This window comes from Phyllostomus discolor, chromosome 1 (genome assembly GCF_004126475.2).
Source record: "Phyllostomus discolor isolate MPI-MPIP mPhyDis1 chromosome 1, mPhyDis1.pri.v3, whole genome shotgun sequence".
NCBI classification, from domain to species: domain Eukaryota; kingdom Metazoa; phylum Chordata; class Mammalia; order Chiroptera; family Phyllostomidae; genus Phyllostomus; species Phyllostomus discolor.
In genome coordinates, this window is record NC_040903.2 from 74,165,393 (window position 1) to 74,237,481 (window position 72,089).

Genomic DNA, 72,089 nt, shown 5'->3' on the forward strand with positions numbered 1-72,089 from the left:
CAAGTGTGTTGTTTAATTTCCAGGTGTTTAAAGGGTTTCTAGGTATTTCAGAGTTATGAATAGCTTAATATTTTTACTTGAACAAAGTAAAATAATATCCCCCAAAACTTAAAAGACCATTTGGTTTGTTTTTCTATTTAGGATAATATAGAAATCTATTTTCTTCAGTATAAAATACTAAGAGAAAAAAATAAACTAAAAGCTTTAAACAAGAAATTAAAATTTTCATAATGTCTTTAACAAACATTCTCCCAGGACTGAAGCAGGAAAATCTTTCATTATTATTTATTTATTTTTATAGAGAGGGGAAGGGAGGAGAAAGAGGGGGAGAGAAACATTGGTGTGCAAGAGAAACACAGATCAGTTGCCTCTCCCACACTCCCAACTGGGGATCTGGCCTGTGACCCAGGTATGTGCCCAGGAACTGAACTGGTGATATTTTGGTTCACAGTCTGGCGCTAAATCCACTGAGCCACACCAGCCAGGGCAGGAAAGCCTTTTAATCTAAGTTACTGTTGAATTTTCACAGTGTAAAGATATAATTAACTATTTTGATTCCTGTTTGATTCCATTTGTGTGTGTATATGTATGTATTAAATCAAGTTTGTCTAATGACAGAGCCAAACAGAGGAGATTATTTTAATTTTCTCTTAAATGTTTTAGGTTCTAGATGCATAAGGTCATTCTTTACTTTTATGGCTGGCCCAGTGTTACTAATAACTGTAGGTTTATGAAACATGGCGCATCCCTCTTTTTACCTCTGTAGCAAAAACAATTTGTAATTCAAACAGCACATATTTGTCTCTAGTAAAGGGATTTGCTCATATTCATAGAGTTAACAAGTAATAAGCTTATGTGAAGCTGAATCCAGAAAATGCATCCTATGATATTAGCCAGTAACATATGAACAGTGTGAAAGATTTATAAGCAAAATTTTACTTTGCAATAACTATTCTTGTGATTATGACCTTATAGTCTGATCTAAAAAGAGAATGAATGAACAGTGGTTCCTTTTAGAAGTGAATGAACTTCTACTGTACAAGCCCACATACCTACAGCACAAATGAAAAAAACAAAATAACTTCTTTGCCACTGTAGTTATAGCAAATCCAGTGAACCTAATGTATCTATTTCGTCTATATCAAAATTTTTTTCTTTGTCCTGATGATCCAGTAAATGTTCACAGTGTTCATATGTGAACAGCCATATCATAACTTTGGTACAATTACTGTGGCTGCAAAAAAATAGTACACATATACACACAACCCCAAATAGGTTTGTCTTAAATGGATGAAGAAAAATAACAACATAATTTATTTCAAAAATACTTCAGAGACATTTTTCTTGAAGAAAGCTGTGGCCACTTCAAATTCCTGCCTCCTTAGAAGGTTCCTAAAATTTCTCAGCAGTACTTCTTCCATCTAATTACCCTTACTGTGTCCCATGATGTCACATGATCATTAACTGCATGAACAGGTCAGTGCTCACATAAAAAACAGTTTTAAAAATCAATCTATTATCAGAAAAAGGTATGTTAAGAATTCTATTTTGTGAATTTATGGAAATCCACACACAAAAAATGTCCTACATGGAACATATTGATTTCCTTTCTCCTAAAACAAACATAATGAGCCAAAATATTTGAGTGAAAACATTAATAACACAAAAGTAAGACTCTCGGAGGAAAGAAATCTGACATTTAACAACAGTTTGGAGGAGGCGAGATGTCAACACTTAAATGATGCAGTCCATGACATGAATTTGTAATGTGTCTATGTCGGGCAGAACTTCTCCACATTTGGGGCAAGAATGAATTGGCATATTCTGCTGTTGCTGTTGCCGCCAGTTATTATCCTCAGCTCCTGGGAATAAGCATTAAATGAAATGTTGTTCCATTTCTTCCATGTTACAACTAGTCTTGTTTAATGGATTTTAATAACATGGTTAATTTTAATGTCAGTTAAACATTGTAATTAATACCTAGTGGGAGGTGAATCCATGTCATTTTTGTCTTTTACTGAAGTAATCTACACACAGAGAAAATCTCTAAAAGTAGTACCCACTTTCCAATTATTTTAGGATTTAGGCTCCCTTCCAGGTTCTAGGTACATGAAAATACATAGTTTTAATTCTAGATACAGGATAATACATGTTCGTGTAAAAACTGGAATATTTGAGAGAAGAAAAGAGATAGATGAAGGTGTAAGATGAAGAAGAGAGAATGTGGAGAAAATGATGAACCGAGTATGGAGATGTAGTGTCCTAGATCAGTATGTACCTTCTCAGAAACAGACAAACATTACGTTCATTCAGCAGATGCTTTTCAGTACCCTATGAAAAGGAAGAGAGGGATACGGATATGATGGGAGTGTCAGACAAGAAAAACGACAGTGTGGCACATGAAGGGAGTGCCGTGGCTGTGTCATGCACAAGGTGGTTTAGTGGGAGGACAGAGAAAGGCACCTGGCTTGGACTGCTTTGTGAAGATAGGCCTCCTGGGTGAGACTGATGCCACTTGAGAGGAGGCTTAGGAATGAATAAGGATTATCTGGGCAAAGTAAGTGAGGAGAAAGAATAGAAGAATTGAATCCTGTCATTTCACCTAGTTTTGGAGCTGGATTAAGGTTCAAGTCAAAATCAAAGAATGCTCAAAATAAGCCTTGACTCTACATAGGTCCCACATGTGCACATTGGGGTTAGTACTAGAAATGACTTCTGGCTCCTGGAACATCTCCTTAGTCTGACCTACCTGAACGAATGCAAACCATTTTGGTTTTGTAGAGTCTCCACTCAGGTCTCCAAACTTTCATTCAATCCCCCACCCCAATGTTTGGTTTTCTTTGGAGGAAGACAGTGGAGGTAACCTTTAACATGGTTATTTGCTTCTCAGCATATTATTTGAATTGAATAACGTGTGAGACTATTACAGATAGTTTTTGTTCAGCAAATTTTAGAAGTACCCTAGAACAGAGATATTGATCACAAGGCATGATTTCTAACACAGGGAGCTTTCTAAAGGTCTCATTGTTCTACATCAAGGGTCAGTAAACTTTTTCTGTAAAGGACCAGAGAGTAAATACAGGATTGGGCAAAAGTAGGTTTACGGTTGTTCATATGGAAAAATAATACAATAATTAATAAATGACAATAAACTCTGTGTTTCTCGTATTCACAACTATAAACCTACTTTGCAAAGCCTACTCATAACTACTCAACTCTGCCACTATTGCATGAAAGTAGCCACAGGCGATACATCAACAAAAGGGCATGACTATGTTCCAATAAAACTTCATTTATAAAACCAGGACAGATTTGACCTGTGAGTTGCAGTTTGCCAAACCCTGCGCTAGATGACAACCAGCCAACTGTGAGGGACTGCTGACTTTTCATTTTAAACTCCATTGATCAGCCTTTCCTCTTGTCCTGATCTAGGTTAAAACTCAAGACTTGCAATGATGTGTTCCCTCTACCTCACCTCCTGGCTCTTCTCTGTAAAATAAATGTAGTCAGTTTTCATTATTAACACATTACATTCATTTCTGCCTTTGCCCTTTCATTTTCATACTGTACCTATCTAAATCCTAGCTTCAATGTCAATCCTAGCTTTCAAGTCACATGTTTTCAAAGTCTATCTCAACTACCCTCGGCCTTAATTATCATCCTTTCTTCTTATCCTTAGCAGTATTATATTAAGTGTTATATTATCACATCATCTCTTTTTCTTTTTTAAAGATTTTATTTATTTTTGGACAGAAGGGAAGGGAGGGAGAGAGGGAGAGAAACATCAATGTGTGGCTGCCCTTCATGTGCCCCTCACTGGAGACCCTGCCCACAACCTAAGCATGTGCCCTGACTGGGAATCAAACCAGCAACCCTTTGGTTCACAGGCCAGTACTCAGTCTACTGAGCCACGCCAGCCAGAGCTATCACTTCATCTTTGTTCGTGCACATCATGTCTCTCCAACTACACCATAAACCCCCATGGATCTGACCATGACTTACATACATTTGTTTCCTTGTGCTTACCTGGATGCCCTAGGCTGGATTAGGCACGGAGATGGCTGCTGCTGATGATAAAATATACTGAGAGGGGCTTTTGTTTAAGGCAGTTTTGTTAGGAAACTAAAAAAAACGTCTTAAGACAGTCTCTGGAATATTGTTTTGTATAAGACAAAAAAATTCAGGAATAAATTTGCACTTTGTGATGATTTTTAGATTATAAATCAAAGGGTAACCAATTCTTTTTAATGTAAATAAGCATTTGCCTAGTTATGATGAATGAAAACCTTCCCTTAAGAAGGTACAAGAGATTGCTCTTTTTGACTTAACACAACTGTGTAAGTACTTCTAAATATGAGGTATATTGGTATCCTAGGATATTTAAAATTAGGTTAGAGAAAATGTATAGCAGTGCTCAAGTGGGTAGATGTAACTTTCAGAGAACATAGCTTTAACCAGTGAAGCTAAAAAATGCATGAGGATATTATTTATGTCAGTTCACGGGCTGCTGCCTCTGCATGTGTCCCATGCACACTATGTTTACTCGTACCCTGACTTACTACCTCTGATACTGACTTCGGCCTGTTTTTTTCTGTAAAAGAACTTTGGTGGTGGGGGTGGGGGTAGAGAACAGGAGGAGATGGAAGGTAAAAGGGATATTCAAAGAAATTTCCCCAAGACTTAATAGTTAACTATATATACTAATATTACCTCCTTGCTGTGATAACTTTGTGATATAGTCCCTTTCAATAGTCAGTTGGTATATGGAAGGGACTTAAGACTGGTCCAGCACTAAAAAAATATATATTAAAGAACCAGTTTTATGTGAAATTTAGGATGGCATCCTAAACCCAGAATCGTCTAACTGGCATTGCTATTAACTTTCTTCTTGTCATGTCAGTCTTTGGTACTTTGAGGGGTTTTTTTTTTTAATATCTATTTTTTTCATAATAGAATCAAGGATAATACTTCCTTTTCAGTACTGTTAAGGTAGTGATTCATTACAAATTACAGAACATTACCAGTGTATTAAAACCATGTAATAAGTGTCATGATCAGTTTCACCCAGGAAATTAAAACCCGGATATGGTATGTAATTAAATGACAGTGTACTCCATGAAGTACCGTGTAGTGGTTAAGGTCAGATAGCCTTGGGTTCCATGTCTGGTTCTGCTCCTAATTTGCATTGTGATCCTAAGTAATATAACCTTGTCTTCTGTAAGATAATGATAATATATATCTGACAGAATTTTGTGGGAATTGTGTGAAATAATATGAAGTGATCAGCACAATGGCAGTTTGCACACATAGTAAACTCTCAATAAATGGTAACATTACTTATGTGCATAGCACCAAGTAGTAGGTGAAGATATCAGCTCTGAGGGAGCTTATTTAAAAGAGACTTAAATGTATATTTCGAATATATAAATAATTATAATAAATAGCAGTCAAGTACTAAAACGAATGAAGTACTTTGGAAATTCAGAAGGGAGAGGTCACATTTTGTTGGTATCATAGAGATGGTACTTGAAATGGGTTCTAAAGATGGGATAAGAGTTGACTGGAAAGAGACTGGAGGAAGACCAGAGACTGGATATGAGTGAAGGAAGGTACCTACGTGAAGGACACCCCATAAACAAGTATATGTAGGTATACAGACTTAGGGCAGGCAAGTTGAAAGAACAAGGAGTGATTCAGTTGGCTAATTGCTGTAGGGAAATAGAGAGAGAGAAGTCCTAAAAGTTTGGCTCTGCCAGACATTAACTGTCAGTGGGAAGTGTCTGGTCTGGATTTAGTAGGTAATGCATGGAGATTGGGGTACTGTGGAAATAAGACTGATGGGTACTACATTTTTGGTAGCTTAATTTGAAATCCATTATATAGGATGTAGTAGAATTTTTTTCTAGCATCTTTGTCAAGGACAGTTATTCTCTGGAATTCTGAAAGCCTAGAATCACATGTGACTCACCTCTTTGAACAAGGTAATCCTGCTGGTCGGGGTCACTGGTTCTGGCCCCATGACGGCTCTGCATTTCCATCAAGGACTGCCTACTGCAATGAAAAGCAACATTCTCTGTGATGTTTTAAGACCCTTAAATGTGACAACATTAAACACACATTCTGCAGAATGAGAGAAGAAAAAAAAGAGAGTTGAACTACAATGCCAGTGTGCATAGAAACCAGAACTCAAGACAGACTTCATTGTAAATATTGTAACTAGGACACAATGTAGTAAAAGTAAATAACACTTAAGACTTTTTAAAAAAATCAGTTATGAAGTAACCAAACTGTCAACTGATAGGGGAATAGATTAGAAAAAAATTAACATATTTCTAAAGAGATACCCTGCACATATATACATCCAGTTCAAAAATCACAATGTTATATAAAGCAAGTTGCAAAACAATATTTGTAGTGACCATTTTGTAGCTTAAGCACGGAGAAATTAATACTATCTTATTTTAAGGTATTATATAAAAATATAAAACACATGGGGATGCTACCCAAATTCTAGGCAGTATGGAGAAGGGAAGAGAGGAATATAATGAAGGATGGGGAACAAAAGACTTCAACTTCGTCTACAGCTCCTTTTTTTAAAAAAGATTTTTATTTCTTTATTTATTTTTAGAGAGAGGGAGAGAAACATTGATCATGCATGAGAGATACATCAGTCAATTGCCTCTCACTTGCCCCCAACTGGGGACCTGGCCTGCAACTCAGTCATGTGCCCTGACTGGAAAATGAACCAGCGACCTTTCAGTTCACAGGCCAGTGCTCAATCCATCAAGCCACACAGTCAGGGCTCCCTTTTTCGTTTAATACAAATTACTTGAAGCAAATATCAATAGAAGAAATGTTAGTAGCTGTCATTTCTGAATGAGGTACATATTTGTATATATTTTAATCTGTGTTTTTGTATTTCTGTATCTTTCAAATGTTTTTCAAAATGAAAATTCAGAGGACAGAAGTAATTTTAGCAGTATTTTCTTTTAAGATATACAATATTATAGAATTATTTAAAAAGTTAGGACTGTGCCCTGGCTGATATGGCTTAGTGGATTCAGTGCTGGCCTGTGAACCAAAAGGTTACCAGTTCAATTCCCAGTCAGGGCACATGCCTGGGTTGTAGGCCAGGTCCCCAGTTGGGGGTGTGCGAGAGGCAACCCAATTGATATATCTCTCAAACATCAATGATTCTCTCCTCTCTTTCTCCCTCCCTTCCTCTCTGTAAAAATAAATAAATAAAATCTTTTTAAAAATGTTAGGACTGTTTCACTGATGACAATAGCAAGATACGACTTTGAAACTCAATTTCACGTTTTTACAGATAATCTACAGGCAAAGAATTTGATCGGTTTCTACAAAACACTGCCATGCCTCATGAGTCACACTAAACATATGAACCCACTCAAGAGATGTGTACCCAGTGATTCTGATAGCTCAAATTAGGAACCATCTTTGACAGGTCCTAGGATGAAATGTGTTCTAAGTCTTCCCCTCATCTTACCTGTCTCCATCTTCAAAAACATTATTGTCTTTCAGCAAAATTGCCAGCTGCAATGCGAGCTGCTCCTTTTCTTCATGTATCTTCTCTCTTGCTGCTCTTTCAGCATGAAAGTCCGAACAGTAAACCTCCATCTGTTAGAGGAAGAAAGAGACAGCAGTTACTACCCACATGACGGGGATTCTCTGCTGCTCACCTGCTGAGGTGAAGAGGCAGTGCTGCGGCCTAAATGACAAGTACATGTTCCTGCTGGAAACCAGTACAGTGTCCATGATGTTCCAACTACTTTCAAGTAGAAAACACAAATTGTGTATGTGTGTGCTTTAAACAATTAGAACCCGACAATTAAACTGATACAAGTGGTTTAAATACTGTGTGGCTCAATTCAGTAAAATTCTCTGGTCTCTTTTAAAAAAATAATATTCAGGATTAGCTTAATATAGTAAATGGTTTATTTAGTCTTTCAGGTATATATGTGAAGGCTGGCTTTAAGTTAAATTTAAAATAATAACGGACAGATGCTATTAAATTCTAAACATGTGCGAAGCCCTATATTGACTATCTTATTTCACCTTGTCAAAAATCCTGGGAATGTAGAATTGCTGTGCTCATTTCACATTACAAATATAATAACTCTTAATCTTGGGGAAATTAGTTAAGAAGTCACACCAACATTTGAACCCAGACTGAAACACATACATCATGGACTCTCCCTTATACCACATCACTTCCCACAGCGGTAGCCAGCCTCCAAGATGGCGCCAGTGATCCTCACCTCTTGTATTCAAAACCTCATGTGTTCGCCTCCCACAATGAGTAGGGCCAATCTCTGTAACCACTAGGATACTGTAGGAATGATGGTGTGTGGCTTCTGAGACTCAGGCGTAATAGACACTGTGGCTTCTGCCTTGTTTTCTCCTGGATCACTTGCTCTAGAGGGAGCTTGCTGCCATGTCGTGCAGCAGCCATATGGAGAGGCCCATATGGTGAAGAACTGAGGCCTCCTACCCACAGCCATATGAGTGAACCATGGAAACGGATCTTTCTTCTTGAGTGTAGCCTTATAAGAAACCCTGAGCCAGAATCACCCTGCTGAGCTGCTCCTGGACTGCCGGCCCATAGAAAGTGTGTGAGATAACAAGTGCTTGTTGTTTTAGCTGTTAAGTATGGAGAGTAATTTGTTACCTAGAAACAGATAAATATTATGCCATTACAGCAATTTCTTCAGTTATAAAATTACAAAGTAAATATAAACTTGTGCATTGAGCATTATTTTAACACCAGTTTTTAACTTGCTATATTTAAAATTATGTTTTTTCTTTTCACATTTAGGGGTTCTAGGATATAAATTCTAATCCATTACTTTTAAAGTAAAATTAACAAAATTTTAAATATTCTATCAGAATTATAGTTACAAGAAGAAAACCTATACTAAAGAGATCTTTGTAAGGGAGCTTTTGCCATTTGCAAGCATTCCAAAATTTTATGGTATCATTGATGGATCATGGGCGTTTTTGAGTCAGATCTAAACTCAGGTCAGAGCCTTGAATCTAGGTTTTGAGCCAGGAAGAACTGGATCTTTGTTTTGTCCCTTCCTGTATCCCCAACAGTGAGAACAGTGCCTGACGTATTATAGGGGCTCAAAAAGACTCACTGAATGAACAAGAATATTTATCAAAACAAAACAAATGTCTGTGTACAGAATGTGACAGAAGTACATGACGACAGTATCATGAGGTGCCCAAACAAGGGAAGTGCTATGAAGAGCTCAGGTTGAGATTCTGTTCCTGTAGCAATAAAAACCCTAAGTCTATTCAACCACTTCCATATTTCACTGGGTCAGCCACTCTGGGCAGCAGGTAATGAGTATATAGGGAATAATAAACTGTTCATATTGTCACACTAAAAATAATGTTTATCAGGTTGGGAAACATTTTAAAGAATGATGCAAGCATGTGGGGAAATAGGATTGCTCATCTACTTCTGGTGAGGGAATAATTTTGATTGTGCATTTTTGGAAGATAACTTGGTAATACTTCTTTTAAAAACAGCCATACCCAATGGACCCAGCCATTCCATTTGTATATTTGACTACAGATTCCACAAGTGCACAAAGAGTGCATAAGAATGTTCAGTTCAGTATTGTTGATAATAGCAAAAATATTGGTACAATCTACATGTCCATCAATAGAAGACTGGTTAAATCTATCATGGTAATACACACTTTGTAACACTACTCTGCCATAAAAAAAAATAACATGACTGAGTAGTAACAAGGAGGTATGTTCAAGATATATCATGAGTAAAAATGTAGTAAAAAAAGTATAGTGTGATCCCATTTTAATTAAGCAAACGAACAAGCAAAATAAAAAAAGAACAAGAAACTTATACATTTACCAAAATGAAATTGGGGGAAGTTGGATTTCCACTCTCTACTTTATACACTTCTCTATAGTCTAAAAATTCTATTTTATAATGAGTAGTAGTATTTATGTAATTAAAAAATAAAATTATTTTAGTTACCTAATCATCCTAAAACCACCTCTGAGATTCCAGTTATTTAGGAAGAAAGAAAGGTTCCCCCCTTTTTTGGGATTTTTAAATCTCAGGCAGGATGTATTCTTACTCATAAACTCTTCTTCAAGTCCTCCACCCACCAGTAACCACAGTAGGCCAAAACAGTCACAACAAGCCAACTGTATACAATTTTTTCCAGAGAACAGTAAAAGAAGAAATGTATCTTGATTTTATGAAGCCAACATAACCCTGATGTCTAAACTTGACAAGTATATTAGCAAAAGAAAAACTCTAGGCCAATCTTACTTAAAAATATAGGTTAAAAAATCCTAAGTAAAATAGGAACAAACCAAATTTGGGAATATATACAGAGGGTAATTTAAAAAATGCAGTTTGTTTAATATTTAAGAAATCAATGTAACTTACCACACTAGATTAAAGGAGGTTTTCCTCCTTTAATATAGGTTATACCTATATAATTAGGTATATAATTACCTAATTATATCATTATATAAAGAAAAGAATTTTTCTTAAATAAAATTCAACATTCACTCTAAAACTTTTTGGCAAACAAGGATAGAAGGAAATTTTGTATGTCTGGTAAATGATATCTACAAAAAGCCTATAGCAAACATCACACACTTAATAGTGAAATGTTGAACACACAGCCTCTGAGACTGGGAGCAAAGCGAGACTGTCTGCCATCCCCACAATTATATAACATTATACTGGGGTCCCAGCCAGTGCAATAAGGCAAGAAAAAGAAAAAAGCAAAAAGATTGGAAAGGGGGGAAAAACAATCTGCCATTATTCAAATGATATAATTAATGTACAAAGTCCAAAAAAATTCAGATAAAAATTAGAATTAAAATGTGAGTTGAGCAAGTTCACCGCATACAAAGTCAATATATGAAAATCAATTGTACTGAATTATTTCTATATAACAGCAATCCTTAGAAAATGAAGTTTTTAAGACATGCTATCTATAATAGTACCATTAAAATGTAAAATATCTAGGAATAATCTAATAAAAGAACAAAATCTCTACTAAAAGATTAAAAATGTTACTGAGTTTAATTAAAGAAGATAAGCCATATTCATGGCCTGGAAGACTCAGTGTTGTAAAGATGTCAGTTATCTCCAAATTGATCTATATTTAATATAATTCCAATCAAAATCCCAGTAAGCTTTTCTGTATGTGGAAAATCTCAAGTGGTTTTTAAAATTTTTATGAAAATGAAAAAGGGAAGGAAAACCTAAAGTCCTCTCGACGAATGCCAATGAGGCAGGAAGACTTATTCTACCAGAATTCAACACTTTTGATGCTTTATAATAAGTCAAGACAGTACGGTACCAGAGCAAAGACATATAAATGGCCCTGTGGAATATTATAGAGTTCAGAAATAGACCCATGGGTACACGGACACAATATATGACAAAGAGGGCAGCAGAGTACTTACAAAAAGATGCCCTTTTTAATGAATAGTGCCAAGTCACCAGAATATTCATATAGGTAAAAACACTAATCTTTACCCTTATCTCCACATGGAAAAGCTAATTCTATGTGGCTTCTGGATCTTAATGTAAAAGGCAGAACAATAAAACTTTTAGAAGATAATATAGAGAAATAATCTTTTTTTTTTTTTAAAAGATTTTATTTATTTATTTATTTTTAGAGAGGGAAGGGAGGGAGGAAGAGAGAGAGAGAGAGAGAGAGAGAGAGAGAGAGAGAAACATCAATGTGAGGTTGCTGGGGGTTATGGCCTGCAACCCAGGAATGTACCCTGGCTGGGAATCGAACCTGGGACACTTTGATTCCCAGCCCACGCTCAATCCACTGAGCTATGCCAGCCAGGGCGAGGAATAATCTTTATGGCCTTGAGGTAGTAAGTTTTTTTAAACAGGCCACAAAAGTATTAATCATAAATGAAAAAAACTGATAAATTGAACTATAGTAACAAATTTGTTCATCAAAAGACACCATTATAAGAGTGAAAAAGCAAATCACAGAGTGAAAAAACTTGCAATGAATATAAAAATTAAGGAAAAACCAACAAACCAGGAGAAAAATGGACAAGGACCTGATCGGGCACGTCACAAAAGGGGATACCTGGATGGCCAGTAAACGTTTGAAAATGTACTCAATCTTATTAGCCATCAAGGAAATGAAAATTAAGTGAGACATCACTGTATACCCACTAGAATGCTTAAATGTAAAACTGATAATACCAGTATGAATACTGATAATACACTGGGAATGCTCTGTTGATGGGAGCAAAAACTGGTACAACCAACTGTGGAAAACTGTTTGACATTATCTATTAAAACTCAGTAGATGCATACTTTATGAACCCACAATTCCACTCCTAGGTGTATACCCAACAGAAATGAATGCACAGGTGAACAAAGAGACATGCACACAAGTGTCACAGTAACATTAATCATAATGCTGCAAGCTGGAAGTAATCCAACTCTCAGATGTAGAATGGTAACTTCATTGAGCTATAATGCATTTAAAGGATTGGTGCACTTTCCACGTGATATCCTTCAATCAAAAACTTTAAAAAACAGCCCTGGCTGGCATTGCTCAGTGGATTGAGGGTGGCCTGCAAACCAAAGCATCACAGGTTCGATTCCCAGTCAGGGCACATGCCTGGGTTGCAGGCCACGGCCCCCAGCAACCACACATTGATGTTTCTCTCTCCCTCTCCCTCTCTTTCTCCCTCCCTTCCCTCTCTAAAAACTAAATAAATAAAATCTTTTTTAAAAAGTTCATCACAATAAAACTTTATAAAAAATTTAAAAAAACATATTGATGGAAATAATATGAAATCAAAAAACATTTTAAACACCATCGCTTTCCCACTTGAGAATATAAATAGGGCTGGCTTCACTCAGCTCAGGTTTCAAAAAGTACCTGCGCCCTAAGAACTGTCATGGTTTCCAGGTCCTCCTCCTGCTTGGCAATGGTCTGCTTCATCTCATCCATCTGAAGCTGCTTGGAAGCCAGCGCCTTCTCTGCCAGTTCCAGTTTTTCATTTAGTTCCTGCAGCACCACCTTATCCACTTTTTCTGACTGAAAGAGACAAGTTTATTCTAGAAATGGTTTTCAAATAATTCAATCTATTTTAATATAATATTAGATTTTTTTTAATGATTGGCTCTGAGCTGTTTTGTTAATTAGCAGTGATACTTGGAAAGCTGTATTTATTTAATTTATGGCTTGTAAATAATAACTTTCTAATTTAAACATAATTTAAAAAAAGAACACTAAGATAAGGAAAATTATAACTAACCCCGATCTCAGTGAGGTTGTAACTTGCTAATATTGCTACTTTTTCATTTATGTTACTCTTACTTTGTGAAGTCAGTAGAAAAGAAGAAAAATGTTTAAATTAAAAATAATCTATTAAAAAGAAATAAAAAACAAAAAGTGTATTTATAAGGGTATAAACTCAAAGACCCCTTCTAATTCAAAGCTTCCATCACCTTTATTTACTCCAGCTGTATTAGGTAAAATTCACAAATATAATTGTAAGATATGTGTGACGATTTGATACATGTATACATTGTGAAAGGATTCCTCCCATCAGGTTAATTAACACATTTATTATTATCTCACATATCTATCCATGGTGTTAAAAATTATCATACCATGCTGGGCATTAATCCTAATTTAAGTTGCAGCCAGGTAAATCCAGGCTCTCAGGCTCAGTGGCAGCAGGCAAGCTGGTAGGAGTTCCACCCAGTAGATGGATTCACCAGCCCCACCTGTCAGTCTCGCTCTGCACTTCTCAACAAGGAGCCCTGGCTCTTCCATCTCTTCCAAACCCACCCACTGTGAGAAGTGCTACAAGTTTACTCCCTGAGTGTAGGACATTAGCACCACCTTTGTACACAAAGCTCATTACACAAACATAGCTCATTTTATTGCACTTTGTTTTTATTGTGCTTGCAGACCCTCCACCAACAGAGATTACAACTTGCTAAAGTCTTTGATGATGGTTAGCATTTTTTAGCAATGAATTATTTTTTTAAATTAAGGTATGTACATTTTTAGACATAATACTATTGCACACTTAATAAACTATAAGTGTAAACATAACTTATATACCCTAAGAAACCAAAAAATTCAAGGGACTAGCTTGAATGCAGTGATCTAGATGAACCTGCAACTATCTCTGAGGTATGCCCAAACATACATGGAACATCTGAAGTTATAAGCACTTAGATGTCAAGAAATCTATTATAAACTGAAAACAACCTTTGAAACCAGACTTAATTAATGATTAATACAACTACTTTCCATATAAAGTGTTTAATAGTTTCTGTCCCTTACTAGGCTATCAAAGTAATTTTTTTCTGAGTACCTCTCTCTGTTTTAGGTCTTCAACTGTTTTCAGTGCGTGACTGTATTCTTCAAGGAGTTTGTTGTGTGTCAGCTGTAGAATGGCTAATTTGGACCTGTTTAAAACAGAAATTGAGGATGGAATCTTAGGGAAAATAGCATAGAATCTTACAGTCTTGCCTCTCAACATTCTTCTCAACACACAAGCAGCAAAATCTCTTTTCCTACCTGTATCATTCCACCGCCTACAAGCATTTTCTTACTCTCAAACAAAACAATTTTTTCCAAAAAGTCAAAATAAGATTACCAGTAATTTTCATAATCTTGTTATAAAACTTAAATTTTACCTACTTAGAAAAGTCTCCTAGTACTCCTCCATATAAAGGAGAAAAATTTTAAATGTATTCTCAAACCCTAATGCAAATCTGTATAAAAGAGCTGTTCCAACTTCTTTCCGCCAAGTAGCTGTTTAGTCGCAGCATACTCACTTTTCGTCTTCCCTTTTTGCCTGCTCCATTTTGATTTCCGATCGCATGCTTTCCACTTGTAGCTCTAACTTTTTGTTATTGTAAATAAGCTCTTGCTTTTCATTCAGCTCTGATGGGGCTGCAGAATTTTTCCTTTCAAGGGCCTGACATCTAAGAAAGATCAAAATATGAGGATAAACAATGCTCCTTCATTTTTCAGTGGTTTTTAAACAAATCCCAAGACTATGTAGCAAACACAAAGAATTTTAGGATAGCATTTTTCAAGGATTTAGCAATGCAAATATTTTATCCTCCTTGATCCTTTACTAGAAGCAAGTAGTACTGGTGAACCACCCTGAGAATATTATGCTAAGTGCAGTAAGTCAGTCAGAAAAGCTAAGAACCATGACTTTACTCATATGTCGGATATAAAACTGAAACTCACAGACACAGACAGCAAAGTGGTTGCCAGAGGGAAGGCAGTGGAAGGTGTCGAGGGTGGAAGGGACCTAATGTATGGTGACTAAGATGGTTCACCTTTAGGTGGTGGGCACCCAGTGCAACATACAGATCTCATATCATAGAAATGTACACTGAGAACCTATATGATCTTATTAACCAATGTCAGCTCAATAAATTTAATAAAAATTAGTTTTAAAAAATACAGATCTTTTTCTGTTAAAAGTAATTTACGTATTTCTGAACCCTAATGCCTAACATAAAAAAGCACAGATGTAAGATCACACAAGCTACTGCCCACTTGGAATAATTGTTTTTAGTAGTCATACAAATATATTTTTGTTATTTAGTCATAGACCAAAGTAGTGATTAGATAAAGATACCTCTCATATAGTGATCCATGTATATCTTTTGTATTTTAAAAAGTGACAGGTTCTTTTAAGCACAAAGACTATGACGTCTGACAAAGATTCGACGGGGGAAAGGAAATGCCCTAAAGCCTCTTAAAGATCAGGAAAAGAATTGTAATATAATAATAGCAAATATGAACCAATGATAGTTACGTGCAAGGCATCAATGCCAAGCATGTTAAACATTATCTCACTTAAAACCTTATGATGTAGGAATTACGACATACATTTTACAAATAATAAAACTGAGGCTAGAGAGGTGAAATAAGTAATTTTCTTGAGGTTACTACCGCAAATAAGATGTAGATCCATACTTCAACCTAGGTGTGTTTGTCCAGAATCCTCAGCTGTTACTGCCATGCTGTACCAGCCTTGGAAAGTGTGACTCCAAGAAAGCACACTTGCATGTTATGCTGGAAATGTCTCCCAACTTAGCCAAAAGAACATCAACTTAGCTTTCCAAAATTTGGGGGTAACTTCTTATATCAAGAGAAACCAGCAAATGCAAAATTCTCAATTTATATATTAGCTTTTATAATTGACTGAACATGAATTTTTTTCTAAATAAATCTCACTCAACTTCTTGCTCTTTGCAGCTTTCTTTTACATTTGTTCACAGTAATGTTGTCAGCTCATGTAAGTCACGGGAAATCCAGCTCACTGCTTTTTGCAGGTCCTCATATACACTAGTATGCTTACCTAATGCCTCCAAACAGCAGAATCAGAGTCCCCAGGGCCCCATCTCCCCACTACTACAAGCATTTTGTGTTTATATATTAACTTGTACATTAATCTGAACAACACTAGTGTTTTCTGAATTCATATTTTAAGTTGGTCTCTATGTTTCTTTTATTCATAACACAGTAACAAAACTACATTTTTTATATAGTTACATATTTGTAAAAATGTACACCTTTTGAAGGAAGATAAAATTCATCTCTCATTCTTACTTTTCTTGAAGCCTCTTCTTCATTAGCTCAGCTTCACTGAGTTTTGTATGAGCCTCTTGAAGCTCCTTAAACAAGGTTGTCACCTGAAGGTTCAAGGCTTCCACCTCACTTCCAACCTGTTGCACAGGAAATCCAAAACATACACGTGGGATTCGCATCAGAGATTAAATGCACCTCTTTGTGAGGAAACAGTGTGAACCGTTCCAGTCAAGACTGACTGGTGAATTGATTAAACCTTTCACAATGAATGCCCCAAATATCCTGAATGAAAAAAATGTTTTGGTTACAACTCTTTTTCCTCATAGAACACAGATTAATTGGGATGCATTTGTGAAAATAACTTTATCATAATTAAAATGAATCCTGATTCTGGTTTAGGGGATCACAGATCACAGCAGTGTCACGGTACAATCTAATTTATCCAGTTAGCAGCTCAAACCCATATTCCTGGCTAATTTATGTTTCTAATTTACTCACCTATTTTTGTTGTACTGCTTTTTCCTGGCAGCTCTAGAATTTTTGTCAGTGAGTTTTATGGTGCCTTGAAAGTCTCAGTACTTGTCTCTCTACTATTGGTTGTTGAATTAGTTTTAGTCAATTCTGTGGGTACTATTACTCACAGGTTGTCTCTGCAACTCAGTTTTTTAAATGTTCTCTATTCTCTAGAAAGTAGGGGTTTTAGTCCAGAGCAAGGCACACAGTTCAATATATATTTGTTAAATAAATGAATTACCTAAAGTAAGTATCTTATGTAAATGTGTTTTGCATGGGCTGCTGTGGCTCTGACAGCTTCCTGGCTTCATCAGCCCTCTCCGGGTTGAAGACTGCAGACTCCAAGACAGGCAATGAGGTGCCATGAAATAGCGACTATATAAGCATGAGACTCTCTCACTGGAACTATTTTTTTTTAGACCAGTACTGGGATAGAACCAAGACCTTTGACATGCACCTAAGTTTCCGAGCCACATCCTCAAATGATCTCATAATACAGTAGACAACATTCTTTTTCCATTTAGCAGGCCTACTCACTTGAGACGTTAGGAGAGGAAATCAGTCAAGAGGAGGTATAGGAGTGATTTCCTAAAATCACTAGGATAGGAATACATCTCACTGTGATTTACAATAAATGAAATTCAAATCAGGACAAGGAAATATGAGAGAAAAAGAAAATACTTAACATTAAAATTATTTCCGTATTTCTAAAGCTAATAATACATCACAAGATTCGACTGCAAGTTCTATACTACTCTTACATCCTCGTGGGTGTGAGAGCAGTCTTACAATTTTAGTACCCACAGTTTCTCTGTCTTTCTCCTCTTCTTTCTCTTTTTCTGTGCTCCCCTCTGTCTGGGTCTCGATCTCAGAATGATCATTGGCTTTCTTTTCAAAATCTGAAACTCTAAAAGATTACAGAATATAGAGAAATTACTTTCTCTTCAAGAGAAAAAACAATTGCAGAAGCACCAAAAAGAACATTGTTCAAAATCTGGATAAAGGATCAGGGATTTTCAAAATCTCTTTGCATTCAATATATTAGCTTTGGTTTAGCTTTCATCCTAAAATTGGCTAGAACTGACGTAAGAGATGAATGCATACACAGGCAAAATGTATTAACATCCTGAAGACTGAACAACATTGCCTCTTTTTATGTCACTGACATAAAAACAAGTATTTTTTGTGTTTTTTGTGTGGGTACACACGTGCATGCTTGTGTGTTACATAAGTGTGTGTGTCCTAAGAAAAGGCTTTTCCTTCCTGGACCCATCTAAGTTTACAAATCCCCAAAACAAACATATGCGGCAACATTCTTTCACTGAAGCATACTGTATTTTGCTGTGTATAATACACTCCCCTGTATAATGTGCACCCATGGTTTTGTGTGCATAATACACAGGGTTCTTATACTCATGTTATGTAATTATTATATCCATGTATAATGTGTATCCTTATTTTTCCTTCAAAATTTTGGGCAAAAAAGTACACATTATACACAACAAAATACAGTAATCACATGAAAGCTATCCCAATACAAATGAAACAGAGTCTTGTTTCTCTCCCATCCCAAACCTGACCAAAATAACTTTTAAAGATCTATATACCTACAAGAACAAAAAGAAAGGGAGAAAAAAATAATAGTAAGATTTGAGAAGCATAGATATGAGTAGGAACTGACTTGGCAGACCAAAAAGTCTGGATCTGAAGCTAACAGAGCCAAGATGTAACCTGCACGATGGGACCCAGAGGCTCAGGAGTTGGTGACAACAGGTAACTCTGGATTGGGGATGAAGGTGGGGTATCTTTAAGAAGGACTAGAAGAGCCCTGGCCGGGTTGCTCAGTTAGTTGTAGCATCATCCCATACACCAAGAGGTGGCGGGTTCAAAACCCAGTCAGGGCACATACCTAGGTTATGAGTTCAATCCCAGGTAGGCACATGTACAGGAGGCAACAGTCAATGTTTCTCTCTCACATCAATGTTTCTCTTTCTCTTTGTCTGTCCCTTCCCCTCTCTCTAAAATCAATAAACATATCCTTGGGTGAAGTTTAAGAAAACAGAACTAGAAAATACTAAAATAGGGGGACCGACCCTTCATTAATCAGAGTTGAGGGCTTGGGTTTCCTAGTGAAAAGAGGGGAGCTTACACACAAAATGCTGAGACCCTCAGTCTTCTAATTATCTCAAGAATCCTGGCAGCTAACACTGGCTGGTGTGGCTCAGTGGGTTGAGCACTGGCCTGCAAACCAAGGGGTTGCCTGTTTGATTCCCAGTCTTGGACACATGCCTGGGTTGTGGGCCAGGTCCCCGGTGGGGGATGTGCGAAAGGCAACCATACATTGATATTTCTCTCCCTCTCTTTCTCCCTTCCCCTCTCTAAAAAAAACAAGAAATACATCTTTTTTTTTTTTAAGATTTTATTTACTTATTTTTAGAGAGGGAAGGGAGAGAGATAGAGAGAGAGAGAGAAACATCAATGTGTGGTTGTTGGGGGTTATGGCCTGCAACCAGGCATGTACACTGGCTGGGAATCGAACCTGGGACACTTTGGTTCCCAGCCCGCGCTCAATCCACTGAGCTACGCCAGCCAGGGAAAGAAATATATCTTAAAAAAATAAAATAGAACCCTAGCATCTAAATCCTGGCATCTAGAAAAGTACCCTCCAGGCAGGAGACTGGAAGAGTCTCTTTTGCAGTATGTAACCAAGAGGTAACCAAGAGGAGGGAAAAGAGTTAAATTTCTGACATGGGGCTCCTCAAGAAAACCTCCCAGCCAGATCTCCCTACCCAAGTATCCAGAACAAATGCATGATACACAGGTTGGCACCAAAGCACATGAGAAGTTTCATTCCAGAAAATTAAGAATCAGATTATAATGGATTTCTCAGCAATAATATCAGAAGTTAGAATACAATGAAGTAATGTGCTCAAAATTCAGAGGAAGAATTATGTCCAGTATAGACTTTTATATCTAGCCAAACTATTCATAAATTATGAAGGTAGATATGCAGATCTTAGAAACTATCCTCCCCATATATTTTTTCTTAGTAAATCAGTGGAGATATGGTGAGACCTATTTGAAAAAACATTTTTTATCCTCACCCAAGGATGTGTTTATTGATTTTAGAAAGAGAGGAAGAGTGAGAGAGATAATCATTGATATGAGAGAGAAACATCGATCAGTTGCCTCCCTTATGCACCCCAGCCAGGGATCAAACCCATAATCTAAGTATGTGCCCTGATTGGGAATTGAACCTACAAACTTTTGGTACATAGGACGATACTCCAACCAACTAAGCCACCTAAACCGACAATACTTTGGTTCGCAGGCCAGCACTCAATCCACTGAGCCACACCAGCTAGGGAAGTTTACACTTTTATTATTAAAGCTAAACATGTTGTCTAAGTAAGGATGGCTTATTGGCTAAACTTGACACTTAGAATGGTGTACAGAACTGAGGAGAGGAAACATGACTGAAATAAACTAACACACTGGTCACTCATAACTATTAAAACATAACATTTTCCCTTTAAAATCAGCTGCAGTAAGATAGCAGCATAGGTAAATGCAATATTTGTATCCTCTCACAACCACATCAAAATTACAACTAAACCACAGATCAACCATCATTCAGAACTGCCTGAAATTTAGCTGAACAGGATGTACAGAAGCCACATTGAGACTAGAAAGGGGCAGAGACACGGAACTGGCTGGTCCCACACCCACATGTGGTAGATAAAATCAGGAGGGCTATCTTAGCTATGGGGGTCCCACCTGAGGAGTGAGGGGTCCCAGCCCCAAACCAGGGCTCCTACACCAGGCTTCTAGTGCCAGGAGAGAAGTCTCCATAACTTCTGGGTGTAAAAACCAGCAGACTCACTCACTGTAAGCTCCAGTGCTGGGGCAGCAGCTCGAAAGGCAGCAGGGACAGGGAGGAACTGAACTGTCTGGCATCAGGGTGAGAGCTAGGGGCAGCTCACTCCCAGGTACAGTGCTGGCAGAGGCCATTGCTCCTTTTCTGAGCACCTTCACTACAGAGCCTGCAGGCAGGCACTATATCTGAGTCTCCAACAACCTGGCTCGCACTGTTTGCCTGCCCTGGTGATTCCCTGAGACCCCACCCTAACCAACTTGTGGACCCACCCAAGCAGCTTTTAGTGGTTTTTCCATATGAATGTCCTGTCCTGCCTCATGCTTCAGACTTTTCTAAAATCTCTCAAACAAGCAGCATCTGGCCTTGGCATGACCTGTATGTGCCAACAGCAGTTGGCAATCAAGGCTCAACTACAACAGGAGAGTATACCGGCCCACATGGGGGGAGGGTGGCAAATCTGGAGTGTCCAGCCCAGGAAAATGGGGAGGCTGTGCCACCGGACCCTGTGGGACACCTACCACGCCTAGGAGACATAGAAGCTATACAAACAAAGGGAGGCTGCTGAAGTGAGGAGACAAAGAAATATGTCCCAAATAAAAGAACAGACCAAAACTCCAGAAAAAGAACTAAACAAAATGGAGACAAGCAATCTACTAGATGCACAGTTCCAAACACTGGTTATAAGAATGATCAGTGAACTCACAGGAAGAACAGTTGAACTTAGAACTTCAACAAAGAGCTAGGAAACATAAAAACAGAACTAGAAAACATAAATAAGAACCAGTCAGAAATGAAGATACATTAACTGAAATAAAGACTACATTACAGGGAATCAAGAGTAGAATACATGAAGCAGAGGATCCATTCAGATATTGGGAAAATAAGGAAGCAGAAAACACCCAATCAAACAAGCAAAAAGGTAAAGAATCCCTCCAAAAATGAGTATAGTGTAAGGAGCCTCTGGGACAACTTCAAGCATACCAACATTCATATCATGGAGGTGCCAGAAAGAGAGGAGAGAGAGCAAGGAACTGAAAACCTATGTAAAAAAAAAAACAATGACAGAAAACTTTCCTAACCTGGTGAAGGAAATAGTCATAAAAGTCCAGGATGTGCAGAGAGTCCCAAACAAGATGAACCCAAAGGGGCCCACACCAAGACACATCATAATTAAAATGCAAGATTATCAGTCATTAGGGAAATAAATGAAAATCACAATGAGATTCCACTTCACATCCATGAGGATGGCCATAATCAAGAACACAGACAATAATGAGTTGAGAATGTAGAGAACCTGGGACCCTCCTAAATTGCTGGTGGGAATGTAAAATGGTACAGCTATTGTGGAAAACAGTTTGATAATTCCTGAAAATATTAAACATAGAGTTACCATATGACCAGCAATTCCACTCCTAAGTATATACCCAAGAGAATTTAAAACATATATTCACACAAAAAATTGTGCATGAATGTTCAGAGCAAACATTATTCATAATAGGCAGTAAATGGGAACAACCCAAATGTTCACCAACTAATAAATAAACAAAATGTTGTATAGTTATACAATGAAATATTATTCAGCAACAAAAATAAGTGAAAAACCAATATATGCCATATCATGGATAACATTGGAAAACATTATACTAAGTAAAGTAACCCAATCACAAAAGATCACATATTATATGATTCTGATTACATGAACTGTCCATTACAGGTATATCTACGAAGAGAAAGCAGATTATTGGGAGGAATGGGGAATAAGTGCTAATGGTACTGGATGTCACTTTCTGTTTCTTCTTTTTAAAGATTTTATTTATTTTCAGAATGAGGGGAAGAGAGAGAGAGAAAGAGAGAAGGAAACATAATGTGTGGTTGCCTCTCATGTGCCCCCTATTGGGGACCTGGCCTGCAACCCAGACATGTGCCCTGACCTGGATTCAAACCAGCGACCCTTTGGTTCCCAGGCCTGCACTCAATCCACTGAGCCACATCACTCAGGGCGGGATTTCTTATCTAGGGTAAAAAAACCTTCTAAAATTATAAAGTGATAATGACTGTATAACTCTGTGAATATTCTAAAAATCATTGGAATGCACACTTTATTTTTATCCTCACCAGTGGACATTTTTTCATTGCTTTTAGAGAGAGAGGACTGGAGAGAGAGAAGAGAGAAGCATCGATTGGTTGCCTCCCATACATGCTCAGGCCAGAGATTGTATGTGCCTAGACCAGGGATCGAACCTGCAACCTATGTATGTGCCTTGACTGGGAATCTAACACGTACAGTTTCTGTTACGGGGTGACATTCCAACCAACAAAGCCACATTGGCCAGGGCAAAATGCACACTTTAAATGGATGAATTGTATGGTATCTTAATGCTATTATCAAAAAAGCTGTTAAAAAAGAAATTAATGCATATTTCAAGTTACCTATTTCATACCTTTTTGTGGCTTCCTTGAGTGCATTTTCAAGTCTCTCCACCTTCTGGTTTCCTTCCCTTAGACAAAGCAGGAGCTGGCTCACAGTTAGTTCCTCAGATTCCAAATAATTCCTGGCACCTTCTGCAGGTCGGCTCCTACATCAAGATGGTATAAAGGTTAAAGGCTTTAATCAGAAAACAAAAATGTCAAAGTTTAAGAATATAGCTGGTATGAACTTAAAGGAACTGCTTTCCAGAACACTCTCCAATTAATTCTCATTCACAGACCAAGCACAGCTGGCCCGGTGAGCTCCAGAGCCACAGGCCTCCATGCTTTCCAGGGAAGGAGTGTGGACTAAGGAGCAGGTTTGTCTTACAATGCAGTTGCTCATTTCCCCCAAGCAGTCACTGGGCTCACACCACAAGACCACAGGACCCACAGAAACAGTGGAGCAGAGGGAGTCCCGGTTTCTGGTGCCCGGCTCTCCAAGAGAACTAATTTGAATGGGACCACAGTCACACTACACGAGCACACATGCGGCTGGTGGTGACATGCAGACCACTGGCCTTTCTCCAGCTTCACAGAAGGCATCGCATTCTCAAGTTGAGAAGAAATTAAAATAATTAGAGCAGAGAAATATAGGCACTGTTGGTATGTCAAATATTTTCCTTGACTCCAAAATGTGATTAAATAAAGAGGTGATTCAATGACAAGCAAACAAAACCATGACCACCCCCACAACTAAACATTCCAGGTGACTCTGCTGACGCCAGTGGCAGCTATTCTTTCAGTAATCTATTCAAATTCACACATCTAATAATCAGCCAGGAGTAAATTCTGGTTTCTGATTCTGAAGCTCAAACTCCAAATCTAGAAATCAATCTCCTACTCCTTAACATAATTTCAAACAGGATAAAGAACCTGCGATTAAAAACAAACAGCTATGTGGCTCAAAAGAGGAAGTGGTTTGTGCATAAGGATCTAAATGAGGAGGAAGTGGCTTAGAAATTTCAAACAAGGCTTGCTTCCTTCCCACCACTTCCAGTAAAGTCTCAATATGAGAAAGCAATATGGGGAAAAACAGGACTTTCTAACTAAAAAGGGGAATAACTTTCATTTATACCAACTGCCCTGGCTTGAGGAAAGAAGATGATCTAATACTTATTTTCTCCCTTATATAACAGCTTGGGAACATAACAGAAAAAACAAAAACAAAACAAAACAGCCCATTTTCATGTTTTATAAATACATTCACCAAGCTGGAGAAAAAAAGATTAAAAGTCTTGGAGGGAAGACATCCTTTGAGAAACTTTCAGTAGTAGTAGTAGTAGTAGTAGTTGGCTTATAGAGGATGTGCTGACAGCCTCTTCTGCAGACTGCTACCGGCAAGAGTCTCAGGGACCCAGTCCTTCTGCATCTTCTCAAAGCTCTCCCCCACCATCATTTACGAGGTCTGCTTCCTAACATACAGATGGGACAGGTGAACTTGACATTCCACAGGTAAGACATCAGGGCACTTTAAGAAACACCCAGAGACTCACTGCAGTAACCGGCATTGCGGTAGAAGATTAGCCAGTAGGGTTTGTCACCTTGGCTTGTACTCAGGAGTGAACTGGGCAGAGAAAAATGGAAATATCTCACAAGCTGGGCAGCCTGGTCCAGCTCAAACTGCACTGGTATGCAAATTAGGAACAGGTCTTTTGATTGATAACAAGTTTGTTTTCACTTTTTATCTGATGGAGATAAAAAATACCTTGAGTGGTGAGGGTTAATTAGCCTGAAAAGGCACCAAATCTTGTTTTTATTCTCTGCCAGTTTTGGCTGTAACATTAAACAGCATTTAAATGGAACAGTCTTGAAAGGTCCAGGTATAATTTAATAAGAAATCTTTTTTCAATCAGCCGTGATGTCTGACCTCCCAGGGGACCTGTGAGTGACGAGACCGCCCGGGCTGCCCTAGTCTTTCTTTACGTACTTGTCGGTAGCATCAGTTCTTGTGGGCCCAGGACTCCTCTTGATTTCTTGCATTGCCACATCTGCTCCTCCTTCCTATAGAAGCAGAAATGAAAGGGATTTAACACAATATGTCTACAAGACAAATTCTCTTATCAAAAGAGGAAAAGGCAAGAGAACAAGAATTTGGATGGCACATGACCCAAGGAGCCAACCAAACATTTAAATGTGAGGTGTGTCAATTTGATCAATGGAATGGAATGGAATGGAAATGTACCCTTCCTTCACCTGAAATGCCCTGTCAGGTTTACAAATATCTAGACGGAGGTCGGTCCCTTCTCATTCAGCACAGTCAACCTGAACCCATAGCATGAGAGCTTATCTCTGGCTCTCCTTGGCAGTTCCCTTCTTTCCTAGGGTAAGGTCACACAGACCTAGTTACAGCCCCATATACCTCCCCCGTACAGTCCTTTAAAATGCAAACTGCTAGAACCTGCTGAAGCAAAGTTGAAAAACAGCAGTTCTCTGTGACAAGGCTCACAAAGTCAGCTCCTGCTAGAAATCATATGTATTTCGGCCATTTAGAAACCAAGAAGATTAAGACCGCTTGAATGACAAAGGACATTTCTATTCTAATGCTGTAGCAGGATAATCTTCCAAAAATGCACAAAGATGTTCTGGATAATTTTGATTGTGTATGCTCTTCCCAAATCTTGGGCAGTGCTTTCCCATTCTCAGGAGCAAGGCAAAAAAAACAGGTTTACACTAAAAATAACTGTCCCTCATCAGTGAGAGAACATACTAGGTACCCTCAAGAAAGAAGCCTCTTCCAGTCAGGATGGCAGTGTAGGGAAACATGGCTCACCTCCTCACACAACCACATCAAAATTACAACTAAACTATACAACAACCATCACTTAGAGCTGTCAGGTATTGAGTTGAAGGGAAGTCTGACAACTAAGGAATTAAAGAAACCATATTCATCCAGACTGAGAGAGGGGAAAGGAGAGGCAGAAACATTGAGATGAGAGAGAAGCATTGACTGGTTGCCTCCTGTATGTGTCTTGTCCAGGGATCAAATCTGCAACTTAGAGAGAGAGAGAGAGAGAGAGAGAGAGAGAGAGAGAGAGATGTCGATGTGCTGTTCCACCCATCCATGCATTCACTGGCTGATTCCTGCGTGGGCCATGACTGGGATCGAACCTGCAACCTTAGCATACTGGGGACAATGCTCCAACTGCCTGAGCCACAGTCAGGGCAATGATAGATATACTTTTAAAAAGTCTTACTAAGTCCATAAGCTAGTATGAAACTTTCTTCTATTGTTGATCTCTTTTTACTTTCATGCTGAGTCTGGAGTTCTCCTGAACCCCCAGCTTCTCCTCCTGCCCTAGCCCACTGACCTCTCTCCCTTACAGGCTTCTCTTGAGAGCGCTCCCTCAATTACTTGCACAGATAGCTCCACTTCAGGCTCTGCTTCTAGAGAACCTGCCCTAAGATGACCCCAAGAGAAATGACATTCCCCATTATTATCACACTCTTTCTGTCTTCACTGCACTTCTCAACAATAGCAATTTTATATTTGTTTGTGGGCTCATTCATTTTATCTCTTTACATATAGCTCTGACTCTGGGGAGGGGGGTACGCCTGTTTAGCCACCTCTGTATCTGCAACAGTGGCACCATGTGCACCCCTGTGGGGGAGTGCATCAGTTGCTGGGGAGATGAATGAATGTGTAGCTTTAGCCCTCCTTCATGATGCCAATACCTGGCAGTTGATGCAATGCTCACGTTGTTTCTTGGATCATGACATGGAAATTATGTGGGGCTCCTTTATGTGTTTCTAAGGGAAGTACTTAGAAAACTAGGTTTCATTAATTTACCTTCTGGTCTCATGAGAAAAATGAGGAGGAGGAGAAAAAGCAAAAGGAGAAGAAAGTAGTATGGCAAAGTGGTGGTGTTTCTTTATTCACCTTTATAGCGATAAGGAAACGGGTTCTGGGGCATTAGGCCACTTGCCTAAGGCACAAAATAAGTGAAAGTCTAAACTGTGAACCAAATTCTGGGCTTTCTGACTCAAAAACCCATTTCTTTAATCCCATTGTTTTCTTTTACCCTGAAGCTCCCAATTTATTTAAGTAAATTTCTTGGACTAAATATAAGTACATAAAAGTTTGTTTTAAAGATTTTATTTATTTATTTTTAGAGAGGGGAAGGGAGGAGAAGGAGAGAAGCATCGATGTATGAGAGATACATTAATTGGTTGCCTCTCACACATCTCCAACTGGGTACCAGGCCACAACCCAGGCATGTGCTGACTGGGAATCGAACTGGTGACCTTTTGGTTCATAGGCCAGCACTCAGTCCACTGAGTTACACCAGCCAGGGCCTAGAAGTTTTAATATGTAAATTTCTTTGCTTCGGTTAACATCAAAACTAGATATAAACCTTGAAATCCTATTTAGTCTTAGGAGCCACCGTTAGTCAATCTATGGTATTTTAGTGAACACATATCATGTACTGAACATTAATCAAGGCCATGACTAATAGGGAAATTAATTGGAGATAATGTTTTTATTGTTTTGGGTTGTTTATTGAATACCTAATAAAAGTCAGAGTTTATTAACTTAAAAAAGTGAAAGAAAGAAAAGAAAGAAGCCTTCTGGAAACTTTTGATAAGCTTTTTGGGCTTCCTCAGTTTTATCAGTTATTTGCAGAAGGTTGATGCTCTTTCATCAAATTTGTGTTTCATAATCTTTATTCATTTGCAGAAAGGGTATTCTGGCAAGTGTGCTTTCAAAGGGTATTTTAATTCTCTTGATTTCAGCCACTATTAATGCATCTAAACTTTGCCAGGGAGCATGAATGGCAAGATTCTTAAGAACCATTTTCTAACTCTATCAATCTTTAGTCCAGCAAATGAATCAGAAAGTAAAGAAAGTCACTCTCTAGTATTTCGGACACATCCAGTAGCTTAGCTTTTTCAAATTGCCTCCCACCTCCCCTACCCACCCCCTTTATCTACAAGGTACATTTTTCTCTTTCAGAGACACATTTTATCTCTTTTCCTTTATCGGACATTCACTTTGACAAAGCTGAAATGACAGTGTGTATGACAGAGGATTTGACCCTTGAGTGTCCCCTTTCTTCTCAATCTTTTTTATTTTATTATTTTTTAAGATTTTATTTATTTATTTAGAGAGAAGGGGAGGGAGGGAGACAAAGAGGGAGAGATACATTGATCAGTTGCCTCTCCCGTGCCCCTAACTGGAGGTCTGGCCCGCAACCCAGTATGTGCCCTGGCTTGGAATCAAACTGGCAACCTTTTGGTTCACAGGCTGGCACTCAATCCACTGAGCCACACCAGCCAGGGCTCAATCTTTTTTAGTAGCAAGGAAAGAGGGGCCGCTCTGTGGTTCATCCACCCTTTTAGTAGCACTGCGCACACCCAATACATCGGGACAGATGCTGCACATGTGCTTAGGAATGTGTCCAGACATGCCTTCACTTCATTTTTGGTGGCACATAAATGCAAGTTTGACAGCACCAGCTCCAAACTGTTCTCAGAGGTTTCCGCAGCTGCTGCTAGAGAAGCCGAGACAGTTCCTCCACAACCACCAGCGCAGCTCTGCTCCTTCTGTTCTCCACTTTTTTTTTTAACAAACTATGGTTCCTATAAGACCTTGTTTGAAAAGAGGGTTCTAATATTAAGCAATGTTTTAAAACCATTCATTTACTGCATCTGATAACGATTCTACTCACCTAAGAGAAATGCTGAAACACAGCTTTGAGACCTGGCCTGAAAAAGTTTATGCTTTTTTTTCTTTTAGGTGAAGCACATAAATGTCTGATTTGTGATGACATTGGGGAGAAAAGAACTAGCTGTTTCATCATAAAAGGTAACTCATGTTTTTCCATTTCAGCTACGATAAGCCTTATATGCACTGTGTTATACTTAAAAAGCAAGAGTCAATTTACCTTTGCTACACTGAAATTTCCCCACTAAGTGGCTTTCTTGTGTTGAAAAAGAAATGGTGGTATTTGTATCAGCTGCCAAGGCGAGGTTTTAGACTTTGCTTCACACAAAAGCAAAACACTTACAGCCATCCTAATTTCAACAAAGGAGTCTTCAGAGGAGCCGCCTGAGTTCAGCTTGAGCTGTAATTCAGACACAATGCCCAGCAGATCTGCCTTTTCAGCTTGAAGGCGGACCACTTGGGTCTTCAGCTGTTCCATTTCCTGTTCTGCTTCTGCCTTGGGGACCTGTGGGTCCTCAGCGGGGTCCTGGAAATGATGAGAAGCAAAGCAAATTAATGAATCAAACTAAGGTCCTGGTGTCAAACCCAAACGTCCCACACCCACTGGCAAGGCAGTCTCTCCCCAGCTTCATCCCGTGTCTTACAGTAGGAAAATCTTGCATTTCCTTGGCAAATTGTTTTTAACATAACAATTAAAATAAACATTTTTATGTTATTTTATTGTATTCAAATAATAGAAAATTAAAATAACTTCATGACAAGGAAGACATGCTTTGTTAGCATGCTAGAATAATTTGATATAATGAAAATAACCAACCAGACTTTGGCAATGGCAGAATTGTAAGGTCCAAAAACACCAGAAAATAAGGACAAAAAGCCACCACAGCTCAACTTCTTGCTTATTTTTCTTTCCACAAATGTATACCCTCCCCCACACCTGTCAAGTCTACTCAGAAGGCAAAGCACTGAGGACATCACTTTGGTGCAGTAACAACAAAAACACGACGAAAGGTTCGAAATTCTCCCTGGGGTATAGTCTGGGCACAGAAATACCTTGTGGTGGTGGTTTAAGGTTGTTAAACTTAAGTCTGGTGAGAAATAAGCAAACTGAAAATCAGAGGCTGGTACAAAAGACAAATAATTAAATTTCAACCTCTATAAACATTAATTATAAACATAAATATTGCACTAATGTCAAGTTCATATTGTGTCCGTCCTTTCGCAATTACTGCACATGGCGAAACCAGAAGAGCAAGACCCTGTTTGGCTACAGTGTTTTACTTGGGGGCAAAGGGGACAGGCTAGAGTCCACACTGCTCATTAGTGCATGTGTGGTCTCAAGTAGATTCACTTGATGTCTTGGCCTCAGTTTTCTTCTTAGAAAGAGAGACATGGTATCATATGGTCTCTTCCAATTGTGACCTTCTCAGCCTCTCTGATTTCCTCCTCAGGAAACCTTCACTAGTCTTGTGGGCATGGCAGCACAGAAATACATACACCTGAGAATATCAGAGGATGCAACACATAGAAAATTGACATGCACACACGCACACACCCTCTGTGACAGATTTCCTAAGGATGGTAAACATGCCCAAACACTCACAGAGGAACCAAAAAGCATCAGAAGGGCATGTGCCTGCACCATAAAGCTCATCCATGAATCTTAAAAAGTGCAACAGGGAATTGCTCCTCCCACCACTGAGATCAACATCATGGTCCTCTTCACTTGGAGCAGTACCCTGCTAGGAATCTACCACAGGCCTTAGAGGAAAGCAGATCATTGTGAAATGGAAGAGTCGAGTGTACAAGGAAAGGTGAACAGCTTGTGCAATCTCTCTCAGTAATGACTCACATCAAGGAAACATACATGTAAAGGAATGAAAACATACAAGGAAGGTACTGCTCAGCCTGGAACCAAGAAGTAAGCAGGTGAGGGCAAGACTGTGTCCCATTAGGAAGCTTCACATTTACCCACCTGACCTCTCGGGGGGACATTTTATTTTATTTTATTATTTTATTTATTATTTTTAGAGAGAGGGGGGAGGGAAGGGGAGAGGGAGAGAAAAATCAATGTGTGTTTGCCTCTTGTGTGCCCCCTACTGGGGACCTGGCCCACAACCTAGGCATGTGTCCTGACTAGGAATTGATCTGGAGATCGTTTGATTCACAGGCACATGCTCATTCTACTGAGCTACACCAGCCAAGATTTTTAAAAGCTACCTTGGTGTAAAGGTAGGAAACAGAGTTTTATTTGCTTTTCTTAAAAGAGACTTTTAGAGTTTTATTTGAATTTTCTGTCTCCTTATAAAAGTATGTTCCTAGAAGAGAATTTTAAACAAGTGTCTGAGGACCAGGGATATAAGGCCTTGACATAGAATCTTGGTCTGTCACGGTAATTGTCTTTTTCCACAATTGTGAGCATCTCTTAATTATCCTTGGGAAATTACGACTACTTATTTGCCCATAAACACCTTGTAAGATAACACTTTAAGTTTCTCTCCATTTTAACACTGAGAGTCTTTTCCCTGCCTCCCTGGGCTAGAAATCCCTTGGTTTATTCTCCTAAATCTCAACCCCACTCCACTGTTTGTTATGCTGTCATCACTTTTTAGCACTTACCAACGACCTCTGTGCAACACGGCAACTGCTTGGTCTCTCTGTTTTTGTACAAGTCTCTATCTTCTGGTCCTGGCCCTGTGTGTGGGTCGATATGCCATTTTATAATCCAAGAAGAAAAGTCTATGATGACCTTTGCCTAGCAATGTGAAACTAAAAGCTAAAAAGTACTCTTTAGTGACATCATTGGACAGAATAGTGGACAGTGCAGTTGGACAGAGCCATTAATGCCTCAGCCTCAGCCTGAGGATGGGAAGGCAGCTCTCTGAAGGAGAATCCCAACTCCCTTGCCTTGTGTGGTACAGAAAGCATGAGGAGCCCTCATGGCCCGGGGTGGGGGGCATTCCCTGTGGAAACAGCAGCAAAGATGGGCCCGCAGGAGTGAGAGAAGTCCAAGGCCTTAAGGGCTTCACTAAGCAGGAAGACGAGGATGTAAATTTTAAAAATCATCGCAAATGATCCATGAAACAAAAATTAAGCAAGAGGCAAAGAGATAGAAGTGGGCCGGAAGGCACAGTTTGGGGGAGAAAGCTGACGAGCAAGAATTTTAAAGAGTAGTAAGTGTCTCTTTGTTCCAAACACCCAAGTCCTTTGTCCCAAGGGCTCACTTCTGAGTCCTGCTTGTAGCTCTCTTCAACTTATCATCTGCATTGAAAGGAGCTATCCAGAGCTTTAGATTCTGATCTCAACTTCTTCCAATGCTAGGAAATATAAGAAAACCTACAGGCATATTATCTCAGACAATCCGCTTCTGGAAGCTTCCCTTTTGACTTCAATGTAATAGTCCCCAATTTGCTGATACCAATTGAGAGCTTGTCAGCTCATGTCCCAAAACCCAAGGTAAATATCGGTAAGATGGTTTCTTCCAGAGAATAGAAAATTACTCATATATCCAGGTGATCATTTCTTCACAGTACTGTACCTCAAAAATATTTAGAAGATGAGAGATTTCCCCCAGGAAAGTGACTGAATGCTCTTAAAACTGTAAGGCACGTTGAAGAGGCGATAAACCTCGTCAACAGTGAGACATTTCCAATGCAGGTATGAATGTATGAGGCCTGAGTGTTTTCACTGTCTCATGAGTGTGAGGTGCTGAGTAGGTTATTGATATAGACTGATGATATTTTCTAAACCACTTTCCATTCTTTAGATTATTCCATATCATCATCCCCTTTTCATTATTTTCTTTCCATTTGATTTGTTTGCATTCCTTACCCATTTAAGAAATTAGAGATCAACAAAGTTCAAAGTAAAGTCTCAGAAAAGTCACTGATATCCGGGATTACATCCTCCCTGAACCAACCCAGGGCTCCACCCTCCACAGAGCTGTTAGGTTGCTGGTTTGGACAGCAGGTGTCCATCTAAACACGTAACCCTCAGTGAGCTTCAGAGCACGAGCAGAGGCTTCACACGAGTTCTCATTTGTTTTTCCACAAATGTCTTTGACACAACTTTTGGTTGTGAGTGTATTTCCCAGGTTTTTTGGGTCAGTGAAAACATGGCAACCCTATATGATCTCCTGTCACAACATGACATTTGTCAAACCAGTTTTCAGAAGTAAAAGTAAAACATAAAGTGAGGAATCTGTTTTAGACTGAGAGGAACAATAAGTAAAAATCCTGAGTAACAGTAAATTTTTAAAATGTAATTTTATATCAAAGACACACCAAAACTAAAACTTGTGCTCTGTCTATAATGAATACAGAATATTGATTTATAACGTCAATATTCTTTTGACTAAAATCAGTATGGTCAAAACTTTATAAATTTCCTTCCCCCAAAAGAGATTATTCATGATCCTTAAAACTGCAGCCAGTTGCCCTAGCCGGGTGGCTCAGATGGTTGGAGTGTCATCCCATACACACAAAAAAACTGCAACCAGTCTTCTCAGCAAGAACACTTCTTTCAGGATAATGCATCTGACGTGACCCATGAAAGGGTTTAATCTAGAAATCTAGACAAGTAAGGTTCCACTACAAATATTAATAAAATAAAATTAAATTAATCAGTCTGCTCACCTCAAATGATCTTTCTGTTTTCCATTTTAGTTTTCCAAGTTCTTCTTTCAATTTTTCATTTTCATGGCTCAGAGCCATTAGGCGCTCTTTGGCTTCTTTGCTCTGGGTCTCAAAAAAAGGCGTTCCTCCTTCTGTTTCTCTGTCCAGGCTGAAAGCTCCTGAAACCGCCCTTTCATAGCTTGGTTATTCAGCTTCATGGCTTCTGTGTGGGGTTCAGAGTAAGGTGTCACACAACAAGGGACTGGACTTGATCTAATGAATCAAACCGCCCCTCAGACCACTTCCCCATGAGGCTCTGAATCGAAAGGGGTCAGGTTGAGCCTGGGCCCAAGGGTCAGCCAGAAAAAGGATGTAGCAGGATGAGTGTTTTTTGCTTCCAGGCAGGACTAGCAGTTCTAAAGTTATTTCTAGTCCTCAAAAATCTCAAGAAAATAAAATGATTTGGGTATCTCCATATAGCACAAAAGCCTATGAAAAACTCAACAGGCTAATGTATATGACTCCTAGATTCAAACAGTGGTCCTGCCAAAGCCGTGGCCTGAGATATTTGAATGCTTCCTTTTAACAAGGGAATATTTAGGACTAACTTTGAAGTAATAGCAGCCTTTATAATAGCAGCCTGTCTTTCTTTTTCCTTTTACAGGGGCTGAATGCCGTTATGCCATTTCCATGAGATACAAAAAGTACTTTTTATTTGACTTGTACCCAAGAGTAAATAAGGGAAACAGTTTTTCCTTACTAAAAGCTAAAGTCTGTTCTCTTTCTGCCCCCCAGGGAACCAGACAAAGAGCAGGGAGTTAGTTCACCTACAAGCCTCATTACAAAGGGATTAGAAGAGGGCCAGGGGTGAACGGAGAAACACAGGGCCAAGTGCCGCTCACCTTTCAGCTGATGGTTCTCAATCAGGAGCTCTTTCATTTGCTGCAGCAGCTCCTCTGGGGTAAATGTGCCCAGGTTTGGGTGAGCCAGATGTGGGGGGCCATTCCCAGTGGTTTCACTGGGGCTGTCCCCCTTTTCAGTCAGGCAGCTAAGAGGTTCGTGGGACATGGCAGCAGCTCCTATGGGAAAGTTACAAACTGAAAAATAGTTGTTCCCCTCTTTGCAAGGGGTCTCCATGAGTCCGCCAAATCCATTAGCAGTTGCTAAAAATTATTCTAAGGGTTGCCTATGTTCTTTCCAATTATAATTGAACATTTATGATTCTTCCTTTTAAACAAAAAAGGTATACTATAGCTTCCGTGTGTGTGTCTGTCTGTCTGTGTATAAAGAGGTGCAGTGAGGAGCTGGGGTAGGAGAAAGAGAAGGCAGGACGTCATGATGCCTGAGAATCCTAAGACAGGTCATTCAAGAGAGTCTCCATATATATATTTGTAGACATGTGCAAAGTATCATTACATTGATTTCCCCATGCAGATCTTTAAACTCAAGTATCCACATTTTGGGTGAATAGTACGATGTGTGAATTATATCTCAAAGCCGTTCTTAATCTCTATACTTTATTTCTTAATTTTCTGGCTAAGAAGAAAGGGGGAGCTAACATATTTTAGATGCTTACTGTGTATTGAATCACTGCACCACTCATGTCTAATCCTCGCTGAAACTCTACTATGTATCTCATTTACAGGGGACGAAGCTGGGTTCACTGAGCTTTCATAGCTCATCCACAGTCACTCTTAACAAAAGGGACGACCACTGTCAAGGCTGATTCCAAACACAGACTTGCAATATGATAAAGATATGACTTACTATTCAGGCTTTGGTATTTGATAATTTTACAAAGCACACTGAAAAGACTAGGAAATCTTGCTTAATTATTGCATATTCTGATACTATTTTAAGCATACCACTTTATTTTGTAGAGGAGTCAAAGTGCACATAAATAAGAGAAAATGTATCCCAACTCTACCTCTGTATGGCCTCCCACCTGGGCAAACACAGAAACCTCTTCTAATGACTGGCTACATGTGTTAGGCAAACAATTGCTTTTTCACACTTTGTGAAGATGATGATAAAACCTTTTCATGAAGAACTGCAGAGGCGGTGAGTCAGTCACTGGAGGGTGAGGAGAGGGAAGCATGCTATCTGATATATCATTGTGTCATATCATCTATGAGTGCTGTGTGCGTCCATATAATAAAATACATCCACACACTTGGAGTGCAGGACAGTGCTCCTTCCTGACCAGGTAATACCTGGGCTCCCTGGAGGTCCCCTGGAAGCGAGGGGCTGAGACCTGCCATTGGTCTAAAGGAATGTATAGGTAATCAGAGATGGTGCTACTAGTGATGGGACAGCAGACCCTGCAACACTGTCACCTTCATGATTTCTCTTTAGGGCAGCTAGCATACAGAAGGGCATTCTTACGACATTCTTTAATGAGGATGGAGATTTCAAGAAGTAAAAAATAGTGATAGCCCTGGCTGGTGTAGCTCAGTGGATTGAGTGCCAGCCTGCGAACTGAAAGGTCCCTGGTTTGATTCCTAGTCAGGGCACATGCCTGGGTTGTGGGCCAGGTCCCTAGTTGGCGGTGCACAAGAGGCAACTGATCAATGTATCTCTCGCACATGGATTTTCTTTCCCTCTCCTTCTCCTTCCCTTCCTGTCTCTCTATAAATCTTAAAAAAATAAAAAAAATAGTGACAAAATCTAATATTCATCTGTGAGCCTTTTGAAGTCATCTATGTTTTACATATCTTAATTCATTAAGAAAAGAATAATACTTAATACTGAAGTGTGATCTCCCTTAGCATCTGGTGACTAGATGGACTGTTTTCATTTTCCCCAATAAAATAATCTGCATTATTCTGCATAAAATAATTTGGATAAAAATAATTTTAATAAGTCCAGTTTTTCTGACTTTCTATAAAATTCATTTTTGCACAGAATGTTGGTGCTAACATTTCATAAAAATAAGTTTTTACTTAGTAACAGTATTCCTATTTATTTTGCAGAAGAATATTAAAAATTCTAGGTAATAGACCTAAAGATGAAATCCATGTAATGTGTATCACTTACTTGTCCACAAATTTCCTCAAGTATTTAATGATTATACTACAAAAAGTATAATTACAAAATAAATGTAAGTATTTAATAGATGTTTCTTTTAAAAACTGTCTAAGCAGATAGCTGTAGATGGGTTTAGTTTCATTTTTTTATATGCACACATTTCTCTTAATGTTTTTTCCAAGAGAGGGGGAGAAAAGGAAAGGGAAAGAAGAGAGGAAATGGAAAGGGGAGAAGGAGGGAAGAAAAGAGAGATTTTTTCCTTTGAAAATTGGGCAGATTTTTCCTCCTTGACTTCCTTTACTTTATACTTTATACCTTCCACCAAGCTTTTAGACACAACCATAATTAAGTTAAAATGTTCCTAGTTGTTACATCTGTGCTTCTCACTTTTTCAGGTTGCCCAGACTTTATAAGGACCAGAAAAAAAAAGCAGGGCTATACTAAGGGGACAGTAGGAAAAATACTGGGTGCCTCTAACCAGATGTGTGACCTTCAGAAGTCACCTGGCCTCTTGCTCTGGTTTACTGACTTGTCTAGCAAATGATGATCATTGCCATTGGTTTTAGCTGAAAAAGTATCCTTCAGCTTCTAGCAAAATCACAGTTAAACCCACATGGCTCACTATGTACACCCTAATACCCTCAGGGTGGTGCTGCCCACCTCTCACTAAAAATACAATATATATGCCTGTCCTAGGTGTAGGAAACTCTTTGTTACCCAGCATTGTTAGGAAATTTTATGTGGTAATGCAAATGTCACAGTAAATAAAAAGCATATATGCCAAACATAAGTATGTAAAAACCAAAATTTTTAAACATGTAAATTATTACCAAAATTCTACTGAAAGCAATTTAATCAATCTTTGGTGACTCATAGGGCACTTTACAGTTTTAGAATATTTGGGGAACCTCATTTGGAGTTATCACAGTACAGTGCATGTGAAATGTCTGTTGGTAGAATGCCAGTTAGAAGAAGCTGAATTCTCTGTTTTTAACATGACCTTGAGGTACCTTCAATTAAGCAAACACAGTTATGCATTAGAGATCCCTGCATGTTCAAACTTTAGGAAAATAGGAACTAAACCATTTATTCCAAGGTTCTATCTAATAACAGAATTTCTGATAGGAGTCCCACTAATCTGCATCTGAAATATGTCATTTCTAAGCAAAGGTGATAATTCACTGCAGAAGAGTAAATTAATTTGGCACAGGATTCATCAAGATTTTGCCAGTAAGAATGAGCACTAGCTGGAAGGTAAAAGATTCAAAGCAAAATCTCCTAGATTTAATTCCCAGATCTGCTATTTGAATTCCTGATTATATATTTAGCATTCTTAATTCCAGGGGTCAAGTAATTATAGCAGTGACTTTGTAGGCATGAGCTTAAATTGCATTCCTAAACTGGCCTTTAAAATGATCTGCTCCAACTTCTTTATTCAATACAAGAATGTCTTGTCCAGTTCCCACACCAAATGGATCAGCATAAAGTCATTTTGTATCAAACTTTTTGAAATCTACCTTATACTGACTTCCACCCACTGGACATTGGACCAGCAGGCATAATACAGAATAAGTCCAGGCCTCAACCCTGGTGTGACTAATTCTCCAGATTTGCTGATTACGTATTTATAGTTTAAATACCCAAGAGGATAAATTAGTTTTAAAGAGTGAAAACCTCTTTGTTGATTGGAGACAATAGCTGGCTATTGGCAAATTCTGTTTGGGGTTCACAAGGAGGTTGAGTAAGAGTCCCAGATGACATCAACTAAACCCATCACCGCCCTGGAAAAAGAACTCAAAGTAGGTATGCTACTAAAAGGGTAAGTAAAACCTGACCTTTTATGACAGAAATGATATTCTGATTTTGAAATTTGCCAACATACAGAAAATGGAAAAAGATTTCACCTCTTTGCCCCCCGGCAGGAACCTGGGAGATATGACTGATTCTTCCCATTCCTTCTTCCCCCACATCTAATGGGTCACCAAGAGCTGCCACTTCCACCCTCTCTCCACCCCACCAGCTTAGGTCAGGCCCTTCTTGTTTCATCTAAACTACAACAACACCGCATTCCCACTGCTGTGTCCTTAGCACTTAGGACATAACAACATATTTGGGAGTTCAACAAATACTTGTTGAATGAATTTTCATAGCCTCCTACAAGGTCTGACTCATCCCTTTCCATCCCAGCCTCACTTTCTCCACAATTTCTTTCCCAGTACCAGCTCATTCGACTGCTTAAACACTTCCCATATGAGACAGGGTTCTGTTCCCCCAGTAAGACAAATATGGCCTCTCAGGGTCAGCTTCCTGCACTCTTTGCTGCTTTGCCCTTGCCCTTGTTCTGCTCTTTCCTGAAATATCTGTTCCCCTTTGCCCTGGCAAATACCCACTGGACAGTTGAACATTCTGCTCAAATAGATGTTTTATGTGAAAGGAACTCTTTTTCCTCTAAGACCCAATAGCACTTTGCGTGTTCCATCTCCTTGGCCCTTTTCCGCAAAGTACTGTAATCATCCAATGCCAGTTCATCACTCCATCAAACTTAAGCGAAGATCTCTATTTTATTCTTCCCAGAGACTGGCACACAGAAGGCTCTCTGTAAATGTTTGTTGAAATGAAATGAAAATACAGCTTAACAAGGTATTTTAAAGTGTAAGACTAGTGAAACACTTCCCACTGTGTAGGTGACAACCCCAGCATTCTAGCATTATGAGTTTTTCTACAGTTCTATGGCACTCATTTCCAGATTCTTAAATTCAACTTTTAAAACTTATTTTGAAAATTAGTGCTGTTTTCTTAAATATCACTACAAAGGTATTTGGATGTCATTTCATAACACATATTCTGTTATTCAATCCTCATACTGATGTCAAAGTGAAAACTTTCAATATAACTTTTTTTCTTTCTGAAAGAAATAGATTTTATTTTGAAAAAAACAAAGTTTTTTTCCCTTTTCCTTTGGATTTTACTAGATTCCAAAGTCTGTATCAAACAGTCCAGATCTCTATAAAATTCACAAAAAGCAGGGCTTAGAGAAGACAGTGCCCATGTGCTTCTACTTAAGTGAAGAGGTTCCACAGGAAAGTAATATAATGTGACCAGTTCCTTTCAAGAATAAAGTTTGTTTTTGTTTTTTGGAGGGTTTAGTTGGATTCCACAGCATAAGATGCAACCTGAGGTCAATTACAAAAAAAACAAAGGTAAAACTTTTTAAATGTGGTTCATGATATATAAAGAACTACTCAAACTGGCCCAGTCAAAAAACAGATCAGTCAGCCCCCAAAACTAATGATTGTCCTCTCTGTACTGGCTACATTTAAACTTTACTCGCCTAGTCCATTCCAGGGCAGCCTCTGGCCTTGGCCTCTGCTCCAGGCTCCTCAAGCCCTCTAGAAGCTCCAGTCCACTACTAATGGGGCACATCCTGGGGGTTAGCCCAGGCCCCCAGGCAAAGAGCAACAGGGGTTCTCCTGTTAATAAATAGTGCTGCTTGCTCATATCTGAGGCTTTTGATGTCCTAACACCAACTTACTGTCCTAAGGCTTTAGTTTTCAATTTCATCTTTAAACAGCTCTGTGGCATGCATTTCCATTCAACAGTTTTTGTGGTTGAGGCGGCAGACCAGAACCTGGGTTTCATTTTCTCTCAATGATGTTTACTGCCTCCAGCTTACACATTTACGACAGTAAAAGCAGTTCCTCAGCCTCATCAAATATTCACATTCCTTCTTTCGTTATGAGTATGTATGTGTACACACACACACACACACAAACATGTTCTCCTAGACAGAACGGTTTATGAAGAGTCCTTTCAGCTGCTTAGTATCCCACCACCTTAGGGAGAGGTCACTTGTTCTTTAGTCTTCCTGGGCCGTCTCATAAAACTGGGGTAGATTTTAGTCTTTACGTCTTCCAAAGGTGTACCCTTAAATACTTCCCTTATAATGAGGAACTGGCTGTGTAATCATTCCCAATCTGAGGAAGGATGTTACCCTTAAACCACCTCCGTGACCTCCAGGGTAAGTCGCCTGCAGCTCGCCAGGCCGGTAAAACGGGGGAAGGGCGCTCTGGGACCGCAGCCCCCGCTGCCCTCTCTCACCAGGTCAGGATCCACCGAGACCTGATAACCCTCCCACCGGAGGGGACACCCCTTCCCTCGCCACCCACACCTCTACTGGCTCAGGGTCGTAGGGAAGAGTGCTGCAGGAACAGCTCCAGGGCAGAGGAGCCACCGCCACGCCCAGCACCCCCTGCCCCGGCTCACCCGGCGCCCGCGCTCCCGCCTCACTCCGGGTCACAGCTTCTTCGGCATCGTGCTCGTGGGAAGAGGGCTCCAGACCCGGATGCAGACGCCGCCCAGGGGACCGGCGGCGGGGTGGCGGCGTGGACTCCCCGAGCCTCCGGCTGACTTGCGGCCTCGCGACCCCGCCCAGCCGAGCTCAGCTGACGCCGCGCGGGCCACCGGAGTCCGCCCGGGAATTTCCCGGCCCCGCCCCCCACGGGCCCGCCCCCAAGGTCCCGCCTCCATTTCCCTACGCAGGTCCGCGGCGACCAAGCCCCGCGGCTATCGCAGGGTCAGGGGTTGGAACCGGGCAACGGGGTTTGCGCCAAAGTGTCGGCGTTACAGCGTGACAGATGGCGTTAATTAAAATAAATTATTAATTAAGCCAAGTATGCGGGGTCGATATTCCCCGCAGGGGTCCCTATACAAGGTCAGATCCGCAGGAGAAGTTCCCAGGCAACCTTGATCTCTGTTGAAAGTCTTACATCTGGATATTGTTAACTGAGCATGCGTGGCTTTCCACCCAATTTTGCCCTTAAAATAGACCTTTAATTAAAAACGGAAAGATAGGAGGATGCTTCTTGGGCTCTTGTTCCTAGGGAACAGGTCAACCTTTGACACCTGTATGCCTCCGCTGCCCCAGGCAGGGTGGTTACTGGACTTACCTGGATTGTACCTGGGAAGTAGGAGTATTGATCTGTTGGACCAGAGGAGGGAAGTGCCTACGGATTAGACGGTATTAAAAGGGAGGAAACAAGACGAGGAAGGAGGAAAACCTACATAGTTTGCACCTCGAGCAAGGATGAGCAAGGACAAGGAGACCGGACTCAGACGGCACCTGATCACAGCATCAGGGTCTGGGCCAAGGTGGTGCGGCCAGTGCACCACTCGGCAGGCAACAGAACCCTCAAACAAGACGAGAAAATAAAAATAAGGGCGGGTCCTAGGTGCTCTGGGAGAGAGAGTCTGGGAGCCGATTTGTGCAGAAGACTAAGAAGTACGTCATACCGGGAAGAACTTGATATACGAACGAAGAAGCCGAAGCTGCCAAAATCAGTGAGAATAAAAACGCACATGGTTGCGCGTGTAAACGCTGCTCACTGGTTGGAAGTAAACGCAAGGTGGGGGCGTTTATTTTGGGGAAGGTGGAATGGAGCCTAATACAAATGGGAAAAGGACGCTCCTTTTCCTGGCAATCCCCAAGGGATTCAGCCTCACTATCTAGGCTGCCTCCTTCAGGCTGGCTCCCCCTGCTTTGCCCTTCACAACTCCCTAAGATTAACCGCTTCAGAGCAGGGCAGGGGCAGCTGGCAAGTCTTAAGTGCCCCCAGATCCAACTTCTGAGGGTCCCTCCTGGGCCTGTTAGGGGTGTATGGAAAGAGTCACATTCCACTAGGCTTTCTTCTATTTTAAACCATATTAAGGTGACTTAAAATGAGTATCAGAAAAGCGGGGGGGGGGGGGGGGGGGGGGGGGGGGGGGATGGGGTTGGGGGGTGAGGTGTGAACTTGGGGTGAGGGAAGATCATATGCAAAGCTGCCAATGCTGTGGAGTGGAGGGTTGGAGGGGAGCTTCTTATGGCCAAGGTAGTTTTCTCCTGACCGACTTGCTCCCAGCAGCGGCCCTCCAAAGCACTGAGCATCCCCAGCACTTCTTAGCTGTGTGACTTTGAACAAATACCGGCTCTTGCTGTGCCTCATTCTCTGTCTGTTAAATGGAGGCTATAATACAACTCCAAAATCCAAAAAGGACTGAGAACCGAAGTCTTTCTTAATTTATTTGGAGGCAAAACCTGACCTAAACTGATATAAGCCCTCTTATAATCTTTATTTAGACCTCTTTTGATTATTTATTTGTTTTATTGAAGGCACAGTACTTAGTTTGTATGAGCTGATTCACATCCTCTTGGAAAATTATGTTATACAAATTGCGTGCATGCATTGCCTTGCTCAAATCCCAACAATTCTGAATTCTGAATCAGAGCTTGCTCCAAAGGCTTTAAATAAGGGATATGGATCTATAGCACTTATTATCCAAAGTCATTGTGGAGTTTAAAGGAATAATATGTGTAAAACACTCAGAACAATGCCTGGTGCCTAGTGTTAGTTGCTAGTGTTAAAGCCAGTTCTGTTTCTAGCCTGAATATTCAGGGTAGTACCACCTTCCTCTCACACTTCTGTGCGTACATGAATTCTAAGTGCAGCTAAGAAAACTGCAATTATAGCACACTTTTAGCTGTTTTTCCCTGTGGTTTGTGGTAGGTGAATGTAAAGCAGTGTGGTAGGGTATTTTGTGAGATGTTTGTTTCAGATCCCTGGGCTTGTCCCAATCCCTTAACTTCCTCTGGAAAAAGCAGCTAATCTCTGTGTTTTCTACCTCAAGGACATTTGCAGGATTCTTGGACAACCAACTTTTCTAGTCTTTAAAGAGAGCAAAATATTACTAAATAAATTAGCTACCCCTTGTGTCCTGGGGGGAGAAGGAAGAGCGGCAGGATGAGGTGAGGGGAGGAGGGGAGGCTTTCACAGCAGTAGAAGGGAAGAGCGACTCCCCAGGGTGGAGAGGATGGGGGATAGTGGTCCTCTGAGCATCAAGGACTCAAGCCTCAGTCCCTATAGCACCAGGACACGTGACAAGCTCTTGGCAGCACACAGCTCTGTGATGCATCATCTATTGGACCTTGGGTACTTGGTCCCACAGCTTTGGCAGATTCAGGATTATCATTGGAAATAATGGAGCAACCTGCCTTCTCCTTAGAAGAACCCATGTGCTGGATAATGAGTGTATCACCATTAAAGTCAATGAGCCAAAGAATAAATAACCCTAATTCCAATGGTACCAAAAGCCCTCCTGGATTTGTACATGGCCCTAGGGAAGGAGAGCCTCCACCCCAGACCCCAGTGATGCCTGCCAGTGGATTTGCCTACACTCCTACCTGGGCTAGGTGGAAAGAAAATAAAGATATATAATATGTTTATGTACACCTGAGCTAGTAAACTAATATTCATACTTGGGGCACCAGATCCAAAAGATCTACTTACACTATAGGTCTGCCTATACTATGATTCCATAAAGATGAAAAGGAAAACAGAAACCAAGAGGGACAGAAATCAGACTTGTGGTTTCCTAGGGCGGGGAGTGGCTTTAACTGCCAATGAGCTCAAGGGAATTTTGGGGGTGATGAAAATTATTCTAAAACTGGATTGTAACGATGATTGCACAACTTTATGGGCATAATTAAAATCACCAGATTGTTCATTTAAAATGGGTGAAATTTGTGGCATGTAAAGTATACTTCAGTACAGTTGCAAAAACACCAAAAAGAATAGTAGGATGCAGCCCTGGCCAGTGTGGCTTAGTTGGTAGGAGCATCATCCCATAATTGAAGAGTTGGGGGTTTGATTCTCAGTCAGGTCACACACCTAGGTTGTGGGTCTGAACACAGGTCTGGGTGTGTGTGATCCTTGGTCCAAGTGCATATGTGAGGCATCCAATTGATGTTTCTCTTTCACATCTATGTTTCTCTTTCTCTCTCCCTTTCTCTCTCTCTAAAAAAGCAAAGAAAAAATGTCCTTAGGTAAGGATTTAAAATTTTAAAAAAGATTTATTTATTCATTTATTTTTAGAGAAGGAAAGACACAGAGAGAGGGAAACATCACTGTGTGGTTGCCTTTCAAGCGCCCCCCACTGGGGGCCTAGCTTTCAACCCATGTTTGCACTCTGCCTGGAAATCAAACCAGTGATGCTTTGTTTCACAGGCTGGCACTTAATCCACTGAGCCACACCAGCCAGGGCCTAAGAAAAATTGTTTTTAAAAGAACACTAGATGCTCTGGCTTGTGTGGTTCACCTGCGAACCAAAAGGTCGTTAGTTTGATTCCTGGTCTGGGCACATGCCTGGGTTGTGGGCCAGGTCCCCAGCTAGGGGCAACTGATGGATGTTTCTCTTGTACATCATTGTTTCTCTTCCTCTCTTTTTCCCTCCCTTCCCCAGTCTCTAAAAATAAATAAATAAAATCTTTGTGAAAGTTTTTAAAAGAATAAGAGATAACTAGAACCACAGTAAATAATCATATTGTCTTGTTAAGGTACACCTCTTCCTCTTTTGAGCCAGCAACTACTGTTTAGCTGAGCTGGGTATGGGCTTCATTTGAGCTTTAGTTAGATTCAGTTTACCATTGACTCCAAATATCCTGAAGATTGATTCCTCAAAAAGTTCCACAAAATTACCACGTGATTCAGCAGTTCCACTCCTAGGTATACACCCTTCCAAAATTGGAAACAGAGACTCAGACTAGTGCATGTATAAGCTCTAACAGGTCACTTTCCTCTTACAGATATCTGGCATCTACTTGTATGAGGAGTGAGGTGTGTAGTCAAGGCTTCCATCAAAAAGAGACTCTGGAGTAGGGTCTAACCTGCCACCAATTTGCAGCAGCCTCATCCAAATATCTTGCGACCCAGGAACACTGGCTCTGCTTCATGAAAAGCCAGAGCACGAGGAGTGGGTGCTGGGGGACATGGGGGTTTTCCTTCTTTGACCCACATCTCTAAATTGTGACACAGTCAACTCATTGGGAAGGAGCGGGGTGTTTATCCTTCAGGTGACCATTGGTCCTCTGTGAATATTACATAAGGGTACCATAGTAATAATACTACTTATTAATTACTTCCTACTTCTTTCTTGTTATGCACATAAGGAAGCTTAGTGCCTGCTGCCTTTTCTACCAAGTACGGATTAAACATTAAATCCTTGTTTCCTTGTTTTGTATAAAACTGTTAAAAGTTTCTGGAGCAAAATTTTCTGGTAAAATATTAATTAGCCAGAGCCAGTGATTTGGGGAAACAATTACTCTACGACAACACATTTCTTTGTCACTGTCTGAAAAGTATTACCATTGTATGCATGCTTGAGGAGTGAGAAATGGCCTGCTTCTGATTAAATAATTCATCTTTTGATGCTGACACACATGCAATTTATCTTTTTTCCATCTTGGTTTGTTTTTTTTTAAATGGGGTGTTGGTGGGAACCATCCTGCCTGGTTTTAGGAGCTGTAACCTCCCCATGGCTAAGGCTGAGTGAGCAACCTTCAGACCAGAAGCCACTAAGGAGACAAAGCTTATCTCCCTGGCAGGGGTGCTTCTGCTCCTTTTACTTCATCCGTAACTGGCCCCCAATACTTGATTGGTTAGCCAATGGTGGGTAAAATTCCCCAAGGGGGGAATGACCTAAGTCAGGCACGATCACATGGAGGCCCCAGGGAAGGAGTTGGGGCACTATAGCAAAAGGGGGTGATGGACCCTCGCCCCTTGGCTTTGACCTAGCCTGAGTCCTCATTCTGTCTGCAAGAAATCTCCTAATCTCTTGGCTGCCTTACTTCCCCTACCTGACTTAGTCCTGAAACAATGACAGAGGGCGGTGCAGCCCTGTGCTGGAAAGGGCAGGTCCCCCAGGGTGATCAGGCCTAAGAAAGAATACATAAAATCCTGGGAAACCTGCTTCTCTAAGAATGCTCTCAATTAAGTGATAAAGGTCTGAGCAGGAAATGAGTTTGTTTGCCAAAGTTTTGTAGCCCTTTAGCTAACAAACCCTAACTCAGAATGGGCCCTCGTAGTTCTTTGTATACTATCTATTGTTTGATCCTCACTGCTTGACAATGATTAATGAGCTTTACCTGTATTCCTGTGCAAATTGAAACCCAATAAAAACCTATCAAGGAAAGGGTCAGGGTGCTCTCCTTTGAGAGAGTAGCCAGGCCGCTCCAAAGCACTCTCCCCTTGAGAGAGTAACCGTGCCATCCCTTTTCCTCCACAGGACTCAGTAGTCCGTGTGACTTTATCTCGTATCTCACCCATAACACTGTGGACACTGTGGGCTGGTGTCCATGTCAGGGTGTCTTACTTCTCAGAAGTGCATAGTAGAGCGGAGGACACAGGCCTGAGAACTGGGGAAGGGGCAGAGTACCCCGCGCCTGACCTCTTCATCAGTGAGGTAAAGAGGCCAGGGCAAGTGATATCTTAGCTTCCCTCCAGCTTGGAAAAGTAGGAATTCCTTTTGGTTCATTATATTTGGTATCCTATTTTAGTAGATGCCAAATTAACTTATTTTCAGGCATCTTTGTTTTTGTATTAATCAGGATTCTTCAGAGAAACAAAACCAATAGGAGGCTATGTATTAAGGAATTGGCTTGTGTGATTATGGAGGCTGACAGGTCCCAAGATCTGTAACTGAACTGATGGTATAGTTCTAGCCCAGAGGCCACAAGGCAGGATAAAACAAACGTCCCAGCTCAAGGTAGATAGGCAGGAGGAATTCCCTTTCATTTGAGTGGTGGTCAGCCTCCTGGTCCATTAGGCTTTAAACTGATTAGATGAGGCCCACCCACATGAGGGTGAGGCATCTGCTTTATTCATTCAGTCTTTTCAATTTAAATGTTTTTTTAATTTTTATTTTTTTATTTTTATTTTTTAAATTTTGTCTTAATCATTGTTCAAATATCAATTTAAATGTTAAACTCATCCAAAAACTCCCTCACAGAAACACCTAGAATAATGTTTGACCAAATATCTGGGCCCACCATGGCCTAGTCAGGTTGACATATAAAAGCAACTATTGTACACGTAAGGGCTAACTTCATACCTGGCCAGTTGTCATAAATGATTTTGCAATTTGAGAAGTATCCTGTTTTCATGAAAAATGTATCCATATAGGCTTTCAGACAGACTACATACAGTGCACCTGGGTACAAAATCTTAGCTGGATTGCCCATGGCCTTTGTACCCACAAAACCCCAGCGTTCCTCTCACCAGACTACATTAACCCTTTTCTGGTTTTGTGCACAGAGCTCCTGTTCCCTTGGTCATAGGCCAGTAGACAGTTATTAAATGTGCAGACATGATGCCCTGATGAGCAGGAATACAGCTTTCCCTGAGGTTGGTCTCCTCAGATCTTCTTCACAACTGGATGCTAGGGGCACACTCCTTCTTTCATAAGGGCTCTGGTTCAGTTTTCCAGCAGATACAGCTTTAAATCTTACCACTATTTCCCCATTGTTATTCTCAGCCTCATCCATTTCTCTTTCTGGGTCTGCTGGAAACTAGGGAGAAAATGACTTAGAATACACTAGGAGTTATTCCAATGTGGAATTCACATAAAACAATTCTTACCAACTTAATTCAATATGGTCCCAAGGAGGCAGAAAAATGTTCCTGGCAAAATGCACTTTTTGCAGAGACAATTGGATATTCATGGAATGTTGTAGCAATGACGGCTGAGTTTTGAAGAGTCAGCTGTGGAAACTCCCAGATGAAGGTCTCTGTGTGGACTTGGAGGTGCTGAGGCAGTATTTCCCACTGCAGTAATTTCAGAGACCTCACATAAATTTAGGACTTGACCATTCTTTGGGTCTTATTGTAATTCTGGGAAACTGCTTCACTCTGTTAATTATAGAAACAAGGGAAGAGTCTCTATGAATCTTTTTATATAAAACAATTTTCTGTCTACCTTGGCTGACATCTCGTGAATATTTTTATTTAACTTTAATACAAAAGTATATTTTAGTTGATTCTGGCTTGGTGGGCTCAGGTGAGCTTTTTTTGCCTGCCTGCTCATGAAATGCCACTACCAGCTCTCTGTCCCAGCACCCTTTCTTTTCTGCTCTTATTCTTCACCTTCCAATTTCTCACGCTCACTCTCTATTTGTCCCAACAACATTTCCCACTGGGAGGCTACATGATACAGCAGTGACACATTGGTGGTGGTGTTTTTTTTAAAGATTTTATTTATTCAATTTTTTCTTTTTTTGGGGGGGGGAAGGGGAATAGAGGGAGAAAGAGAGGGAAACATCAGTGTGTAGTTGCCTCTCACATGCCCACATCTGGGGACCTGGCCTGCAACCCAGGCATGTGCCCTGACTGGGAATTGAACCAGCGACCCTTTGGTTCTCAGGCCCACACTCAATCCACTGAGCCATACTAACCAGGGCTGGTGGTGTGTTTTTTTTAAAGAATATTGTATTTATTTATTTTTAGACAGAGGAGAAGGGAGGGAGAAAGAGAAGGAAAGAGAAACTTCAATGTGTGGTTGACTCTCACATGTCCCCCACTGGGGAGCTGGCCCGAAGCCCAGGCCAGTGCCCTGACTGGGAATCAAACCAGCAACCCTTTGGTTCTCAGGCCAGCACTCAATCTACTGAGCCACATCAGCCAGGGCCTTTGGTGTGTTTTTAATGTGGTGTGTTGTTACCTTTCCAGAGCCTTTTCCATTTAAAAGTTTTGATAATTTTGTAATAAAACCTTGTCTGTTAAATGAATTTCAGGGATCCACAGCAGGAGGAATTTTTTTGAAAGGGTTGGGTCCTTCCAAGAATGCTTGACATCAGATATAGAATGGGCTGCCATCTCAGCAGCAAAAATTGTACATATAGTGGTGGCAAAATAGCTTTATAGTTGTTTGTATGGAAAAAGACATGCAGGTTATTATTACAATAGCTTTATTAACTCAAAAGAATGTCATAATGGCACACTAAACCCACTTTTGCTCACCCCTGTGTTTGGCTACCATGAAAAGGGAGATATATTTGAGAGCTTTTGCATAGGTGGGGTGGACAGAGTTTCAGGTGATTAGATATGACAGGCGAGAAGAAGAGACCTGTTGAATGTTAGGGTGGTCACTGACACAGGCTGTGAAAGAATTCACACAGAGAAGAAAGTGTAGAGAATAAAGTTTTCATTCACTCTCCAGGAAAGGAGAGGGGCATGGTGGGGAGAGATACACCAGCACTGGAAGGTGGGGGCTTTGAGCTTTTATTGGATTATAATTGGATTTTAAAACTGTGGGGGTGCTGTTGTGTGGCCCCTGGGCTGTCGGTGTGTTGAAACAGGAGGCTGCAGGGTGATGGGTCCTGGCCGGCAGGATCTGTGTATGTTGTGGCTGCTAGAGAACAAATACACACAGACTACAGAAGTCCTGTGGAGAAAAAGGGACAGCATGGCAACTCTCTGAGAGAGGGGGAGGGGTCAGCCCCTGCCTGGATGGGCTTTTATTGCTCTTCTGGGTACATTACATGGAAGGTAGTCCTCATTTACTATGCACAGGTTCACTGTGCATAGTAAATGCAGGGGACTACCTTTTACAGATAACAAATGAAAGAATGTTGCTAATTACTTCAAAGAGAAGAATGTTGTAGACCAAGCAGAAAAGTGGTTGAACTGGTCACACTCCATTCTTGGGAGGTTTAGCTCAGATTTTAGGAAGCTGCAGTAAGTCCTTGCTGCCTCAGTTCAGGGTGAGGGAGTTTTAGCAAAACTGAGCCTTATAGCAGCCTAGATACGATGCAGGCCTGATTCCCCACGGGAAAACCTCTCCTCGGGTGTGGTCCTGTATGCCGCTCGCTCCCCACTGGTTTTCCACGTGGAGGCTGAGCTACAATTCCACACCACTCGAAATGGTTTCCCACACTGCTGTTTGTTCCGATGTTATCTTCTGCCTCTGGCTGTAGGGAGCAGTTAGTTCTGTTCTTGCTTTCCAGTAATTTCCCATCGGTGGGGGGTGGGGGGCCGGGGGACAAGCTCAGAAGAGTAAATGGCAGTCATGTTTAGCAAGGTCATACGGTGCCACAATAGCCAATGGGGCTGGCTTTGTCTTTTCATTGAAGACAAGATTTTCTGCCCTGGGTGACTAGATAGACACAGGGCCATTCGCTGAGATGGACTGGGCAGCAGTGTTAGTAGGGAGACGGTAAGTTCTGTCTGAGGAATATGAAGTACTGGTGGGGTAGGTGTGTGAAGTAGCTGTAGGATAGCTGTGTGGTGTCTACTGCCATTTGGGAAAATGGGCCTGAACCTCAGGAGAGAGCTTAGGCTTGAAAATATGAGTTTAGGAGTCATTCTCAGAGATCTCATCCATGAGGGCTGGACGCTAGAGAGTTTCTTCAGTCTGAGAAGTACGCAAAGGCAACAGAAAGTTGAAGAGGAGAGCAAAGGGAGCAGCCGGAGAGGAAGCAAGGAAAGTGTGCTGCGTCTCGGAGGCAAAGCAGAAAACCTGCAGAGAAGAGGAAGCCAGTGGAAGTGTCAACGGCCATGTAGCCGTCAGAAGGAGGTTTGAAATTTGAGCACTAATCAGTCCCCATTGACTTCAAAAGAATAAAACAGTAACACTGAGCTGTTTTACTTGTGTTCTTCATGTGACTAAGTATGATCACAATGTTCAATAATGAGCTCATTATGTAAAAATGATTATCTAAAAAGTTGGCCATTCTATGTAAGCTGCAAGACACAGTTTATATGGTGAGCTATGTGCGAGTATTGCTTGGGCCTGAATCAGACCCTGGAGAATTTGAGGAGAGAAAATTTGTTCTAAACCTGATTCTATAGTATCTCAATATTCAGTTAATTTAAAAAATGCTCTCCTCCTCCCCATCCTGTCCCCTTAAGGCTCATTGGCTTCTTTATCCTAATGTTTTGGAGACGGGGGCAGGCAGGTGGTGAGAGGCAACCTGTCTCACGATATTCACTCTTTTGCCATTTCTGGGAGATCTTCAGCCTTGTTTTCATCCCTGGTTCTAATGTGACCTTTCAAGATCAAAAACCCATTTTTCAATGTGATTCATCCTGCTTATACGCTTGTGCTAATTACAGTCAGTATCGACTCTGCTGGATTGTAAGGGATGCCATCTTATGATGCCCCTGCCTTGTATTTATGAACACCAGTTTGCTCAGTTCATATTTCCCTTTTACTTAGTCTAAGATTTATATCTCTCCTATGGAACTGGATTCTTTCTATCTTTGGAGCATCATGTAAATCCTTTCTATCCTTCTCGACACTATTTCTAAACTAAGAAGTCATTTTATGATAACTAGGAAGCGATGCTAACAAAAAATGACTAAATGGTAAATAAGGCTGCCCAAACTTACCTTACATGCATTGGCTACTGTGGACTTGCTGTGGTTTAGTCTTGCTAGGATTTGGCTGAGGCTGCTCTGCACAGGTGTGCAGGCTATTCACTGCACGGTGGTGCTTTGCCACGGGGAGGAACGCATGCTGAAGTGCTGCTGGCACTGTACTTGCCAAGCTACGCACTTGGGTGTGGGGTTGCATCTTCCCAGGGGAATGAACCCTCTTAGTCATTCACACAAGGCCCTGTATGGATTAGCGAGTCCTGGATTTGACCATTTCATATAGCTCCTCAGCCTACGATGCTGTCGCAAAAGGGAAGGGGCGACCTTGCCCAGATGGTCTTAATGTGCAGACACCTAGAAGGTCCAGAAGAACATATAACTCTTACCTTCAGGTTCCAGCTGTGCATTCCAGCCCATTACAGAGCCCCCCAGGGTACTGCAGCCATGATCCCCTACAATAGGTGAGCAGCTGCCTGCTCTAGTTTTCCCACTGGCTCTGCACTAGGGAGGAGAGCCTCTTGGCCTTCAGACCTCCTGTCTTCTGCCAGTGCCCATATTCTTTTGTGCTTTTTTCTCAGTCACCCCACTTGTAGGGTCCTGACTCCTCCTGTGCTGCTTTGCAGGCTTTCCATCTGGTCTTCTGTTACTGGGTGCCCTGTTGTTGATTTTTTAAAAATTGATTTTAGCCCTGGCTGGTGTGGCTCAGTGGATTGAGCATGGGCTGCAAACCAAAGGGTCACCAATTTGATTCCCAGTCAGGGCACATGCCTGGGTTGTGGGCCAGGTCCCCAGTGGGGACCACACAATGATGTTTCCCTCTCTCACTCCTATTCCCTCATTCTAAAAATAAATAAATACAATCTTTATAAAAATAAAATAAAAATTGATTTTAGAGAGAGAGAAGAAGGGAGAAAGTGAGAGACAGAGAGAAACATCAATTTGTTGTTCCACTTATTTATGCATTCATTGGTTGATTCTTGTATGTACCCTGACCAGGGATCAAACCTGCAACCTTGGTGTATGGGGATGATGCTCTAACCAACTGAGCTACCCAGCCAGGCCTGTTGTTGATTCTTAACAAGGACAGGAACAGGAATGGGCACGGAGAAAGCAGAGGTCCAAAGAGGCTAAGGCAGATATTGTCAGCATCCCTCTAGTCCCTACCCCTTTAGATGCTCCCCCTGGATCATCATGGAGGCTAGGAGCCCAGGGACTAGATTTCTGAGGCTCCCAGCCAGCAGACTCCAGCACAGGGCTTAGAAGGTGCACCTGTGCCAGATTGGGAGTGCTGCGGCCGCAGCAAGTACACAGGCTGGGTGGTCGCTTTGATGGATGGATGAGCACCCCCTTTCACGTCCTTTTGACTATTCTCATCCCAGGACTGTGAGCATCTAGGACCACCTGCAGTGATCTTCTACATTTTATTGACCTCTGGGTGGCAGCTACAACTTAGGACTTCCCGGACCACAGCTCTGGGGAGAAACCTGAAAACTGGTGTTGGATTTCTTGCTGCTGTGAAAACTGCCGTGAGTGGAGCCATTTTCAAGTGGAGTCAGGGCCGTCATTCCCGAGGAACGGCCTTGGATGTCCTACTCCTTGATACTTTGGAATGTTCGAACCTTTGGATGGGGCCAAGCAATGTTGTCTTAGAAACAATCATTTGTAAAACTAATAGGAAAGTGGGTTTCCTGACCTCAAACAAGAACTAATGATTTTGGACATTCTTTAGAATCAGTAACCAGCCATGCATAGCTAAAGAGTAACTTAGCTTGTTAACACCAACAGAAATTCCTTTCCTGTATTCGTGTAATTCTTTCCCTTTCCTTCCTTGTGAAACCTCTTGTCTTCACTCCCCTCATCAGGACATAATTTGGATTTCCACTGGAATCTATGCCCCAGGTTGCAATTCTTCTGTGATCTCAAATAAACGCTTGTTGCCCCTCACTTTGCCTTTTTACTTTTAGGCTAACAATACTCATTATAGCGACCTTTTTTTTTTTTTTTAAGGGAATCAGTTTTATCTACAACTCCCCAAATATTAATAATTGCCTTAAATTGTAAGTACCAACCATAAGGGTGACTTGGAATTGTTATGCCAGTTTCTTTGGGGATATCTTACAAGAATGACTACCCATATATATTGCATTTAGAATGTACAAGTTTTTGGTTTCACCCCTGTCATTTGTCAGATATGGAACATATTTACCAAGTGCTGTGAAAGCCACATGATTATAAATTCCTTGAGGGATTTGCTCCAAAAATTATTCTTGTTTCTTCTATTGACCATCTTTCCCTTTCTTGGTCCTTCTTGCCTGGTCTAGAAACATATGGAAGTTCCTACCACTCTAAAACTAACTGTGTCACTAAATTAGTAAGGCCTCTCTTGGCTTTGTTTTTCTTATTGCGATCACCTTTTCTAACTCATTTTCTTTGAGCCCAAATATCTTTAAGTAATATTTGATCCCCTGACTTTCTAATATTTTATGTTGTGGATGAAAAAGAAGCCACCTTGTAAACCTGACAAACAGGGGAAGCTGGTATGGTGGGTTTTCCAAACTCAGAGACCTGAAGTAACCAACCACATAGTGCTACCAGACAGGGGCCTGGCCCTGAGCAGGTCTGCCGAGGGCCAGCTGTAGTGTGTGGGTTCTTGGCTTTGTGGAGGAAAGGTTTCACAGCACGAGTCAAGGTGCTGTGTGAGTGTATTTGTTAAAGCTGGGACAGTGAAACAAGGAAGGGCTCAGCACAGAAGAAGCAACAGGAGAGCCTGGGCTGGGCTGCCCTAGCTCATTGGGAAGTCAGAGAAAAGGGAGCCTTGGGGACAGGTTTGGGGATCTGCCTGGGACAATCTGCCACTGCCCCTTGCCTTGAGCCAGATCTAACAGTTGCCAGGGTGGTCCTGGTGCTTTGCCTGGAAGCCAAAGAGCTTTGGGGGTAGTGTGGGGATACTGACATTTCAGTTCTTTCCATCTGTATTGAGGGGGCTCAGAAAATAGCTCTCTCCCTCCCTGCCTGACTTACCCACTGGGGAGCTCAGCTTGCTAATTCTGAAGTCCAACAGGTCACAGGTCTATCCACCCAGGCAGGGTCCTGCTCCCAGCGCCCACATCCCTGGGCCCTAGAGGAGCAAAGCAGAGTTTATGCTGCTTGGGGCAGCTCACTCCCAAAAGACAAGATACAAGGGGCGAGGGTGAGGATGGGGATAATGAACCCAATTATTTCCCGCAAATTTACTAATCAGGTAAGTCACGTGGTGGGTAACCCCAAGGCTGAAGTAAATAAATGGGCAGAGACAGTAAATATTCCCATCATGGCTGATTTCAAGCTACCAAAGACTGAATAATGTCTTTCTCAAATTCCTAAAAACTTAACTGGCTTTTGTGAGGCGGTAAAAGCCAGCTCCAGCCCACACTGGCCCAGCCCTCACTGATCCTTGCTCGACCTTGTCTCCCTTCCGCCACTGTGTAGCCAGCAGCCGAAGAGCTCTCAGATCGGACCGTGCCACGCCCCTGCTGGAATGGTTCAGTCCACACCCACCAGCTTACTGCGCTCTCAGCGGCACGTCGTAGTCTATCTCCCCACTGTCATTTCCAGCCACCCTGCAGGGTTGTCCCTGTTCACACTGCGTGTTCCCCCCTTGCCCTTCCTATGGTGTTTGACCATTTCCATTCCCTTCCTCTTCTCCTGGCTCCTGCCTTTTTCTTCTTTGAGACTCGGCTCAGCCGAAACCTCCTCCAGCCACGTTGAGGCTAAGCTGTGTCCCCATCACTGTGTGTCTGTAATAACGTAGCAGGCTTCGATCACTGCACTTACAATGTTGTACTTATGCTTTGTTCTTTTTTTTCTAACTAGTCTGTATGCTTCTTGAGAGAGACATCACGTTTGGAGGTCCACCCCCCGCCCTCCGCTTTATAGCTACAGAGCCTAGGACACTGGCTTTCTCCTGGAAATCAATCAATAAATGCTTCTTAATTCTTAAAGGGGTGTATTGGAGATGTGGTGGGGTTAACAGGTGTCCATTTATCTCTTGCTATGTAACCCCTCTAACACACATAATTTTTGGCTTAAAACACAATTTTCAAATAAAACACAAATAGAGACCAACCTAGAACATTCCCTGGGCAGACAAAACTAATTTAGTCATACAAGCAAAACTTAATTTAGCTGATGTTGCAAGTCTAGCATGACCAGGGTCTTTTCTTACCTATGCCTCTGGAAATCAGAAGCAAAATTTGAATTATTTCTGAAGGCTTGATGTGAGGTAACTGCCGGCCAAGTCCCTATTATTTAGGAAAATTCTAATATTATATAACCAATCTCTGTGAGGAAGAAACAGTCACTGCATAGGCTGCTTTATAACAATGTAGCCCTGAGCTGCACTCACTCCGTGTTTGGATTGGAGTGCTGGCAGTTTTGCTCAGTCACTGTTAACGAATTGCTACTTTAGTGATTTGTTGCTTTTACTTCTGTTATTTCTGAACTTTTGATGAAACAGTAACAATTATTTTGCTCATGAATGTGGGGTGTAATGGGATTCTGCTGGGCAGTTCCCCCCAGAGTTTCTTCCACCATGTGGGGTGCAGTCAAAAGGTAGCTGAAGCTCAGGACACCACAAGCCTGGGAAGACTTAAAGGGCTCCCTGCCCCCTCCCCACAACGTGGCTGCCTCAGGAGAGCTGGACTTCTTCCTTGAGGTCCACAGTACACTTCCTCTGCCCCGCCTACTTATGGTGCGGGGAGAGGTCATCTATCCCCACTTTGGGAGGGCATGCCCCCACACAGTTTTCAGGTGAGGTTTTTCTGCTTTCAGTGTCCCTTTCACTAAGTTTCAGGTCAGTCTCTCCCTTGTGTTTCCCTCAGTTCCTGGGGCTAAATACTTTTCCAGGTCCTTTGGCAGCTAACCATTTGTTTTCCTCACTTTACGGAAATGGTTCTTCGGAGAGCAGAGAGTTGAGAGAAAGCTGTGGGAGCTCTGACTAGCAGATTTTAGATCAAGAAAAAGAAAATGCATGAGTTTTTCTTTGTGGGGCAGGGGTAGCAATTTTCTTTCCCAGGTCCTCTAGGTCCAGATCTCTGACATCTGAATGTGTTCCTCTCTTATTTTCCTTACATTTGTCACAGATAACATCTTCATCAGTAATTTGCAACAATTGAGTAATTTTTTTGCATACTAATTTTTAACTTTCAAAATTGTTTTATTATAATCATTATTTTTTCTTTTAAAATTAAATTTATTGGAGTGACATTGGTTAATGATACCATACAGGTTTCAAGTGTACAGCTCAATAACACATCATTTGCATACTGCATTGTGTGTTTACCACCCAAAGTCAAGTCTCTTTCTGTCCCCATTTATCCCCCTTTGCTCTCTTCCACCTTCCCTCTGGCAGTCATCACACTATTGTCTGTCTGTTTTGTTTTTGTTTTTTGCTTAATTCCTTATCTTTTTTCACCCAGCCCCTCAACCCTCTCCCCTTTGACAGCTGTCAGTCTGTTCCATGTGAGATCATATGGTATTTGTCTTTCTCTGACTGGCTTATTTTGTAACAGAGTGCAGAGCTTGGGTCCCTTGAAAATAGGGGAACAACTCACACAATCCTATCTTCAGGCAGGATTGGGGGAAGGGGAGAGCAGGTCACAGAGCATTTAAGACACATTGCAGAGCAAAAGACAAGCTAATAGACATGCCTTCCTGAAGGGAAGAGGGCTGCTGCCAGGGCACTTCTAGGGCGAATTGTGTTCCTAACTGTGAGAACCTGCAGGGACTTGAGACATAGCCAGGAGGAGGCAGATGCCCACCCCGTACCCCCGTGTCACTGGGAACTCCTGCCCTGGCTACAGATGGCAGCTGAAAGTGGGTAAACGACAATGGGGAACTGACAAAAATGGGGGACACTAATGCATCCTAGGAAGGGCTGGATATGAGGTCACATAGGAAGTTCCAGGCCAGGAATTTAAATTAGGACTGGCTGAAGGTTAGGCCAGAGAGATCCAGGAGGTCAGCAGTGAGAGGGGAGGTCTGCCTGGAGAAGATGGCTGCAGAACTGATGGGGCTGCAGGGACATGCATAGCCTCCCAGACTCGTGGGAGATGCCCGGAGCTGAGCTGGGACCGGGAGTGCTGAGTTGCAAACTTCTGCTTCTCTGAAGGATGTAGGGAGAAGCCACTCTCTTGAGACGTGTGCCTCCCTGGACTCCACCACGATCCAGTGTAACACAACACATGTTTTCCTGAACCACTGCATGGAGGCTGAGAATAGCACATCCCAGATCCTGAAGGAGAGAGCTGCTGCAAGAGGATGGCAACTCTGAAACCCACAAGAGCACATTCCAGAGAGGATGGAGATCCATTTGTGCAGCTGGCTTAAGAGCAGATAAGGATATGGGGAACTTCTGGGCATGGTTTTGGCTTATAGCCTTTTGGGAGGCAAAGGAAGTGCTGGGTCTCTTGGGAGAGGAGGGCTCTGAGCAGGAGTGCCCTCAGCCCCCAGAAGGTTGGGACCCTGTTAACAAAAAACCTGTTTCTTTCAACACTAACTGTTGGGTCATATGTAAAGGTGCCAGTTGCCTGAGCCCTAGTAGCTCAGGAACAGTTTCACTTAGCATCCATTCATGCTGTTGCAAAAGGTAAGATTTCCTTTTTTTTTTTTTTTTTAACAGCCCAGTAGTATTCTACTGTGTAAATGTACCACAGCTTTTTTATCCACTCAGTTACTGATGGGACTTGTGCTGTTTCCAGATCTTGGATATTGTAAATACTGCTGCAATAAACATAGGGGTGCATCTATTCTTTTGAATTAATGTTTTGGGTTCCTTCGGATATATTCCTAGAAGCGGGAACACTGGGTCAGAAGGCAGCAGTCCATTTTTAGTTTTTGAGGAACTTTGTGCTGTTTTCCACAGTGGCTGCGTGAATCTACATTCCCACCAATAATGCACAAGGGTTACTTTTTTTTCGTATTCTTGCCAAGACTTGTTTTTGTTTGTTTTTATTGTTTTTTCTTTTAGATTTTTTTTATTTTTATTTACTATTTTAAGATTTTTATTTATTTACCTTCAGAGAGAGGGGAAGAGAAGGAGAAAAACAGGGAGAGAAATATCAGCATGTGGTTGTCTCTCACAACCTCCCCCTCCCTGCCCTGACTGGGGACCTGGTCTGCAACCCAGGCATGTGCCCCAGCTGGGAATTGAACCAGCGACCCTTTGGTTTGCAGGCAGGCACTCAATCCACTGAGCCACACCAGCTAGGGCTATTTATTTATTTTTAGAGAGGGTAGAAAGTAGGGAGGAAGAGAAGGAGATATACATTGATATGTGAGAGATACCTTGATTGGTTGCCTCTTGTGTGCCCCCTACTGGGAACCTGGCCTGCATCCCAGGCATGTGCCCTGACTGGAAATCGAACCTGAGACATTTAGGTTAGCAGGCCAATACTCAATCCACTGAACCACACCAGCCAGGGCATTGTTTGTTGACTTATTGAGGATAGCCTTTCTGACAGACATGAGGAAATATCTCATTGTGGTTTTAATTTGCCTTTAGTTCACTGATGATTAGTGATGTCAAGCATCTTTTCACTATCTATTGGCCATCTGTATATTCTCTTTGCAGAAGTGTCTATTCAGGCCCTTTCCCCATTTTTTAACTGCATTGTTTGTTTTCTTGGTGTTGAGTTGTACAAATTCTTTTTTTAAATTTAAATTTGTTTACTTTTAGAGAAGCCGGAAGGGAGGGAGAAGGAGAGGAAGAGAAACATCAATGTGTGGTTGCCTCTCATGCGCCCCCTGCTGGGGACTCAGCTCACAATCCAGGCATGTGCCCTAAATGGTAATCAAACCAGCAACCCTTTGGTTTGCAGGCCCGCCCTCAATACACTGAGCCACACCAACCAGGGAAAGTTGTATAAGTTCTTCATTAATTTTGGAAATTAACCCTTTATCAGATGTATTGGTGAATATGTTCTCCCACTCGGCACGTTGTCTTTTCATTTTGTTGATGGTTCCCTTTGCTGTGCAAAAGCTTCTTAGGTGCACACAGTCCCATTTGTTTATTGTTTCTTTTGTTTCCCTTGCCCAAGGAGCTCTATCATAAAAAAATACTGCTACAAGAAATGTTCGAGATTTCACTGGCTATGTTTTCTTCAGGGTTTTTATGATTTGTGTCTAGCATGTAAGTCTTTAATCCATTTTTAGTTTATTCTTGTGTATGGTGGTCTAGTTTTATTTTATTTTATTTTTTGCATGTGTATGTCCAATTTCCCCAATACCATTTATTGAATAGACTGTCTTCACACCAGTGTATGTTCTTGCCTCCTTTGTCAAATATTAATTGACCATAAAGGCATGGGTTTGTTTCTGGGCTCCTATTCTTTTCTTGCTTTCAGATTTTATTTGTTTATTTCTAGGGGGGAAGGGAGGGAGAAGGAGAGGGAGAGAAATATCAATGTGTGGTTGCCTCTCACGTGACCCTGCTGGGGACCTGGCCTGAAACCCAGGCATGTGTCCCGACTGGGAACTGAACCAGCAACCCTTTGGTTTGCGGGCTGGCACTCAATCCACTCAGCCACACCAGCCAGGACTGGGGTCTCTATTCTATTGCATTGATCAATATGCCTGTTTTTATGCCAGTATCATGCTGTTTTGATTACTATGGCCTTGTAGTATAGTTTGTTACCAGGTTGCATGATACCTCCAACTTTGTTCTTCTTTCTTAAGATTCCTAAGGCTATTCGGGGTCCTTTGTGGTTCCATATACTTTTTTTGGAATATTTGTTCTAGATCTGTGAGATATACCATTGGTGTTTTAATAGGAACTGCATTGAATCTATAGATTGCTTTGGGTAGTATGGACATTTTAATGATGTTAATTCTTCTGACTTATGAACAAGGTGTATGCTTTCACTTAATTGCATCTCCCTCAATTTCTTTCTTCAGTGTCCTATAATTTTCCAAGTACAGGTCATTTACCTTCTTAGTGAAATTTATGCCTAGGTATTTATTTATTTGCAGTCGTAAATGGGATTGTTTTCTTAGTTTCTCTTTCTGATAGTTCATTATTGGTGTATAAAAATGGCATCAATTTCTGACTATTAATTTTGTATCCTGCTACTTTACTGAATTCACTTACGAGTTTTAGCAATTTTTTGGTGGAGTCTTTAGGGTTTTCTATATACAGTGTCTAGCCATCTGCAAATAAGGACAGTTTCACTCTTTTTTCCATCTGGATGCCTTTTATTCGCTTTTTTGTGTGGCTGCTGTGACTAGAACTCCCAGTACTATGATGAATAAGAGACACAAAAGCAGACATCCCTGTCTTGTTGCTGCTCTTAAGGGAAAAGTTTTTTGTTTCTGCTCTTTGAGTATGGTGTTATCTTTAGGTTTGTCACTCATGGCCTTTGCTATGTTGAGGTAAGTTCTGTCTATTCCTACTTTGCTGGGAGTTTTTATCATAAATGGGTGCTGGATTTCATCAAATGCTTTTGGTGCATCTGTTGATATTGTCATGTGTTTTTTTTTCATTTTGTTTATGAGGTGGATCATGTTTATTGATTTGTGGATACTGTACCAAACTTGCATTCTTGAAATAAATCCCACTTGATCATGGTGTGTGATCTTTTCAATGTATTGCTGAATCCAGTTTGCTAATATTTTGCTGAGGATTTTAGCATCTATGTTTATCAGGGATACTGGCCTATAATTTTCTTTTTTTGTAATATCTTCATCTGGTTTTAGAATTAGGATAATGCAGACCTGGTAAATTGGGCTTGGGAGTCTTCTCTTCTCTTGAATTTTTTGGAATGGTTTGAGGAGGATCGGAGTTAGTTCTTCTTCGAATGTTTGGCAAAATTCACCTGTGAAGCCACCCAGCCCAGGAGTTTTGTTTGTTTGGAGGGTTTTTTTTTTATTACTGTTTCAATTTCACTAGTTATGATTGATCTGTTCAGGTTTTCTGATTCTTCCTGATTTAATTTAGAAGATTGTACTTTTCTAGGAATTTAACATTTCTTCCAGGTTGTGCCATTTGTTGGCATATAATTGTTCACAATATTCTCTTACAATCTTTTGTATTTTTTTGGTGTCAGTTGTTACTTCTCCTCTTTCATTTCTGACTATTTATTTGGGCTCTCTCTCTTATTTTTCTTTATGATTCTGGTTAAAGGCTTGTCAATCTTGTTTATCTTTTCGAAGAACCAGCTCTTAGTTTCATTAATCTTTATATTGTTTTTTTTTAGTCTCTATGTCATTTATTTTTATTCTAATCTTTATTATTTTCTTCCTTCTCCTTACTCTGGGCTTTATCTCTTTTTCTGTTTCTAATTCCTGTAGGTGTAGGGTTAGATTTTTTTATCTGAGATTTTTTTTGCTTCTTGAGATGGACCCATAATGCTATATGAGTTACCCTCTTAGGATTGCTTTCACTGAGTCCCATAGATTTGGGGTTGTTGTGTGTTCATTTTCATTTGTATCAAGGTAACTTTTGATTTCTTCCTTGATTTCATTGTTAACCCATTCATTGTTTAGTAACACGTGATTCAGCCTCTATGTGCTTGAGTGTTCTTCAGGTTTTTTTCTTTTTTTCAGCCTGCTGTAGTGTTTAACGTTGTTTCCTTTATTTCTTAAGTAATTTTGTAAAATTTTTATTTATTGGTGTTAGAGAGAGAGGAAGGGAGAGAGAGCAAAACATCGATCTGTAGTTCCACTGATTTATGTGTTCACTGGTCGCTTCCTGACCGGGGACGGACCGCAACCTTGGCACATCAGGAGGATGCTCCAAGCAACTGAGCTCCCCAACCAAGGCTAATGTTGCTTTAAAAAGAAGCTTTCATCACATTGCTATTTATTTTCAGTTTGTGGTCATTCTGCTCCTTCCCAAGATCTTTATATGCCAAGCCTGGGGTCGTTCTAGTCATTTTACATTTTGTCAGCTTAATTAATTTGAAGGTAACCTAGGTTTTATTATAGTAATTTTTGTGAAATTCTGCTACTACTCTCTCTGTGCCTTCCTTTCCTTTATCATCTGCCATCTTGGGCAGAGCCCATCGCCCTGTTTCTCAGTTTTTTTTTATTGTAATTGATTTCTAGTTTCATACCCATGTGGTCAGAGAAGATGCCTGCTATAATTCCAATCTTTTTGAATTGATTAAGACTTATTTTGTCTCCTACCATATGTGTATCCCAAAGAATGTTTCATGTGCACTTGAAAAGAATGTATATTCTGCTGCTTTGTGGTAAAATGTTCTGTAAATATCAATAAAATCCATCTGACCTAGTGTGTCATTTAAGGTCTCTGTGGCCTTCTTCAATTTTTTTCTGGAAGATCTATCATTCATGTTGCTGGGGTGTTAAAATCCCCTACTATGACTTAATTACTGTTGATCTCTCCCTTTATGTCTAGCAAGATTTTCTTGATATATTTAGGTGCTTTTATGTTGCTTGCATATATCTTTACAAGGGTTTTATCCTCTTATTGGACGCATTCCTTTAGTACTATACTATGTCATGTCTTTCTTTGTCTCCTGTTACAGTCTTTGTTTTGAAGTCTATATTGTCTGATATAAATATTGTTATCCCAGCTTTTTTTTTTCATTTATATTTGCATGGAATATCTTTTTTCATTCCTTCACTTTCATTCTGTGTGTATCTTTTGTTCTGAGGTGGGTCTCTTGTAGACAGTATGTGTATGGGTCATGTTTTCTTATCTATTCAACTACCTTATGCCTTTTGGTTGGAGTATTTAATATGTTCACATTTAAAGTTATTATTGAGACTTGGTTGGTGTGGTTCAGTGGATTGAATGCTGGCCTGTGAACCAGGGGTCGCTGGTTCAACACCCAGTTGGGGCACATGCCTGGGTTGTAGGCCAGGTCCCCAGTGGAAGTGCTTCTGTCACAAAATCAGCTGAGACACAACCACATATTAATGTTTCTCTTCTTCTTTTTCTCCATCCCTTCCCTCTCTCTGTAAATAAATAAATAAATAAATATTTTTAAAAAAGGTATTATTGATAGGTACTTATTTATTGCCATTTTATCCTTTATATCTATGTTCCTCTCTCTCTTTCCTTTTTGTCTTTCTTCTTCTTAAAAAAGGCCCTTTTAACATTTCTTGCACTACCAATTAGGTGGTAATGAACTCCTTTAGCTTTTTGCTGTTGTTGCTGGGAAGTTCCTTATTTCACCTTCAATTGTAAATGATAGCCTTGCTGGATAGAGTCATCTTGGTTGTAGATCCTTGCTTATCTTTACTTTAAATATTTCATGCCAGTCCCTTCTGGTCTGAAGTGCTTCTGTCACAAAATCAGCTGATGGTCCTATGGGAGCTCCTATGCAGGTAACTAACCACCTTTCTCTTACTGCTCTTTACAGTCTCTTTTTATCTCTAACCTTTGCCATTTTAACTATGAAGTGTCTTGGTGTGGGCCTTTTTGAGTGCATCTGTCTTGGAACTGTCTGTGGTTCCTGGACTTGTGTGTCTTTTTCCTTCACCAGGTTAGGGAAGTTTCAGCCATTATTTCTTCAAACAGCTTCTCAATCCCTTGCTCACTCCCTTCTGGTTCTGGTACCCCTATGATGTGGATGTTGTTACACTTGATGTTGTACCAGAGGTCCCTTAGACTTTCCTCATTTTTTAAAATTCTTTTTTTTTATTGCTCTGCTTGGGAGTCTTCTGTTATCTTATCCTCTAAATTGCTGATTCCATACTCTGCTTCATCAAACCTGTGTTTGATTCCTTCTAGTGTATTTCTCATTTTAGATATTGTATTCTTCATTTCTGACTGGTTCTTTTTGATGGTTTCCGTGTCCTTTTTAATGTTTACTATGTCTTTGTTTACATTCTCACTGAATTCATCCATTCTTGCCCTAAAGTCCTTGAGCATCCTTGTAAACATTGTTTTAAAATGTGCATTTGGTATTTTGGTTGCTTCTATTTCATTTAATTCTCTTTCTTGGGCTTTCTCTTATTCTTTCATTTGGGGCACATATATTTGTCTCCTTATTTTGTCTGCCTTTTAGTGCTTGTATCTGTGTATTAGGTAAATCTACTATAACTCCCAAACTTGTTTTGATGGCTTTATGAGGTTGGTGTCTTGTGGGGCTCAGTGGTGCAGTCTTCCAGATCACCTCAGCTAGGTGCTCCAGGAATGTTTCCTGTGGGTTGGGTGCACCCTGTTGGAATTGACACAGTTCAATGACTGAGTGTCTGCCTAGAGCGTCTCCAGGAAGGGAGCACACCAAAGGTCCCTGCTAGGTGCAGCCAACAGACCTTTCTGCAGGACTAGAGCTTGGCAGGGTGATGTCACCAGTAGCTGGAGGTCCAGTTTAGTTCACTCCCCAGGCTGGTGCTATAAGTATTGGAGTGTTTGACCCTGGGAAGATGGCACCTAAGGATGGTGTAGGATAGGGACTCAGGACAGGGACTTTAGTGGCTGACCCTTCAGATCTCTCCTTGGGGTCATGCCACCCAGATCCTGTCTTTATGACTCCCATAATCCCTAGGTTGCCTTCCCTTTACTGGAGTCCCAGGTGAGTGTCCAAGAGCAAATTCCTGTGCATTAGTCCTTTAGGAGAGCACCTGGTTCCTAGCAGATTTCTTTCTCTTCCAGGTAGACAGAAAATCCCTGCTGATTTTCGCGGCCAGATGCTATGCAGTCTCCTCTTCCTGGCCCTGATGCTCTGGGTTGGGGATCCTGGCATGGGGTTGAGACCCCACACTTTTCAAGGGGGACTCTGTGGCTGAGATATCCCTCTGGCTTCTCAACCACTGCCTGTGGGTGTAGGGACCAGCCCTCTCACATCTCCGCCCTTCTTACCAGTCCCTATGTGGCTTCTTCTATAAACCCTTGTTTATAATACTCCTCCTGTTCAGCTGTCCTTCAGTTGGTTATTCAGGTTGATTGATCTAAAATTTAGCTAGAAATCCAGTTTGGCTCTGGGAGGAGGTGAGTATAGCTTCCACCTACCCCCACAGCCATCTTGGAATGTCCTAGATGCTTTATAAAAATGAGCTTTTTGATGCTGATAAAACAGTCATATAATGAAAAAAATAAACTATTAAAAAAAGAAGTCATAAAAATGATATTTAAGGGTTTAGCAGTTAAGCAGGAAAGATACTTAGCCAGAAGTCAGAAGTCTCGGGCTCAGATCCTGGCTCCATCTTTTAATAATAACTTCACTTCCCTGAGCATGTGCTTCCATCTGAAAAACAGATAACACCTGCCTGCTGGCTTTCTATAATCATAAGAATCAGCTGAGCTACTATCTGTGGAGTGCGACATATCTCTGTGTCACCCTCTAGATGCCCAGAGGAAGGCAGCAAGCAGAATGGACACAACCACCAGGTCTGGATCCTTGCAACAGACACTGTCTCTCATGGCTCTCCCCTGCCTTCCTCAGCAGTCCCTCCTCCTTACCTCCCTTGCAGGTATTCCTCCTATTGATCTCCAGTGGCTGGGGTCCTCAGGTCTTGGTCCTGGGCCCTACCGTCTGTCTATGTGTCTCATTTCAGGTGACCTCATCATTCCCATGTCTTTAAATAAACTTCTCTGTTGACAACTCCCAACATTATATCCTAGTGCCAGGGGATATAATGCTGGAATGAGTTCATACTGGATGTCTACCTGTCTCTTTGACATGCCACCATAGAGTGCTGCCCAGGCAGCTCCAATGTAACTATACAAAAGCAGTTCTGATGGCATCCCTGTCCAGCAGTGCCTGGGATGCCATCCGACCCTACCCACCTTCGTTCTCCATCTGGCTTCCTTCAGGTCGCAGTGAACATATACTTCACCTTGTGTGATTGACTTAACTTAGAGGTGGACCCATCCCACAGTACTCTGTCACTTCACCTTGCTCATTTTCTTCATTGTGCTTCTCACATGCTCTCCAATGGAATTCGTTTCTTGTTCACTTGACTGTGATTGGTTATCCTTTCTAGGATTTTAGCTCCATGAGGGGATCGTGTCTCTCATCTGTTTTCTTATGTCCAGGACCAAGCAAAATGCCTGACCCATGGCCACTGCTCAGCACATATCCAGTGATGGAATGAAAGGGTGCCCGGAGCAGATCACCTAGCCTCAAGGAGCTAATCCAGTCTCTTTAAAGTATTAATAGAATACTTCAGTGGGACATAAGACAACATATTTGGAAGAGCTTTGTCTGCAACGTGGCACAGAGCAGGTGTTTATTAACTGTTAGCAAGTTTAAGTTAAATAATAGCGTGTCCAAAAGCTCTTAATCAATTTGGCATAAGGCACATCACATAGTCAATAGCTCCACACTGAGTGTGCCAGCTATAGAGCTTGTTATATACACAGACGCCCTGGGCTGTGCTTCCAAAGACAGGGATTCCACAGGTGTTCATCTTCATGTGTGGTAGAGTCTGAGATCCAGTGATGTAGAATACACATTAAAGTGCAGGACTGGCTGTATCAGTAAGGGTTCTCCAACGTGAAAAAGACAATAGAAGATTTTCTTCCTGTCTATCTGAAATCTGTAGGGTAGGCTGGCAGTCTGGAAATTCAGCCAAGACTTGATGTTGCTTTCTTGAGTCTGAATTCCACAGGGCAGCAGGCTGGAAATACATGAAGGTTTTTTTTGAATCCTCACTCAGAGATGTTTATTGATTAGAAAGAGAGAGAGAGAGAAAGAAACACTGATGTGAGAGAAAAACATCGATCTGTCCCCCCCTCACCCATGCTCCCCTGCTAGGGATCGAACCAACAACCGAGGTATGTGTCCTGACTGGGGGTTGAACCCACTACCTTTTGCTGTACAAGATGATGCTCTAACCAACTGAGCTACCTAGCCAGGGTCAGAGAGGGTTTTTATGCTTCAGTTCTGAAGGGAATTCCTTCCACTTTGAGGAACTTTAGTCTTTGTCCTTAAGGCCTTCAGCTGATTGGAGAGGCCCACCTTACTATGGAGGATAATCAGCTTTACTCAAAGTTACCCATTTGAGTAGTAATCACACCTAAAACATATCGTCACAGAAACATCTAGACTGGTGTTTGACCAAATCGCGGGGCATTCTGTCCCAGCCAACCTGACACATAAAATTAGCCGTCACATTGGGTAAATATTTCAATGATCAGTTTTAAGAAGACTGAAATATTCTAATCTTTCTTCGGTTCTAGGCTAGGTTTCATGGAAAGCCTATGATACAAAACCTTCATTTCCTCCTGCCACCTGCTGGAGTTTGCTATTGATTTATTTTCTTTTCAGTTTCCCCTCTCCTTATTCTTAACAGGTTTATTACTTCAGAGTGGGGAGGGATTCCCAGTTAGGAGCTTATCAGTAACCACCCATCCAGACTGGGAAGTCTAGAAATATCTCTCTCCTTAAAGGAAAGACATCTGTGTGTCATATTCCTCTATCTCAGATATCAATTGCTTGTTATTTCATTCAAAAAGCCAAAAAACAAAACAAACAAAAACAGACCCATCCAGAACTCCAATTGCTATGTCAGGTGCTCGTTGCAATGACAAGGAAAATGTGGCCCCTGCTTTCTCATTGTTTTTTTCTGGTTGTCACAAAGTTCCTTAATTCTCTTGATTTGCTAAGCCAAATAAAACAAAATCATGGAAAGGAAGCAACAGGAAAGACCCTTTAACTTCTGAGATATTTATTAGAACTTGGAGAGATTTGTTACAAAAGGATACAAAGCATTGTGCCAGCAGGAAACGGTTTTGTCAGAACAGTTCCCGGTGTGCAGTGATCCTCTGTCAAATCCGGTTTTCCCAGCCTGTTACTGCTGGCGTCCACTAGATGGCGCCAAAGGACTCGCCATATCTAAGATGCACTGGCTCCTATTCCGAAAACTGAAAATATTTTTAAGGCCAGCGTCTTAAGCAAAGCACTCATATTGTTTGAGACCCCTTCTTTTTCTCCATGCCAGTATGACGTGTGGATCAAAATAAGTGGACAAGGAAACGATTGCCTCTCCTGGACCCAGAGCCTGCCCGGGAAACTCCCTGCATGTGTGTGTACACATGCTTCCAGTGAAGAATGGAAGCGATGAAAAATACTTTAAAAAGGTAAAAGTATTGTAGAATAACACATAAAGAGAATTAAAAAGTTGGAGAAGATGAAAGAAAGAGAGATTCTCAATCGAGCATGGGCCTAGGAACTTGGTTTAAAAGTGTTAGTAGGGGAAGTCCAGCAAAAGAATCCTGTTCCTCTATTTCTTATAGTCCTGATAGCAGGTGACTTGGATTTCAATGATATCATACAAGTCGAGATTTACAAAAAAGACACCAAATCTTCTAGAACTAATTCAATGGGATTTATTCTCGTTAAGGGACTCTAAGTGTTCACGAAGACTGGGAATGATCCCAACCATAGGCAGTACCTGCTGGGGAAGGTGACCTCAAAGCTTTGGGGACTGAAAGAGGAAGTGCCCTACTGTGGAGAAAGAGAAAAGAAAACGGCAAAGTTGAGTGGGAAAGGCAGACCTATTGGGTTCACTTTCTCTTTGTTAAGCCTTTAAAACCTCCCATTAAAAGAACAAGTCTGCATCAACAAGGTGGAGGATGGGAAAGAGGGGATCATTCCCGCTGCAGTTGAGGGTTTATGGCTTGGTTTAGAAGCTGCTTCCGGACTAGTTTGGAAAATGAACTGTGTCCTAGGTCACCTACCCGGTGACGTTTGAAAAAGAAAGACAAAGGAGAGCATCCATGAGATAGTCCCAGGAGTGCATGGGTTGCAACCGAGGATGGGACTGAGAAGCTACCATAGATTCCCCCAGGAACGCTGCTTCCCTTGCTGTTTCTGCAAGTTAAGAATCTCCTAAGTGAAATGATGCTACCGGAATAGTATGTACTATACATATTATTACATAATAGTATACAAATATTATGCATTTTGCAGTTTACCACAATTCCAATTAATTTAGAACATTGGGTGCCCCACAACTAAGAGTCCCTCTCCTCCAGGAAGGTTGATTTCTTACAAAAAGAGTATGATACCCAGGCTGTTACCAGTTTGAGCTCAATTACAAAATCTGTGGAGGGCAGTGGTGTTTAATACAGATTATTGCAATTAATCATTCAAAAATATCTTCTAAGCATATTCTGATAAGCCAGTGGCTCCTAAATTTGTGTGCTCAAAAATCATGGGAGGTGTTTGTTAAGATGCAAACTCCTGGGCTCAGCTCCAGGCTTTCAGGTTAAAGGGATTGGGGGTGGGGCCTAGGAACTTGAATTTTAAACAATCATTTCACGTGATTCTGATGCAGAAGATTGAAAGAGTGCTTTTAAAGAAATGTTGTCCTAAGCAAAGGCAGAATTGATCAGTCAGAAAGGCCTTCAAAATCCCTTCCCTCCCTTCCTCCCTTCCTTCCTTCCTTCTTTCCTTCCTCACTCTCTCCCTCTCTCCTGAAGACATTGATTCAGCAAACATTTCTGGTACCCTAACATTGTATTTGGTGGTGTGGGAAATAGTAAATATAAAGAGACTCAGTTCCTACCTGAAAGGAACTTACATCTAATGCCTGAGATATGTATCTACCTCAGGCATTAGATTTGTTGTATATAAAAGCATTAGATATATATGCACATATATATTAGGCATTAGATATATTACATATGTATACATAGTGCATTAACATAACATATCTAAGGCCTGATATAGATACATATACACATATGAATGACAATGTCAGGTCGTATTGAATTTGCAGAAGTGATGTTGAAGGAAGTGCTGCAGGGCCCTGGCTGGTGTAGCTCAGTGGATTGAGCATGGGCTGTCAACCAAAGGGTCTCTGGTTTGATTCCCAGTCAGAGCACATACCTGGGTTATGGGCCAGGTCTCCAGTAGGGGCCACTCGAGAGGCAACCACACATTGATATTTCTCTCCCTCTCTTCTCCTTCCTTTCCCTCCTCTCTAAAAATAAATAAATAAAACCTTAAAAAAAGAAAGTGTTGCAGGAATTTAGAAGGAAGTTCTATCAATGGAGTGAGCTTGTGTGACTGGGAAAGGTGGGGAAGGAGGGTCAGCCAGGGTAGAGGGGGTGGAGCATTGCTGAGGCCCTAAATGATGAGGAATGAACAGGACATTTGAGAGGAAGGAAGAGTATGAACTTCCTATTATACTTACTAAGGGAAAATGTTATTAATATCCTGCCTATACTAAAGGTAGCAGGGTGGCACAGCATGACCAGGTTAACTACCCTCAGAGGAGAAACAGAGGATGAGAAGCCAGAAGTCCATGAATCAGCAACACCATCTTCTTTTTTCAACATTCCGATGCCAATTGGACCATTTTTACTTCAATAAGTTGATAAATAATAGTAACACTTGCCATGACTTGTTTATTATAGATATCCTGTTTTTCCATAAATCCATATTTATTTCATCCAGCTGCTTTCAAAAAGTTAAAATTATGATTATAAAATACATGAAGTAGATACAATTAGCACCCTAAGAAGAGTGTCACAGGTGGGCACAGGTAACCAGGTTCTTGGTGATCATGGACAAAGAATTGCACCAAACACACAGAGCATTTATAGCAGAAAGAGAGAGAGCAGATGTATTAAGTGACAGTACACTCCACAGAACGTGGGAGTGGGCCAACTCCCAGCAGAGACTGACCTCAGGGGCTGGAGGGATTCTATTCTTATAGGGTGGATATTTCCTGGCTAGTTTTGGTGGTCTTTTATTGAGCACGCACAGGTAGTTGTATTCCTTTAAAGCTACTGCACATGTGGTCTCCCATGATTTTCCTTGACTGGCCACTGGGGAAGGGGGTCACACGACGTTAATTTATTATAATGAAGCAAGGGTCATGTAGCATCTTCTGTACAGGCTCATTCATGATTTACCATGATTCAGCGTTTTTCCAGAAAGTGTGAAAACCAGTGTTAGAACAAGGTCTCTGTCCTGTATCCACATCATTTGTCTTAGCCCTGGGGCACCTCCGGAGTTTTCTCCTTCCTGACTGTCTCCACCCTCAAGAGGATTAGGACTGTTTGAAACCAAGAGAGGAAGATTCATCTAATTAAAAATCACCCTCTACTTAACAAAGAGATCTGCATTTCTTAAATTTATATTTAGATATATTATTTTAAGCTATATTTTGCCCATCTCATTACATGAAAGAGAGTTTGATCTAGCTACCTTGTTC

At 40.9% G+C, this 72,089-nt stretch overlaps 1 protein-coding gene across 1 annotated transcript; it reads right to left on the reverse strand.

The window, feature by feature from the left end:
- Nucleotides 1–457: 457 nt before the first annotated feature.
- OPTN (optineurin) lies at nt 458–35,520 on the reverse strand. The gene is given in 15 exon segments (XM_028506725.2): nt 458–1,862; nt 5,969–6,048; nt 7,508–7,638; nt 12,939–13,097; nt 14,392–14,485; nt 14,858–15,007; nt 16,656–16,771; nt 17,952–18,054; nt 23,466–23,600; nt 25,421–25,494; nt 29,499–29,681; nt 33,790–33,908; nt 33,911–33,991; nt 34,671–34,847; nt 35,345–35,520. Coding segments are annotated over 15 exon segments (1,836 nt in total). The 5' UTR covers nt 35,451–35,520; the 3' UTR covers nt 458–1,734.
- Nucleotides 35,521–72,089: the final 36,569 nt, after the last annotated feature.